Below are 72089 nucleotides of genomic sequence, written 5' to 3'. Positions count from 1 at the left end.
TTGCTGAAAGGCTGATAAGGATGAAGACAGGCAACATTATCCAGAAAGTATCACAAAGTGTTTGCTGTGGATAAGTGTAGCCAATCTTAGAGGATGTTCATAGGGATGAGGAGAATATTTGAAGGTGAATATGTGATTACAGAGGTGTGCTTTCTTGAAGATATATGTTTATAGCACAGTTTACATACTGTTGAAAATGAGATAGTTAAGATAGGGATGTTGTCATTCCTTGTATTCTTCACAGTATAATATTAAAACCAGTTTTATACATATATTATTTATAGTAATTATACAATATCCCTAATTACGGATATATTATAAACATATCATTTATATATTGTGCAATATAGTATGTTACATGTATTATGCACACATAATTTAATTTTTCTACTTGTCTGTCCAGGAATTAAACTAGCAATATCTTTGAAAATTGATAGTAAAATAGGGTCCTTACAATTTCGATTGCAATATATAGTTTTACCCAATAAGTAGTTATTTATTCTGAATTGGTTTAGAAATGGAATATCATAATATAATTGAACATTCAAAAATAATTATGTAAGAACCTACCAAGGATGGAATTAAAAAATTTAACAAGACTAATATCTGCAATCCCAGCTATTTAGGGGCTGAGATCTGAAGAGAGCTATATGAAGCCAGTCTGAGTGAAATGGCTCAGGGACAACACCCAGACCATAGTTCAAGTCTCAGTACTGGCACAAAAATAACTTAGGTGACTAAAACTTAATATATTTATTTAAATAAAGTTGTCATTCCTTGTATCCTTCACAGTATAGTACTAAAACCAGTTTTATACATATATTATTTATAGTAGTTATAGAATATCAGTAATGATATATATTATAAGTATAATATTTATATGTTATGTAATAGCATATATTACATATATTATGCACACCTAATTTATACTGATATCACTAATATCCATTAAATTAATCTATGTTTTAGAATAGGGAATAGATTTTCTTTGGTACAACAAGGAAGTAAGTAGCCACAAAAATTACTTCTTTTGGATTATATATCCACAACAAACTATTCCCTTTGTATTCAAGGTACTTAATGCTAAAAGCCTGTGTTCATCAGCACAAGTGTCTTTGACATGGATTTGTTCTCCTTAAGCAATTACTCCAGGAATAATAAACAGTGGAAGCGGAATGATGTTCACTCAGTTATTTCTTTAGAAATTATACCGAACTTTATTTGGTATAAAGATCACTTACAATGTCATTACCCACACCCTTTTCATTTAAAAATATTTATATTCTGTAGCAATGTCATTGCCATTATTACCATAATTAGGAAGATAATGTGGGTTCATCTGCTCCATAGCTCTCGAAAGGTAATGAATGTGACACAGAATATCCTCACATGTGCCTGGTGGAAACCTGGATTTGAATTACGGGTCTACAACGGATAAGTCTTAGGTACTTAGGAAATTTGTTTAGCCTTATGCCTACTTCTGTTTTTAATAAAATACTTAATTCATTTCCTAACTTGAAAAATACTCATGAGCACTAAAATTACCCTAATGCAGGTGCAGTGCTTGAAATGATTCTGCACATTGTGTAGTAGGTCCCAGAGAAATCAGCTTCCATCAACATGGTCACAGCATTCTTCCTGAAGGCCGTAAGAAATATATACCCAATTGATATTAATAACTGTGAAAATTTGTCTTTACTAAAAAAAAGTCTTTTCTTCATATGAAACAATGAAAGCAATGTAGGGGTTGTCCTGTGGCTTTTACTCTGAGGGAATTTTGCCTAAATTTCATTCTTACTCTATTAGTGGTAGCAGTAGCATTCTTTAGTGCTACCCTTCATGTTTCTAGTTCTGTGTTCCATTTGGCATACTATTGTAACTTAGTTTATAATCTTTGTTATCAGAATAAACAAACTACAACTGCTGAAGTTTTCAATAAAGAGTCAATGCATTACATTTTGGGGGGGGGAGGGGTCCGGTCGTGGGGCATGAACTCTGGGCCTGGGCACTGTCCCTCAGCTTTTCAGCTCAAGGCTAGTGCGCTACAACTTGAGACATAGCACCACTTCCGGCTTTTTTTCCCTGCTTATGTGGTACTGAGGAATCGAACCCAATGCCTAATGCATGCAAGGCAAGTGCTCTACCACTGGGCCACCTTCCCAGCCCTGCATTACATTCTATGTGCTTAATAGTTTCCTGAAATTATTCCTTTTAGATTACATATCTCAACAAAACTATTTTATATGATTTCTTATATTATTTATATAGATTTCTTATGCGATTCTTATATGATTTCTTAGAAATCCATTAACAAAACAGCTCAGAATAGGAAAAGAGTAGGCAAGAAGTCATGAACAATACTATTATAGTGGTCTTAATGGCTAAGTGTAAAGAATATGTAACAAAACTGTTGGAAGATTCATTTGCTTTTTTTGATATTCTCTCCCCCTTCTCTGTAGAAAGGTTCTCACTATGAATTGCCAAGTGGGCTGGACCTTTCAAGCCTTGTCTCAATGACAGAAGTGATGGGATTAGGGACATGTGCTCTCATGGCTGGCTTTTAGCAAGTTCACAATAAAGTAATACCAATACTCATAAAGAAACTTTTGTGAGTGATGTGTATTCACTTATTCAATTGCCAAAATTAAATTCATATGTCAAAACATCAAATTACTTACATTATAATATGTGCAGTTCAACTGGCATCACTAGTACCTCCATAAATCAAATGCAAACTAAAAGCTCTACTTCAAAAACCAACATCTAAGGCAGTGTTGGAAATACAAGAAGATACACAATAAATCTATAGGGGTGAGATCTTTAACACTGGCAATGAACAGTGATAGCTGAATTTTTAACCAGGCTTGAAAATTTCGGGTGTCAACTAACTATGTGATTAGAGTTGCAGAGTTGACCTTGGTATCAATATTGGAGATAAAATTCAAAGGCAGCTAAGGTTGATGCAGTATTGTAGCTCAAGACAGTGTGACACTCCCTGATAATGATAAAGCACAGAGTAGAAGCTAAGTTAGTAAAATGTATAGGAAGGATTCTCCAATGAGAATAATTGCAGGGGGTGATCATCACTCTTGCACTGAAAATGTATAGCCCATCATTCTATTTTAAGCTCTAGCGTTTCTCTGATCTGAAGATAATTATAACATACCAATGTGCCATGAGTGCTGAGCAGTGTAGGTGTATATTATTCTAATATACGTAAAAATCCTTACAAGTATGGAATGGCCTGACCCTGACACTTCATTCTGTGTTGTTGAGTTTCATGAAGAAATGTTCATAATTAGGCAATTCACAATCATCTAAGTCTGAATCAGGCAACTGAGATAAGACAATAGGGTCATCGTTCCCGTGACGTGGTCTGTGACCTATAAAATAAATAACATTATTTCACAACGTATATGTGTTTCTGAAAAATTATGCAATACCAAATATACAAAAGGGACAATTATCCATCTCTTATATTATCAGAAGTTAAGATACTTCTGAATTGTACTTTTTTGCTAGAGGATCACAGTATGACTGCTGATGTTTGGTATCTTTCCAGGTGCTCCTATACATTCGTCAATCTTCTTTGAGGAAGTTTTTTTCCATTTTGTTTTGAGGTGTTCAGAATATCAGTATTGTCACTAACCACAACCATGGGACAGCAAAGATGATGGGATACCTGGCCAAAGAACTGAGAAATCATAGGAAGTGATAGGAAAGAAGACACCAGAGGACCCAAAGCCTCATTGCCAGCTTCTGGATCCCTAAATCGTGCTTGACATGCTTTATATTCATTATACTATGGGGGGGGGGCATGGTCAGTGGCTACAGGTATGTCCACATCAATCTTGCTGGTGTTTACAACAACTATTGACATGAGATATTGTTTGTATACATAGTGATAATGAATCCCTTATTGTTAGGGAGCACAAGGGAGCAATAGTCATTACAACCATAACAAAGACATACATCTTGTCACCAAAGTCTTAATCTTTCATTGTCCAACAGCTCTAACTTAAATACTCTTGAGGTAATAGCTTATACCCCTGTCTTCCCTTGACTGTTTGACCTTTCCAGAGCACAGCTCTCAGACTTTTGACTGCTGTTTGAGGTGACTTCCCAATCTATCCCTTTCCAGGTCTAATAGCTTGACTCTAGAATCCCTCACAAGTACTTACAGATGTATTATTTTGAAAAGGATATTTTTCCTGGGATAGATTCAAATTTTATATTTTTTTATTTCAAAAATACTATACAGAGTGGTTACAGTTACATGAGTAATGTACCTTCCTTGTTGAATAGTGTTACCCACTCCATTGTTGTTCTCATATCCCTTCCCACCCTCCACAACCCCCACCCCAAAGTTGTAAAGTTCATTTCTGATATAGTGCCATGTGAATATCATTGTTGCAATGGGTCACTCTTTATACTTCTTTCATCACTATATTTTTTCCCTTTCCTTCTCCAAATCAGATAAATGCATATACAAGATGGAAGGTACCAGAATCAAGACAGATATTTCCAGGGATAAACCAGTGGAAAAAGACAAATGAAATAAAATAAGATCTAGATACACTACTTTACTACATCAAGGTTGATATCTGGGGAAAAAAAAAGGCTTGTTGTTTCTATGACTTAGAGTTCATTTCAATTAGCATCATTTTTTAAGGTCAAATATATATAGCTCTGGAACCAGCAATCCCATTCCTGGGCAATTGTGGAAATGATCTCAAGCTAAACCACACTAAATATACAACTATGTTTTTGCAGCATTATTACTATAGCTAAGATATGGAACCAATCAAGATGCCCTTCAATAGATGACGAGATCAAGAAAATGTGGTATATATACACAATGGAATTTTATGCTTCTATCAGAAAGAACGGAAGCCAGACTCAAAGAAACATAAGTTCCATGGTTTCCCTCATTTTTATTAATTATTATATGCTCAGGAAAGTCCTGGCAGACAGGTTCACTTTAAACTCTTAATATTCCCTTTTTTCTCTCCCTCTCCCTCTCTCATTCCATTTGTGCTAAGTGATGATCTTGTTGATTTTCTCCCCTTTTACATTCATCATTGCATCTTGCGAACTACTGGTATGTCCTACTGTACTTCTGTCCATTCTCCTTGTGCTTCGGCTTGTACCCCTGTCACAGCAGAGGGCCAGAGATTATGGATATTTTCTTCACTCTTTAACTCAGACATCTATCTTTACTTTCTAGCAATACATTCATTGAATTCTTTCTGTAAATTCTAATGCCTTGAAAATGATTACTGTATTTTCATGTCTTTGTTATTTGGCATTAGGGAAGAACATAAGACAGTAACTGTAACTTAGGTAAAAGAAGATTGCAATCATGCCTCTGTAGATGTTGTTCATTGGATAATGTTTACTTCTAGGTCTGCCTGCCTGCTTCCTTTTCACTGTTTATTTTTCAATGTAGCCTTTTTTTTTGTGGAAAGTATTTATTGGCCTACACTAATTAGTCATTAATTTTATTCCAACATCATTTCACAGTTCCTTCTGAGTTTCTTCAGGGTCTGTATAGTAGTGCTTCACATTCTTAGAAGTTTTAACATCAATGCATCCAATGATAAAGACACATTGCTTAAGTCACCATTTTGATGACTGAAAAGAAACCATGCTGCAACCTCACTATATGGCAATTTTCTGGTTTTAAATTCTTTTAGATTAGAATTGATGGTGGAGAACGAACATTCTGCATACAATTTTATATTTTCCTAATTATTTTTAGTATACATCCCAATATTGTATAAAGTTAAAACATTACTACTTACATTTAGGATTTCTAAAATGGTCGGAGTAAAAATTCTATTCATTTCCAATTTTAAGACAATAGTGTCCATTATGACTAAGTGAGAAATTTTAAACTTTTTATTTGTGGTCCTTAATGGTGGTGATGGGGAATCAAATCCAATGCTTCATATGTCTTAGTCTCCTGTGTGCCTCTGAGCCTGATATGACCTGTGGTTTATTTTCACTCAACTGGAATAAAGAAAAATTTCACTAGTATCTCTTGCATACATAAAAGTAATATAATTCTACACTGACAGAAAATGGTGTTCTTATATTGTATTTATTAGTAGTAACTTTATGTTTTGTTGCTCCACTATTCACAAAGCCTTGCCCCTTTCCTATCCCCTCTGTCCATAAAACTTGACTGGATCCATTGGAAATACACTTCCAGTCAGCCTCTTGCTTTAAAAGCCCAACCTTAAATAACCTACCCCCTGGTAGCCCTGCTATAAACTTTCAAAGGCCTGACTGAAACCAGACTCCTTCCTGAAAGCCCTTCTCTGCTATAGGGAAATTCCTCTTCTACTCCACCCCTTCCTGGAATCCCTGCTCTGCACCACCAGAAACCAGGTCACATCCATATCTCCTTCTATGTCCGACCTGACTGCACCAAGAACTCTGTCTACATTGGGCTACTCCTCGAATCCCCACCTCATCCACCAGATACCACGCCCCTCACTACTCTAGTCCTGCATAGTCCCATTGCTCCCATATCCTACTACCTACAAGCTCCTCCCTTTCCTTTCAAACCTACCCCGATCATCCTTCTCCCTCGAGCCCCTCCTGGTTTCATCAGAAACTCCTCCCACAACTAGCCTACTTCTAAGTGGCCTAACCTCTCAAACAAAGCCCTGAACCTACCTCTTCCCACAAAGCCCGTCATGCTACACCAAAAACCCTCCACCTGCCTATAACTTCCCTTGAAGCCCTACCTTGCTTGGCCAAAGATTCTCACACAGCCCATGTCCTGCCTAGAAAGCCAGCCCTTCTCCACCACAAGCCTCTCCACCTCCCACATCTACTCTCTCAATGCCCTGCCTTGCTCCCCAGATAAGCCCGCCCCCTATTGGTTCCTTCCTCAGATCCACACACTACACCACCAGATACCATGCCCATAATTATCCTACACCATTGTAGCCTTTCCACTCCTTCTCAAAGCCCCTCCTCCAACTAGCCCCATGGCTCCAAACTCTGTCCTGCTCCAGAAAAACCCCACTAGAAAATACCCACCACACTATTCAATCTTCCGACACCCACATTGCTCCACTAGAAACCACTGCACCAGTTGGCCTCCCTCTGGAAGCCTCACCAGACTGAATTGTAAATCCCTGTCCCTCCATAGTCCCTTTTTGAAGGTTTCTTTGCTCTACTAGAAACCCTGTCCAAAGTCCATGTCCTGCCTTGCAACACTGAAATCCCCACCCAACCTGATTTTTCTTTTTGAAGTGATGACTGGCTACACCAGAAACTCCATCCTAACTAGTCTAGTGCACTTTATCCTCTCACTGCTCTCACAAAGCTCTGGTCCTGAAAAAATCCTCCATACATTGTGACTACATCCTGCTGTGCAAGAAACCCCACCTCCACCCTAGCACACTTCCCTAAGGCCTGCCATTCTCCACCAGAAACCTCACCAATTACTAGCAGACGTCTTCCTAATACCACCCTGCCCTCTCAAAGCCAGACCTTGAAAACCCATCCCTCATAGCTCCTCATTCCTGCACCAGAATCTCCACCTTCCGTCAGCCTCTTGCCTCCATTCCCTTCCCTGCCTTATGGGGAACCTCACCCTACATATCCCACAAGGGTTCACAGTGCTCTACCAGCACCCCTCCTCCTTTGTAGCCTTGTTCTTCCTTCTCAAAGCTCTGCCCCCAACAGCCTCCTCCCCAGTAACCCCACCTTCTTCCACTAAAAACCGGTCCACTTGCCAGCCTTCATGCTCAATCCTGCCTACTCCACAAGAGACCCTGCCCCTAACAAGTCTAGTCCTTCCTGTCCCCTCCCTGCTGTCTCAAAGCCCTACACAGACTGCGCTTCAGCCTCAAAGCCCCACCCTGCTCCACCACAGAGACTGTGCCAATACCAACTCCTCCCTTGAATCAGACAAGGCTCCACCAGAAACCCCACACCACCTCATCCATGAAGGTCCCATCTAGTAACTTTTATTACAAATGCGATTTTATACTGGCCATAGAATTCATACTAATCAATATGATAAGAAAACAGTATTGCAAAAAAGCAACCAAAATATAAGTAGCTATTAAATGCGCTAGTCTAGTTTGGGATGCTGTTACCAGGCAGATACACATTGTGTGAAAATGTCTGAAAGGGATTCCTCTTATTGGAAAGCATTCTTTGTAGTATCAGACCGTGAGTGATCATTTTATTTCTAGTAAATTCGTGCACATTTGTGCCAATAACTTAAAAAATATTAGTTATTTTAAATCCTCTGTTTTCGTTGAGGAAAGAGTATTAGTGTGTAAAAAGCTGACTTTCAACTCATCTCTCTAATGAATAATTTTGGAGTTGCTTACCTTATTATGTACCAGAGTTTTTAGTAACAGAAATTCTCTACCAGAATTCACTTTGAATTTCCTCCTTCCACTAAAGTGCCCTTTGGAAAACATTGAAGTGAGATTATACAGGTAAAATGCCAGAAATAAAAAAATATTTGAGATCATAAAAAAATTATGATGAAGACCCCACACAATGTGCTTTTAATTTTCTAAGGAAAGAAACTTAAGCTTATTTAACTGCAGACTTTCTGAAGACTGGAAGACAAAAATATAAGAAATATCCTATTATACCATGGTTCTGAAAACAAAAAAAAACAAGGAAAGACAACATAATGAGAGAAAAGAATGAGGAACTTGTACATGTGATACAGAGTGTAAAAAATACACTGAATCAGGTAAAACTAATTTTGGTCATGATGTCTGGTTGTTCAATATATTTCATTGTAAATATTGCTCTTTGTTAAGCTGTGACTTATAGAGGTCTCAGCAGAGATCTTCTCAGGTAATTATGGAGATGGTCAATTTCACCATTGCAAGATCATCAGGATGAAAAACTCCACACACCTTAAGACACACCTGCAACAGCACTAGACATACACTTCTATTAGTCCAACAGTGTAAGACAGACCTGTGTTTTACCAAAAGTTTGGATGTGGTATGCTATGTTTTATTCAGGCTGAAGAGCCTAAATAAGTCCAATTTGAGATTAACTCCACCATCTTGTGCTAGTCTGCCCTCAGACTAACCCCAAGAGAGAGAGAGAAAAAACACATGTTGCCACCAACCCTGCCCACCCTTAAGAAAGCAGAATAGTTGCCCAAGCGTTCCAGGAACAGAAAATAACAATAGTTCAGAGAAAGGGCAGTGTGGTTAGAGTGGACTCAAACCAATCATGTAACTGCTTGGAAATTCCCTAAACTTGTTTGTTCAATACTATAAAAGCTGTGTTGATTTTGTGTTGATTTTTCGGGGACTTTGTGTCACTGGTTACCCAGTGCACAGAAGACCAAGCTTGAGCTTCCAAAGAAACTACTCTTTTGCTGTTCGCAGTGGTTGTGGTCTCTGGTGGTCTTTCGGTGGTACCAAGTCCATAAAACATTTCTGGGGGCTCGTCTGGATTCTGCCTCATAAGACCCTCCAGACGCCCCCAAAAACCCAGCTGTCAAGTCTAGGCATTGCTGTTTTGTATATTTGGTTGCCTGCAGGTTCTGTATCTGTAATTCTGGTGTCCAGCGAGGTCTGTATTCTGGTTGGCAAGGAGTCTTGGCGGACATGCTATAAGACTGTCAATGAGGTCTGTGAGGAGATGTCCCCAGACCCCTCTGGATAGATTGCTGTTTAGTACAGACATTTTTTGGGAAATTTTCCATCTGTAGTCTGGCAATTTCATGCAGACATTTTTTGGGAAGTTTCCCGTCTGTATTGGGAAGTTTTCAAGTTTTTTGGGAAACTCTTTCTGTAGTCTGGAACTTTTTGGTTGGCAATTTACAATGCTGCAGCATGCCTTTGTAAGTTGTGTCTGTATGCTGAGTGTTCTGTCTGTCATTTGGAGTTTATCTTACCCTTAAGCCTTGACCTAGGGAGTACTGATTATATGGGAGAATCTGCCACTCTGAGGGGATGGCAACTAGGGACTTATTTCCCTTGCCCCAAAATGACTGGGACTTCTCTTCCACCTTGAAAGGCCCCTGGGTCAACACATGTTGGTGAGATGTCACCCCATTCACTGAGGCCTGATTGTTCTCGTTCTATATTTCCTGAGACAGGGAAGTTCTGGGTGAGAGTGGCAGGCTCATTCAGCAGACTCTGGATTCAGCTTGCTGAGTGAGAATGGCACAGAGTTCTGGTAGGGATAAACTCAGCCTTTGGTTGTTGTGCTGTCTAATTCTGTTTTAGAATTGGTACTAGTTATTTTTCGGGGTTTTTTTTTGGGGGGGGATCCGGTCATGGGGCCTGAACTCTGGGCCTGGGTTCTATCCCTCAACTCTTCAGCTGAAGGCTTGCGTTCTACCACTTGAGCCACAGCTCCACTTCCAGCTTTTTTCCTTTTGCTTATATGGTGCTGGGGAATTGAACCAGGCCCCCATGCATGCAAGGCAAGCGATCTACCACTAAGCCACCTTCCCAGCCTCTTGGGACTAGTTTTAAATGTGGGTTTTTGGTTTTGTGTTTTTGAAATTTATTCAAACATCTCTGGGGAAATAAAAGTTCCAGCCTCCAGCTGGGCTCAGTGAAAGAGAAGGCTGTGTGCCTGGTTTTGACTTTTCAGCTAGTCCCAACAATGTAAAGTGCTCTGATCTAAAATTGGATAAGAATCAGGCCAGTTTAGTTTCAGGTGACCTTTCCCGCCCCCCCCCCCCCAGCCTTTCTCCAACAAAAGGGCTTCAAAAGACCAGTTGGTGAAATGCTTTGCTAAACAAGCAAGACCTGGGAAAACGAAACTCAACAAAGTTACTTAGTATAAAAGAAATATTGTCTTAAATTTTTGTTTGAAAACTTTAGAAAATGTACATAAAACTGATTTTTATTTTTTGTGGACTTAAAGATCTGTGTTTTGTATGTGTTTATGAACATGTTCATGATAGAAATTGTCCGCATGCTGTAATAATTAAGTGAGTTTAACTTTAAAATTCAAAAATTATGAGGTTGGGACATTACCAGAAAAATTTTATAGAATTTTCACGTTGTTTTAAATGGCTTTTTAATGATTGTTTAACTTGAAAATTTGAAAATGTGTTAGTTTAGAATGCATAAGGCTGTTTACAATGTAATCAAAATATCTGGCTTAACAAAAAGGAGAAACTTAGAAGCCAACAGAATATCTATCTTTAGGAGTGAAGGGTGAACAGGCAGAAGTGGAGTTCAGCTGGTCATGCATGGTGGAACAGGTCCTGGGAGAAGTCCACACATGGTTAAAGAGGGCAAACTGGCACAAACACAGTTCATCTAACCCTAAAGATTGAGAATGGGTGTGTGCCCATTCCACAGGAAGGACCAAGTGGCCCATCTTCATTCTGTCCCTTTTTTCTGCAGAAAGACACTGGAAACATGATGGTAAAAATGAGTTATGTGATGATCTGAATAGTATTGCTAAAACTGCCCCTTGGATGTGTTAAAATTAAAATTAAGAAGGCCTTAAAAAAAGGGTGGAAAAGTTTATTTGTATGTGATTTGCTCTCAATGATATTCTGCCATTGGATATGTTTTTTTAAGGCATAAAGGTGTTAAGTCTAGCTTTTTGGTACAGTGATGGTGATTGTAATTTTTGCATTAAGAAAAAATTATTTGAGTTTAAATGTTTTAATGTGTATCTGTTTTAAAACAAGCAGCCAAAAGGAAATGAGTGACATGTAGCCTCAAGAGTTCAAGGGATTTTTCAAAATGCAACTAAAAACTATAGAATATTAAAACAGATCAATAGGCGGCTTAGAAATTAGGAATGGATTTCTGTATATAAAGTTTAAAAGTAAAATTTTTCTAAACATTTGCCTCAAAGTGCAAAAAGGAAAAATTAAGATTACCAAAATGATTGCTTAATTCCTATTTCAGTTTGCTCTCATAGGTTTGTTTGTTTGTTTGTTTAACATTTCCCAGCACATCCTCACAAAAGAGTGTGGATTCTTGTAAGTTTGTCAGATGTAACTTTAATTACATTCTGGTAAGAACATGCTCAAAAGTTACTTCTATGTTGACCACCTTGTTACTTTAAATTAGAGTAAAGTGGCCTTTTATGAGACTCATTGATCTGCAAACTGGTTCGAAGCAAGCCTGGGCAGAAAAAGGTCTGTGTGAAACTGTCACCTCTACTCAGCTAGCAGAAGGCTGAAAGAGCAAACAGAGTTGCTTTAGGATTAAAAGTGGCAGAGTTCTAGCCTTGAGCTGCAGAGCTGATGGACAGCCCTCAGGCCCCGAGTTCAAGTCCAGCAACTAACTAAGAGAAATGACAATAAGGCGTTTTTCCCAGTGTAGAGAAAACACTTCCAGGATGAAAGCAATGGAGGAGCATCCAGAGACCATAAGCCACTGCTTGAATGGCAGAAATAATGTCAGATCCTAGTGTCATTTGTGCGTGGCCTTTCAAAAATTGGTCAGAGCCAGGAGGTCAAGGGAAGATAGTTTTTAAGCATGCCTAATATCTTTGACTATCTACCTTGTAAGGGACAGGAATTTAGTCATCTGTGATAGCACTAAAAAGCTAAGGTTGTAAAATGTGGAGGATAGTTTTAGATTCCAACCCCTGTATGTGCCAAAAGCTCTAATTGGCAGTAACTGTTGAGCTGACACCAGCTACATGAAATTCATCTGCTCAGGAAAAACGTTTGTAAACCTGAGACTGTGTTTCTATTGATATCTGTCTGAAAGCCTGCATAGGTAACTCAGGCATTGTTAGGATAAGTAGAGATCACATTCCTAAACCATCCAGAAAGATCCTTTTGCAAACCAGAAGGCTAAATAAGCTACACTGCTGTAGGCAGAAAAAAGGTCTGTGCATTTGTCAAAAGTTAAAATGTTGTTCTTAATGACATCTAACCCTGGTATCCTCTTTGTCAAAAAGGCTAAGGTTAAAGGTTAGTGGCTAGGTAGGATCAACACCGCTGTCAGCTTGAAGAAGTGACAAAAGATGAATCTTTGTCCATTATCCCCTTTTAAGAACAAGGGACCAGAGTCACTTTTTTTAAAATGTGGCAAAATAGACAGAAGGAAAAGGCATGGGAAATAATAGTACAGGCCTGAGCCCTCTATATCTGCCTAGAAAATCCTAGCCTTATTAAAAGAACTATTTGTTTAAAAAGTTGTCATCTTGGGGTTCTGGGAAGATGGCGGAGGAGAAGCTGGAATCTGAACAAGCTCTCGCATAGAAAGCAGTTTTAGAGTTCCAGTGAACAGTCCAAAGCCAGAGAATCACACCAAGTGTGCCATCACAGGACAGAGAGTTAGACAAGAGAGGGGAAGTCAAGGCAAAAAGACATACCTGAGCGCCTGCCAGCAGCTGCCACTGCGGCGGCAGGGTCGCGGCGGCAGGGTCGCGGTGGCGACCACCACCGCGGGGACATACCTGAGACACAGAAAGTCCGGGACGAAGGAGCCTGATGCAGCGGATGAGCGGATTCTACTCAACACTAACAAGAACAGACAAGGAGCGGACATCTTCATCCTACAGTTTGCAGACCAGAGACGACCCAGGATCCAAGACTCGGCGTGAGTACAAGCCCGACGTCCTCACTCCTTCTCAGGGAGCAGAGGAGGGAAGGCCACCCCTCCCCCCCAGCACCGGTGATCTCCATCTTGGATACCGACAAAGCTCGGAGGAGCTGCTAGGTCCAGCTCAGGCCTTGGAATAAAACGAGTCATTTAGCAGGTCACAAGAACTTAATGGTGAAGTGACCTGCCAGACTCAGCTCCATCCAGGGAAAAGTCACCCAGCTCAGGCGCCAGCCATTGGAGTGGCTTGCCTCACAGGGTAAACAGAGCCAGAGGCTGCCCCTCCCTCTAGCAGCCACCACAATCAATTGAAAAACAGAAACCCTGAGAATGGCTCCAGTCTGGGCGCTGTGAGTTTTATCACAAAATAGCCCCAGGGAAAAGCTACTGTTTGTTGAAAGGCCTCAACCCTACCCAGAACCTAGCCTCATCACCGCATCCCCCTCTTTTGTGATTCTCAAAGCAGATCACCCTCCCAAAAAACTAACCTGGGAGGGGGATCTCAAAATCTTGGGTAAAGCAGAGCATTTTTCTGCCTCTTCCAACAAACCGACTTAAGAAACCAATCAAGCCACAGGACCTCAAGCTGACCAGAGACTCCAACAAGAGACTGGTTACAGACAAAAGGGAGATACAGGATTCTTCCCACCCCTCCCCCCCACCCGAAAAAAAAATCAAAAGACTTTTTTTTTCTTCTTCTTTTCTTTTTTTTGTTTGTTTTTTGTTTTTTGTTACCTTATATATATATATATATATATATATATATATATATATATATATATAATTTTTTTCTCTTCTAAAACTTTTATTAATCTTTAATTTTTGCCTCTTCTGAAAAAACAATTGTTTTCCAGTAACTTTTTTTTCCTCCTCTTATAGTTTTTATTTTAGGAATATGTGAATGAGCGTTTTCCTTTCTTTTCTTGTCTTCTTTCTCTTTTTCTTTCTTTCTTAATTATCTTTTTGTTTTTTGTCTAGCTCTACTGAACTTCTGATCTGTTCTTCTCCCTTTCCCATCCTTAAAGTTTTTCACACCTCCTCTATGTCCCTCCCTTTCTCTCAACATAATCACATTCCTCTCTAAATAGACCGTCTTTTAATCTCTATAATAACATTAATCTTTCCGTTTCTATTTTTTTTCTGGTCTCTTTTCATTCCCCTCTCCCTCTCTTCTCTTTCTCTCTCTCTCTACTTGCATCCTACCCAACCCATTTTCTGCATTGTGACTAGGACATAGTTAACTCTCTCTGTGCCTCCCCACACCAATCTATTCCTATTTTTTACCCACATCTCTCCCTAATCCTAATAATTTCTGGTTTTCCAAATTCTTTTCTGGAGTTCGAAGTCCTTTAACATATAGTTGTTTGATGTTGTATAGATGTATCTGTTGAACTAGATTGTGTCTGTAGACTATTGACTGTACAAATGCAAACTTTGGTTGATGGTTGCCTTAAGATAGTGATCTAGCACAAAACTGGTGCTATCCTCATCTCAAATGGGCAGATTAAGCCGGAAAAACAAAAGAAAAATGGCAAATCCGGGTGTCTCAATTACCAATCTTGATAATCAGGGATTAGAACAGATAATGAATAATCCAGAAGAGAGTTCCCAAACACTACTAGCAAACATGATAAATGAGAAGTTTGACAATGTACAAAGGACTCTGTATGAGCGTGATAGGGAGAGAGAGGAGGCATCCCAGAAGTTTATACAGGAATATCATAAGCGTGAGGAAGCTACTCAAAAACTGATACAGGATTTGCGTGAACAACTTGAGAATGCTCAAAGAGAAAGGGAGGAATGGCGTGAGCAGGCTGAGAACACTCAAAGAGAACTGCAGGAATCCCACGAACGCGAGGAAGCTAATCAAAGAGTAATACAGAAATTAAGAGACCAGGTAGAGAACATACAAAGATCACTAAAGGCATCCATAGAGTCCATTAACAAAGAGCTGAAGGAAGTCAAGGAGACCACAAAGGGAAAACTGAATGGAACCCTGAAAGATTAAAAATTGACCATTACCATTACTAACTTGCTAACTGCTGATTCTGCTTCTGTAAACTTGCTCACACTGGCACTGACCCTTCCCTTCCCAAAAATGAGTTAAGAAGTTTCAGGGACCAGATGCCGGCCCCAGGACAAGGTCAGTGGTAGTAGATAAAGAACAGACAGTACGTGTTCCTCAGTTCCCATTTAGAAATTCCCCAGACAGGACCTTGAGATAACGACCACATGGCAAGACTACAAGCTAAGCCAAATGTCAACCAATCATAGGCCTGTAACCATGTAAACCCCCCCTTAAACCAACCATGGGCCAGTCATTTTACAAAGAGTGTTACAAAATTTCCCGCGTGGCAAAGTGATTGTTGGTGTATATGGTGACCTTTAAATGGACCAATCATGGGATGCTTTGTGTTATGCGTTAATCTTGTGGTTTTTGCCTTTAAAAAGGGCTTGTAACCGCTGCTCGGGGCTCCCTGTCTGCTCGGGACAGAGAGTCCGTTTGCCCAAATGTCAAATAAACTCCTCTTGCTTATTGCATCCCCCGGCCTGGAGTCTGAGTTTTCTGGGGTGCCCTCCTGTTGACGAAAGTATCCTAGGGGATACTTTCATTTGGTGCGTTGGCCGGGAACCAGGCGCCCCTAAACCCCAGATTCCAGGACCGGCAGGAGGTAAGATAGAACTCTTGTCTTACATGTTTGTCGTGTTCGTTTTATGTTTTGGGGATCCAAAAGTGCCTGTACAGGACGTGTGTGGTGGACCAGAGGGAAAAGCAGACGTGCCCACTACCCTGGTCCCGCCCTGGGGTTCTACCCCAGGGTGCGTGAATTCGTGGTGGACTAGAGGGAAAAGCAGACGTGCCCACTACCCTAGTCCCACCCTGGAGTACTGCTCCAGGGTCGCGTGGTGGGGGGATGAGATCCGAGTGTCTCTGTGTTTGGGGGAGTTAAGGCACGGCCGGCCTCGCCCTTCTGAAGTTTCTCTCCTCATTTGTGCTCACTGGGGGACCGCGCGGCATTTGTCTAGTCTTGTCTGTGTCTGTCTGACGTTAATTGTCTTTGGTGTTTGTTTTGTGACTTTCAAGGAAATGGGTCAACATGTGAGTCCACTCCTAGGACACCTGAGACCTTGTCCTAGTTAGTTTAAAAACAAAAACCACTGGTTTTGCTTTTGTAACATGCTTGTTTGTCAATTATGTAGCTGCCACTGACCATCTGCAAGTGGCCCCAGTTAGATCTCAGCCTTGGGCCTTGGATCGGGGGGTCTGAGTGTGGGGGAGAACCTGTCAGTCTGAGGGGACGGCCGTTAGGGACTTCTTTCCCTTGCCCCAAGATGACTGGGAATTCTCCTCTGCCTTGGAAGGCCCCTGGGTCAACATCTGCAGGAATCTAAGAGACAAATCCTCCGGAGGTGAGTAGGGGGTTGAGTCCCCTGGTAAGTGAATGGTAGTGAGATGTCGCCCCATTCACTGAGACCTGATTTTGTCTTTGTGGCCACTTGTTTGTCTTGTTAACTTTAGTGTGTTTGTTTTATGTTTTCTGGGGTAGGGAAGTTCTGGGTGAGTGTGGCAGGCTCACTCAGCAGACGCTGGATTCAGCTTGCTGAATGAGAACAGCACAGAGTTCCGGTAGGGATAAACTGGGGCCCATTAGTCCCCAACTCAGCCTTCAGTTCTTGTCTAGTTCTGTATTAGAATTGGTACCAGTTTTAAATGTGGATCCTTGGTTTTTGGGTTTATCTGTGTTTTTGTTATTTATTTGAACATCTCTGGGGAAATAAAACTTCCAGCTGGGCTAGGTCACAGACCTGCTATGCCCCCCCCCCCCAGGCATGGAAGGTTACTGGGCTAGTTTGGTTCCCTTCAAGCCTCAGGCTGCATTTTCTCCTTGTGGAGGCTGCCAGCAGGGAGAGTGTGGAAGGCTGTGTGCCTGGTTTGGACTTTTTCAGCTAGTCCTGACAATGTAACAATTTGTAAAGTGCTCTTGTCTAAAATTGGATTAAAAAAATCTGGCCAGTTTAGTTTTAGGTGACCCCCTCCCCCAGCCCTCCTCCAACAGAAGGGATTCAAAGAGACTAATTAGTGAATTGCCTTGCTAGATAAGCAAGCTCTGGAAAAATAAAGCCCAACAAAGGTACCTAGATTAAAAGAAACACTGTCTTAAATTTTTGTTTAAAAACTTTAAAAGGTGTACGTAAAACTGATTTTGATTTTTGCGCGCTTTAAGATCTGTGTGAGTGTTTTGTGTGTGTCTGTGAACGTGTTCAAGCATAAGAATTGTCAGCATGCTGTAACAATTGGGTGAGTTTAAATTTAAAATTCAAAAGGTTATGAGGTTTGGACATTACCAAAAATTCTAAAAAAAAAAAAATCTTCACATTGTTTTGAATGGCTTTTTAAAGATTCTTTAACTTGCAAATTAAAAAAATCTGGTATTTTCAAATTTCAAACTCTACTATAAAGCCATAGTAATCAAAACAGTTTGGTATTGGCATAAGAACACACCTCAGGACCAATGGAATAGAATTGAAAACCCAGAAATGAACCTACAGACCTATAGCCATCTAATCTTCGATAAGGAAGCTAAAACAATAGAATGGAAGAAAGACAGCCTCTTCAGTAAATGGTGCTGGCAAAATTGGTTAACTACATGTAGAAAACTAAAGCTAGATCCTTATATATCACCCTGCACCAGAATCAACTCCAAATGGATCAAAGACCTTGAACTCAAAGCAGACACTCTGAAAACATTACAGGATGGAATAGGAGAAACCCTAGTTCTCCTTGGCTCAGGTCGAAATTTTCTGAATAGAGACACTTAAGCACAACAAATCAAAGAAAGGTTGGACAAATGGGATTGCATACGGTTGCAGAGCTTCTGCAGGGCAAATGACATAGCTGGCAAGATCAATAGAAAGGCCACCGATTGGGAGAAGATCTTTACTAGCCATACAACGGACAAGGGTCTCATATCTAAAACATACTTGGAACTCAAAAAATTAAACCACCCAACAAAAAATCCTCAAAGATACAACTGCCCAATAAATAAGTGGGGGAAAGACTTAAAGAGAAGCTTCTCTGAAGAAGAAAGAAGGATGGCCAATAGACACATGAAGCAATGTTCAACATCCCTAGCCATAAAAGAAATGCAAATCAAAACAACATTGAGATATCACCTCACTCCAGTTAGAACAGCAAAAATCAAGAACTCTAACAACAACAGATGCTGGAGGGGATGTGGACAGAAAGGAACCTTACTTCATTGTTGGTGGGAATGTAAACTTGTTCAACCACTTTGGAAAGCAGTATGGAGGTTCCTCAAAAGACTTCACATAGATCCCCCCTATGATCCAGCAATCCCACTTTTGGGCATTTACCCAAATGTTTACAAACAAGACCACACTAAAGCTACCAGCACAACTATGTTTATTGCAGCATTATTTACCATAGCTAAGACATGGAACCAACCCAGATGCCCCTCAGTAGATGAATGGATCAAGAAAATGTGGTATATATACACAATGGAATTCTATGCCTCCATCAGAAAGAATGACATTTCCCCATTTGTTAGGAAATGGAAAGGTTTGGAAAAAATTATATTAAGTGAAGTAAGCCAGGCCCAAAGAAGCATAGGTCCCATGGTTTCCCTTATTTGCAATATCTAGTATAGGTATGAGTCAAGCGGAAAAGGTCAGATAATGTGATGTTAGGAAAACGAACCTTTAAATATGTATTTTAATGTTTTCGTTTCTTTCATGCATGTGTTTCTAACGCATTTATAAGACTATTTCTTTGTTGCTTTGTTTGTTCCTCCCCCACAGTGTAACCCCCGCTTTCACTATATTTGATGTCAGTATAACACGTGGAGGAGATGGGGACAAACAAGTCGTTTAAGGATTCAGGTGGATCTGTTTCAACAATGAGAAGTACAAAATGTCATGTCAAAACCAGCTTTACAATGTCGGTGTGTGGGGGGGAGGAGGGTATAATTGGGTGGGGGGAGGGGGGTAAAATTGGGTGGGGGGAGGGGGGAGGCTGGGAAGGGAAGGGAAGCGTAAACAAAGGAGGAGGCTGCAATGCTTGGTAATAAATGTATGCATTATCCTGCCCATGTAATTGTAGCCCCTCTGTACAGTATGTTCTCAAATAAAATAAAATACAATTAAAAAAATCTGGTATTTTAATAACTAATGTTTTAAAATGCATAAGACTGTTTATACTGTAATCAAGTTATCTGGCTTAACAAAAATGCATTGGCTGTTTGGGTTCTAGTTCCCTTGGCTAAAATTTGGGATAAATATTAAAAATTTAAATGTAAATGTTAGTTTAACACTGTCAAAGATGTTACTTGTTCTGTCTGTCTAAAAACTGTGTATTTCATTTGAAAACCAAGAGATAAAAAAAGGGAAAACTAGAAGCCAACAGAAGACCTGTATTTAGGGGTAAGAGGTAAACAAGCAAAAGTGCAGTTCAGCCGGCCATGCTTGGTGGGACAGGCCCTGGGAGGAGTCCACACATGGTGAAAGGGGGCAAGCTGGCACAAACACAGTTCATCTAACCCTAAAGAGTCGGATTGGGTGCGTACCCATTCCATAGAAGGGGCTGAGTGGCCCATCTTTGTTCTCTCTTTTCCCTGCAGACAGACACTGAAAACATGATGGTTAAAATAAGTGATGTAATGATCTGATTACTATTGCTAAAACTTCCCCTTAAATATGTTAACATTAAAATTAAAAATGCCTTAAAAAGAGGGCTAAATAGTTATTTGTATAATGTGACTTGCTTTTAATATTTTACAATTAGGATGTTTTTAAAAGTTATAAAGGTGTTAAATCTAGCTTTATGGTATAGTAAAGGTGACTGTAATTCTTGCATTAAGAAAAAATTGTCATTTGAGTTTGAAAGTTTTAGTGTGTAAAAACAAGCAGCCAAGAGACAATGAGTGACACTTGGCCTCAAGATTTTAAGAAGTTTTTTATAAAATGCAAATAAAAACTAAAGTATAAAATATTAAAGGTGATTAATAGGAAGTTTTTAAAAAATAGGGAATGGATTTTTGGGTATAAAGTTTAAATGTAAAATTGTTCTTAACATTGGCCTCAATGTGCACAAAGAAGAAAAAAATTAGGATTATCAAAATGATTGCTGTTCCAGTTTGCTCTTATAGGTTTTTTTTAAGTTTCCAGCAAGCCCAGAGCAAAGCACAGAGGATTCTTAAAAGTTTGTCAGATATAACTTTGACTCTTAATAAGTTTCAGGTAAGAGCATGCTTAAAAGCTACTTCTATGTTGACCACCTTGTTGCTTTTAATTGGAGTAAAATGGCCTTTTATAAGACTCATTGATCTGCAAACTGGTTCAAAGCCAGCCCGGGCACAAAAAGGTTCCTGTGAGACTGTCACCTCTATTCAGCCAGCAGAGTACTAGCCCTGGACTGAAGAGTCAGGGGACAATACTCAAGCCCCAAGCTCGAGACTCACAGTGGCAGAGTGCTAGCCTTGAGCTGGAGAGCTAAGGGACAGTGCTCAGGCCCAGAGTTCAAGTCCAGCGACCAGCTAAAGGGAAATGCCAATGAGGCATTTATCCCAATGTGGAGAAGACACTCCTGGGACAAAGGCAATGGAGGAGCATCCAGAGGCAGTAAGCCACTGCTTGGATGGCAGAAATGTCAGATCCTAGAGTCATTTGTGCGTGGCCCTTCAAAACTGGTCAGAGCCGGGAGGTCATAGGAAGATAGTTTGAAAGCATGCCTAATGTTCATGACTACCTTGTAAGGGACAGGAACTTGCCAGTCCTATGTGATAATAAAAAGCCAATGTTATAAAATGTGGGGGATACTTTAAATCTCAACCCCTTTATGTGCCAAAAGCTCTAATTGAGCTGACACCAGTTAGATGAAATTCATCTTCTCAGGAAAAAGTTTGTAAACCTGAGAGAGTGTTTCTATTTATATCTGTCTAAAGGCCTGCAAAGGTAACTTAGGCATTATTTGGGATCACTAGAGATTACATTCCTAAGCCATCTAGGAAAATGCTTTTACAAACCAGAGTGCTAAACAAGCTACACTGCTGTAGCTGGAGAAAAGGTCTGTGCAGTTGTCAAAAGTTAAATATTGTTCTTAATGACATCTAACCCTGCTGGCCTCTTTGTAAAATAGGCTAAGGTTATAGGTTCCTGGCTAGGTAAGATCAACGCCCCTGAAGTCAGCTTGAAGAAATTACAGAAGATGGACCTTCGCCCTTCTACCTCTTTTTTTAAGATCAAGGGTCCAGAGTCAGAAATTTTGGAAAAATGAGGCAAAAAAAGGCATAAAAAAACAGTGTTAACAGTCGTCGGTGTGCAAGGTGTGGAGACTGCATCTGTACTAAGCCTTCTGAGTCTTCTGTGTCTATTTACAAAAATATCTGGTTAGTAAAAAAAAAGTTGTGATTTTGGTAAATTGTCCTGGACTATTGTTTAAAAATCTTAAAAACCAGCAGGATCAAAGCCTGCCAAGCCTATGCAATGTATCCTTAACCAGTCTGTGTAGGAATTTACAGCCCAGCATGAGGTGTGACAGTCCCTTGTAGCTACTGAGAGATCCTGCTGCTGCTGCTGCTTCTGCTGCATACCCTAATGGGTAAAGTTCAACAACGGCCTGACAGCCATCTGGAGAAACTCCTGCCTGATTCCATCACCTGAGTCTGCTTCCTGGTTGACTGCTGCTAAATCTCAGATCTTGTGGGACATTCTTTTGGGTGATATCCAGAAACCCTCTCTTCCCACAGTGGATATTAAGGACAAGGATATCACTGGCTTGCTTGTCTTAGGCACTTCAGTGCATAGTGACTGAAAATCCACTCTATGGTCACAGCCTAGTTTGGCTCTAGTATGGTAATGACCTGAGTATGTTATCAATTAAAATTGTAAAGGAGAGGGAGGTAGTAAAGAAAGCCTTGGGAAAGGAATTGTAAAGGAGAGGGGGATAATAAAGAAAGCCTCGGAAAGGGAATTGGGGAAAAATTGGTATCCCCTTTAGATAAGAAAGGATTTAAAAAGTAAGGATTGTCTTTAATTGTTTAAAAAAAAAAGGGAAAAAAGACAAACCTCAGAAAGTTAAAGTATGTCGCAAATGGTATGAGTATGTTGCAAATGGTATGAGTATGTTGCAAATGGTATTAGTATGTTGCAAATGGTATGGGTATGTTACAAATGGTATGAGTATGTCTTAAAATTAGAGCTTACAAGTACAGCTGGTATAAAATTAAGTTAACTGTGATACACGGAGGCATGACTGATAAAAAAAAATGTAAGGGGCTCTGGTACTGTTATTTTTGTTACAATCGGACCTTGGATATTCAACAGACTGATGTCTCTTGTAAAAAAAAAAATCAGTGCAGTCCGTCTATTAGTTCTGAGGTCTCAATACCAAGCACTGAGAACAACTGACACCCCACAAAATAATATAGAGACACCCTAAATTTTAAGATTAAAATTAGTCCAGAGAAGAAGTGGGGAAAATGAAAGATTAAAAATTGACCATTACCATTACTAACTTGCTAACTGCTGATTCTGCTTCTGTAAACTTGCTTACGCTGGCACTGACCCTTCCCTTCCCAAAAATGAGTTAAGAAGTTTCAGGGACCAGATGCCGGCCCCAGGACAAGGTCAGTGGTAGTAGATACAGAACAGACAGTACGTGTTCCTCAGTTCCCATTTAGAAATTCCCCAGACAGGACCTTGAGATAACGACCACTTGGCAAGACCACAAGCTAAGGCAAATGTCAACCAATCATAGGCCTGTAACAATGTAACCCCCCCCCCTTAAACCAACCATGGGCCAGTCATTTTACAAAGAGTGTTACAAAATTTCCCACGTGGCAAAGTGATTGTTGGTGTATATGGTGACCTTTAAATTGACTAATAATAGGATGCTTTGTGTTATGCGTTAATCTTGTGGTTTTTGCCTTTAAGAAGGGCTTGTAACCGCTGCTCAGGGCTCCCTGTAGGCTCGGGACAGAGAGTCCGCTTGCCCAAATGTCAAATAAACTCCTCTTGCTTATTGCATCTCCCGGCCTGGAGTCTGAGTTTTCTGGGGTGCCCTCCTGTTGACGAAAGTATCCAGGGGGCTAGGGTCTTTCAACCGAACAGAAGGAATGGGAGTTCAAAGAAACAATATCCAATCAACTAAGTGATTTGAGGACAAACACTGAACACCAAATTAAGGAAGTAAAGAGATTCATACAAGACCTAGAACAGAGCTTCAACAAAGAACTTGAAGCCATCAAAGCTGACCAATTAGAAGAAAAAGAGATAAAAAAACAAAGTAGAGAGTCTTGACAGCAGGTTAGACCATGCAGAAGATCGAATCTCAGGGATTGAAGACAGCCTAGATATCATAGAGAAAGAACATACAACCATCCAAGACAAGTCCAAGAAATATGACACATCTATTCAACACCTGGAAGACACCATCAGAAGGCCTAATCTAAGGATAATGGGTGTAGAGGAGCACCTAGAAACAGAAGTTAATGTGTTTCTTTGCCATTTTCATTTCTTCATTTGAGAAGTCCCTCTTTAGTTCCCTTGCCCATTTAGTAATTGATTTGTTAGGTTTGGGAGGGATTCATTTCTTGAGTTCCCTGTATATACAGGATGTTAACCCCTTGTCTGATATATTGCTGGTAAATATTTTTCCCAATTAGTTGGTTGTCTTTCTAGCTTGGTTGCAATAGCTTTATCTGTGCAGAAGCTTTTTATTTTAAGGTAGTCCCATTTGTCGAGTCTCTCTCCAACTTGTTGTGACCCTGGGCCTCTGTTCAGGAAGTTCCTTCCTGTGCCTATTAGTTCAAGTGTCTCTCCTACTCTGTCCTGCAGTAGTTTCAGAGATTCAGGTTTAATGTTAAGGTCGTTAATCCATTTTGAGTTGATGTTGGTGCATGGTGATAGGCTGGAGTCCACTTTTAGTTTTCTGCATGTGGCTGCCCAGTTTTCCCAGCACCAGTGGTTGAAGAGTCTGTGTTTCTTCCATTGTATGTCTTTGGCTCCTTTGTCGAATATCAGCTGGCTGTAGGCCTGTGGATTTATTTATGGATCTTCTATTCTGTTCCATTGGTCTTCGGGTCTGTTTTTGTGCCAGTACCACGCTGTCTTTGTTGTTATAGCTCTGTAGTAGAGTTTGAAGTTCGGCATGAATAGCCCTCCCATATTGTCTTTATCCCCTAGAATTGTTTTGGATATTCTAGGTCTTTTGTTGTTCCATATGAATTTTTGGACTCTTTTCTGTATTTCAGTGATGTACGTCATTGGGATTTTAATAGGAATTGCATTGAATTTGTATATAAGTTTTGGAAGTATTACCATCTTTACTATATTAAGTCGGCCTATCCAGGAGCATGGGAGGTCATTCCATTTCCTAGTGTCTTCTGCAATTTCTTTAACTTTTTATAGATCTCATTAAATAGTTCTTTTACATCTTTGGTTAGGTTAATTCCTAAATATTTTATTTTTTGGGAGGTTATTGTGAATGGGGTTGCTCCCTTTATTTCCCTCTCTTCCTGTACATTATCAGTGTATAGGAAGGCAACTGATTTTTGTGGGTTTATTTTGTATCCTGCTATTTTGACGAAGAGAGTTATGATTTCTAAGAGATTCGGGATGGACTTTTAGGGATCGTGGAGGTATAGTATCATGTCGTCTGCAAAAAGGGATAGTTTAACTTCTTCTTTCCCTATGCGGATCCCTTTAATGTCTTTTTCTTGCCTTATTGCCCTGGCTAAGGGTTCTAGGACTATATTGAAGAGGAGTGGAGACAGTGGGCATCCTTGCCTTGTTCCTGATTTTAGGAGAATTGGTTGTAGCTTTTCCCCATTAAGTATAATATTGGCTATTGGTCTGTCATAAATGGCTTTTATTGGTTTTAGAAATGTTCCTTCTATTCCTATTTTCTCCAGAGCTTTTAGCATGAATGAATGTTGAATTTTGTCAAAGGCCTTTTCTGCATCTGTGGCGATAATCATGTGATTCTTGACCTTGGCTCTGTTGATATGTTGGATTACATTTATTGACTTACGTATGTTAAACCATCCCTGTGTCTCTGGGATGAAGCCTACCTGGTCATAGTGAATTATTTCTTTTTATGTGTTTCTGGATTCTGTTACCTAGAATCTTGTTAAGGATCTTTGCATCTGTGTTCATCAAGGAGATTGACCTGTAATTCTCCTCTTTGCTTGGGTCTTTGCCTGGTTTGGGGATGAGTGTGATATTGGCTTCGTAGAATGAGTTTGGGATAGCTCCCTCCTTCTCTATTTCTCTGAAGAGCTTGAGGAGTATGGGTATTAGTTCTTGTTTAAAGGTCTTATAGAATTCTGCTGTGAATCCATCTGGTCCTGGGCTTTTTTTTGTTGGAAGACTTTTGATAGCTTCCTGTATCTCATTATAGGATATTGGCTTATTTAATTGGTTAACTTCTTCTCTGCTCAGTTTGGGCAACTTGTATTTCTCTAAAAATGCATCCATTTCTGCCCGATTTTCTTCCTTTAGAGAGTATAGCTTTGGAGAGTAGTCTGTTAGAATTGTTTGGATATCTTGGGTACGTGTTGTGATGTTTCCCGTGGCATCCCTTATCCTATTAATATGGGTTTCCTCTCTTCTTTTTTTTTTAATTAATCTAGCCAATGGGCCATCAATTTAGTTTATTTTTTCAAAGAACCAGCTTTTTGTTTGGTTTATTTTGGTTATGGTTTTCTGATTTTCTAATTGGTTAATCTCTGCTTTTAATTTGGTTATCTGGCTTCGTCTAGTAGCTTTAGGTCCCATTTTTTCTTGTTTTTCTAGCTGTTTTAATTGCAACATGAGATTATTTACTTGGTCTGTCTCCATTCTCTTGATGTGGTCCCTGAGGGCAATAAATTTGCCCCTCAGGACTGCTTTTGCTGTGTCCCACAAGTTTCTTTGTGAGGTGTTTTCATTTTCATTGAGTTGTAGGAAATGCTTTATTTCTTCTCTGATCTCTTCTGTTATCCAGGCATTGTTAAGGAGTGTGCTGTTCAATTTCCATGTATTAGAGAAATTTCTGCGGTATGCTTTGTTATTGAGTGCTAGCTTGATTCCACTGTGGTCAGATAGGATACAGGGGATTATGTCGATCCCTTTGTATTTGCTTAAGTTCCTTGCATGAACTATGATATGGTCTATTTTGGAGAAAGTTCTGTGAGCTGCTGAGAAGAATGTGTACTATGTTGTTTTAGGGTGAAATACTCGGTAGATGTCAGTTAATTCCGCTTGAATATGGCCTCTCTTAATTCGGTAGCTTCTTTGCCAATCCTCTGTTTGCTAGACCTGTCCTTTGGTGAGAGTGGTGTGTTAAAGTCTCCTAGTATTATCGTATTGGGATCTATTTTATTCTATATGTTTGAGAGCATTTGTTTGACATATCTGGGTGCACCAATATTTGGGGCATATAAGTTGATGATGGTTATATCCTCCTCTTGGATTGTTCCCTTTATTAATATGTAGTGTCCGTCCTTGTCTTTCTGTACTGATTTTAATGAAAAGTTTATTTTGTCAGATATCAGGACCTGCTTTCTTACTGGGGGCGTTTGATTGGTAGATCCTTTTCCACCCCTTCACTCTGAGTTTGTATGTTTGGCTGAGAGGTGGGTCTCTTGAAGGCAACAGATGGATGGGTCTTGTTTTCTGATCCAGTCCTCAGTTCGTTTTCTTTTAATTGGCGAATTCAGCCCATGTATATTAAGAGAAAGTATAGAGAGATGCATTGTTGTCCCTGCCATTCCGTTTTCCTAAGTTTTTCTTCTTTTCTTTCCTTCTGTGCTTGCTCAGTTAGACTTTGAGTAATGGTTGTTTGGGGCAGGCCCCAGTTCGTGGTTGCTTTCTTCACGTTGTGTCCCCCCTCTTAGAATTCTTTGTAATGCTGGCTTAATGTTTATGTATTCATTTAGTTTTTCTTTGCTATTAAAAGTTTTCAGTTCTCTATCGAATGTGAATGCTAGCTTTGCCGGGTAGATCAGTCTGGGTTGGCAGTTATTGGCTCTCAGGGCTCGTATGGTGCTTTCCCAGGCTTTTCTTGCATTCATTGTTTGTGTGGAGAGATCTGCAGTAATTCTAAATTTTTTCCCGTTGTAGTATAGCTGCTTCTTCATTTTTGCTGCATGCAGGATTGTTTCCTTATTATTCAGATCTATCATTTTTACTATAATGTGTCTAGAAGTGTTTCTCCTGGGGTCTTGCTTGTTGGGTGTTCGATAAGCTTTTGTGATGTAGTTAAGATGGTCGTTTTTGAGGTAGGGAAAATTTTCATTGATTATATTGTTAAATAGGTGTTGCATTCCCTTGTTCTGGAATTCCTCACCTTCATCCACTCCGATTATGCGAAGGTTAAATTTTTTAGCATTATCTGCTTGCTCTTGAAGATCCCTTTGGTTTAATTTGAGTGATTTTTCCATATCTGTCACTTTTTGGTCCAGTTGGTGTATTCTGTCTTCTGTATCTGACACTCTACCTTCCATTTCATTCACTCTGTTGACAGTGCTTCTATTGTGGTTTGCATGGAGGAAATGGATCCCTTTATGGATTCAATGTTGGTTCTCAGAGTACTGATCTCCCCTCTCAATGAGGTATGCATTACCTCTAATTTGGGGTTTGGCTCACTTCTTACTGAGGTTTGTGCAGCTTCTATTTTTGCATGCATCTCTTGTTTGATACCCTGTATCTCTTTGGATAGATCATCCTTGTGCTCTTTCAATTTCTGATCAATTTCTCGCTTTATTTCTTGAGTCATCGCCTCCAGCAACCCTTGGAGGTAGCTTTTGTCTTCCATTCTTGCTTTGCTCCCACTGGGGCTCTCCCCTGTGTGGCTGCTGGCTTTTGAGGTGAGCTTGCTGTCCTGGGTGGTAGTAAACCTTGTGATTTTTCTCTGTGATTTTCGCATGGAGGTTCAGGAGACTGCTCTTCAATTTTGTTTTGGTGTGTCTGTCTTTGCTTGGTTGCTGACTCTGTATTGGTAGAGAGAGTCTGTGCCTGATCTAGGTTCTGTTGGGAGCCTATTTCCAGCTGCTATTCTGACTTACTTAGGATTCTCAGCTCTCTGCTGTAGATTGCTGGCAGTTCCCGCCTTTGGAAGGGTTGAGCAGCCTAGACTGCTTGTGTTTGCTCCTACGGGTGCTCTTGTGAAGAACAGATGCTCTGGATGCACTCTCCCAAATACTGGAGTCTGCTATGGGCTCGTGATGTGTTTTTGTTTGTTTGTTTGGGGCTGGTTGTGGGCTTGAACTCTAGGTTTGGGTGCTGTCCCTCAGCTTTTCAGCTCAAGGCTGGCACCCTACCGTTTGAGCCACAGCATCACTTCTGACCCTTTTTGCTTTTGTGATGCTGAGGAATCAGATCCAGGGACTCATACATCCAAGACTATCACTCTATTGCTGAGCCACCTTAAAAGTCTGAGCTCCTGCTTACTATCAGGTGCTGGCAGCCTGTGTTGCCCAATTCCCAGTCTAGGGTATATGGGTGGAGTTTTGGTGGTGTTTGTGCTTCTCTTGTCCTGGGCCTCCAGGTCTTTTGTTGTCACAGGCTTGCTTCCCGGGGGAGTGTTGTTTCCTGGTTTTCTCCCCTATGTTGAGGCATATGCTCAGCTTTTTACTTCAATTGGGAGGAGTTGGTTGTGTTGTTCAGGCGCCGGATCCCTGGGTCTGGTTCCGGCCCCAGCCTGGAGCGCGCTTGTTAGGCCTGTGCTGATGTGTATACCACCTAGGTTATGCAGCCTGGAGCGCACTCGTTAGGCCTGTGCTGATGTGTATACCACCTAGGTTATACAGCCTGGGGGACACAGTTCAGATTTCTTCTACTGTTGGTAGTCTTGACCCAGGGGCGCTGTTCCTTACTTGGGCATTTAAACTCCCTTCCAGGGGTGCTCTTGCTCTAGCCTGGCCAGCTGAGTGTGCTCCACGGGCTGGTGGAGCTCTCAAACAGTTCCCAGTTTTAGTGGGTCCTGTGGTCCGGGTGTTGGGGTAGGGAGTCTAGGTCAGGGTCTGGGGATTCCCTCCAGCTCTGGTCTCCCTTGAGGGATACACTTCCCCTGTGGGGTACTCACCCTGGAGCTGGTTGTTTCTGTGTGGTGTAGGTCGTCAGTTGTTGTTGCAGTCCGGGCTGGGTTGGGCGGTGGTCGCTCTGTGTGATTCTTTTCTGTCTCTGCCTCTGTCGAAGCTGTCGGGTCAAGAGTGTCCAAGCTCAGGTAGTTTCTTCGCGGTACCTCTGGGGCCCGAGTGGCCCCGCCAGGTCGTTGCGATCATGATCGGGTGGGCGGGTGGTCTGCAGACAGGTCCCTTTGTCGTGCTGCTGGTGCCGAGCGGTTTTTGCGGGATGGTACCTCTCTGCTCGGGTGGAGAGTGCCGGGTCGTTGCGATTGCGATCGGGTGGGCGCGCTGCTGGTGCCGAGCGGCTTTGGCGGGATGGGGCCTCTCTGCTCGGGTGGAGAGTGTGGGGTGGGGGTGGGATCCTTGTGGAGACTCCTGGCTGGTAGGTTTCTCTGTTCCTGGCGATCTGCTGTTCTGCAAACCAGTACCTGGTGATCTGAAAGCGGCCCCCTGTGTCTCTGCTGTGTCTCTTGGGGCTCCCGCAGCACCCGCCGGGCCAGCTGGCCGGCGGCTTGGCGCACTGCCGCGCAGCCAGTAAAGGTTGGGGGAGGGGTCTTCGCTTTTCTCTGTTCTGAAATTCTTCTTTTCCTCTCTTCCTTTTTTTGTTATTCTCCGCCTCTGGTTTTTCTCTGAGTGTTTGTCTTTTTGTTGTTGTCGGTCTCTTGGGGAGATTAAGCGTTGGAACTCGAACTCTCTTTTTGGTTGGAGAGAGCTGTGGCGTTTCCTTACTGCCCCGTCGCCATCTTGGTCCCCGTCTCCAATATGGCTTTTTATGAGTTAATTGAAGATGAACTCTCACAGACTGTTCTGCCTAGGTTGGCTTCAAATTTCCACCTTCCAGGTCGCAGCCTTTTTTTTTTTTTTTTTTTTTGGCCAGTCCTGGGGCTTGAACTCAGGGCTTGGGCACTATACCTGAGCTGCTTTTGCTCACGGCTAGCACTCTACCACTTGAGCCTCAAGGTCCATTTCTTGTGCCTACTCTGAGTCCAGGTTTCCTTTGAGTCTGAGTCCAAGCCTGTTCCTAGTCTAGGCCCCTCAGACTCTGTGCCCACTCTGAGTCTATGCTGGTTCCAATTCCAGACCTGTTCCTGGGCCTCCTTGTAGTCCAGTCTATGCCCATATCTTTTCTTTATTTTTTTTTTGGGGGGGGGTCCGGTCGTGGGGCCTGAACTCTGGGCCTAGGCGCTGTGTCTCAGCTCTTCAGCTCAAGGCTAGCACTCTACTACTTGAGGCACAGCACAACTTCCCACTTTTTTTCTTTTTGCTTATTTGGTGCTGAGGAATTGAACCCAGGGCTTCATGCATGCAAGGCAAGCACTCTACCACTGAGCCACCTTGCCAGCCAGTATGTCCACATCTTTTCTATGCCTGCTCTGAGTCTGGGCTGCTCTGAGTCCTGACTGCTTGGAGTCCTGGTTGCTTTGAGTCTGGGTCTGCACCTGGCCTACTTCAACTCTGGATCTGCTCTGGTCTGGGTCATGTTCATTTTCCGGGCCTGCTTCATGTTCTGGCCAATTCCTATTTTGATTAACTCAGAATCTGCATCTATTATCAGCCTGTTCAAGGTGTTCATGTCCTTAGCAAAGCCTAGGGGTTGGGAAAATTGTATAAGACATTCATTTTCCAGTGTCTAGGATTTATTCCCATTGTACTAGGCATATGAAAGTATTTTGTCTAGAGTTAAGACCATGAAAATGATCCTGTGTTCCATGGCCTCCTTCAAGCTAGGTAGGCACCTTTACACTGAGTCATGTCCCTTACCATCACTGTGTCAGGCCTGACCTGAGATCTATCTCATTAGAAGCGGGGCGGTGGTATCAGAAGTTGAGAGCAGAAAGTGTGCTCTAGATGGCTTTTTCTTTTTGTTCTCAGCCATACTCCAGATCACTCTCAGCATAAAAGAGGCTCCAGGATGCTGAACCCTTGTTCTACAGAGACTTCCTTTGGCTTCAGGTCCTGGGTGATGAGAAAATGCAAAGGGTTCAGAAGCCTGGAATTATGAGTGTAGGATCTGGGTGTAAGGCCTAATGTAGTATGGTTTGGCTGGACCTCAACAAATCTTGCTTTGGAGAAGATAGTGATTTAGGGCATAAGGGGATCTGTGGAAAACATTTCTGCCAGGTGCTAGTGGTTCATGTCTGCTTTCCTAGCTACTCAAGAGGTGAAGCTCTGAAGATTGCAGTTTGAACCCAATCCAGGTAGAAAAGTCCTTTTTCTTCAATAATCACCAACTGTCCCTGTCCTTTCCCCCCTCTCCCCCCAAAAGGGAAACAAAACCTCAAGAAAAGCACCTATGCTGAGTTCAAGCCCCAGGACCAACACAAAAAGATTTTTGTTTTCATCATATAGGTTTGATACACATTTTATTAGGCATTCAAAATTATTTCTATTTCTTTTTGGTAAATTCCAGTGGTATTGTGTCCCATGACCTCTCATAAGCTAGGCAAGCACCTCAGCTCTTAGCCTGGCCATCAAGATTTTGATGCATGTTGTCTTCTTTTTTTTTTTTTTTTTTTTGGTCCAATCGTGGGGCCTGAACTCTGGGCTTGGACGCTGTCCCTCAGTTCTTCAGCTTAAGGCTAGCACTCTAACCACTTGAGCCACAGCGCCACTTCCGGCTTGTTTTTTCTTTTTGTTTATGTGGTGCTGAGCAATTGAAACCAGGGCCTCATGCATGCAAGGCAAGCGCTCTACCACTGAGCTACCTTCCCAGCCCGCATGTTGTCTTCTTCTGACTGTAGGATAAAATGTGGAGAGTATGGAAGCTTGGTATCTTTAATAGAGGTTCATGGTATGTGGCCCAATGTGGGATGGTCTAGAAAGACCCCATCAGAACTTGCTCTCGCAAACTCATATCTTGCCCAGGTCACTCGCCTTTCTCCAAGTCTGCATCAAATTTTCATCTATACTTTCATGTTCATTCTGCGGCCTGGAGAAGGAGGTGAAGGTGTATGTGAGAAAGGACATCCAGTCCCTTCCTGCTTGGTGCGTTGGTGCTAACCAGAACAACTTTGGTGACTCTAGGTTCCTACCCAGGCCTCTGAGTCTTCAGTGCACTTTAAGTTCGTATTTTGGTCATATTATGTTCAGTACCTGTGGGGTTGGGAGCTCAGGATATGTGTGGAAAAAAATGTTACGTAATTAATTTGTCAGTTCTGGGGCTGGAATTCAGGGCCTGGGTGCTGTCCCTGAGCTCTTCAGCTCAAGGCACACATTCTACCATCTGAACCACAGTGCCACATCCAGTTTTCTGGTGGCTAATTGGAGATAAGTGTCCCCTAGACTTTCTTTCTCAGGCTGGCTTTGAACCACAATCCTCAGATTTCAGCATCCTGAGTAGCTAGGATTATAGGCGTGAGGCACTGGTACATGGCAGTTCCAAGTTTTTTTTTTTTTAATTATTATTGTTTTTGGTTTTGCCAACCCTGGGGCTTGAATTCAGGGCCTGGGCACTGTTCCTGAGCCTATTTTTGCTCAAGGCTAGCATTCTACCACTTGAGCCACATTGCAATTTCTACCTTTCTTTTGTTTGTTTTGTTTATATGGTACTGGGGAATCGAACCCAGACTTTCATGCATGCTAGGCAAGCATTCTATCACTAAACCATATTCCCAGCTGCATAGCACATTTTTATCTGTGCTTTCAGACATGTTCATCCCGTAGCCTGGAGAAGGCAATGAACACATGTGTGAGGAAGGACAACCTATGCATTCTTGCTTGGTAACTTGTACCTGTCAGAGCAACTCTGGCCACACTAGGCCCATCCCAGGCCTGTATCCTTAGCACCAAGTCTTTACTGAGCTTTCAGCTCTGTCCTGCATAGGATATGGGGACTAGGGGGTGAGGGGATGTGTGACACATGTTTATATTTTCATTATTTATTACAGACATTTTATCAGGCATTCTGAGGTATTTCAATTTGCTTTGGTGAATTCCAGTGGTATTATGTTCAGGGCTCTCCACAAGTTAGGGCAGCACCTCAACATTACCACTATAGCCACTCTTCTAGTCCTTTTGCTTCTTCCCATTTTCTTTCACATTGGTTTGGCTGTGGTCTGCTATTCTCCTTCTGTCCATAAATAGGTAAACAGGCATGCACCCCTATACTAATCCCTATTTATTTGCAGATTAAAAAAACCCTGAGGATTGAAGTTATGCAGCTTGTCCACCATTACATAGCTAGGTCTCCATGCAAACATCATTTCAACTTAGGCAGTTATGTGGTCACCTTAGACCTTTCTAGTTTGAAACACGAAACACTGGAAGGTGTAGAAAGAACAGTGGCAACTCAATCCCTTCAACACTGATGAGTTTGTCTTGGAATAACTTGTATAATAGCATAAGTTTTGGGGAGAGGCAGATGGCCAGAATGCTAAAGACTCTTTAGTGTGGTGGTGGTAGTGGTAATGGTGGTAAGGGTAGTGGTGGTGTGTGTGTATTGAGAAGTAAGCTTGACCCTGCTGTATTTCATCCTCACATAGAATCAGCTCTTCCTCTGGTGTCTGGAACTGCCTTCACCCTAGTATTGCACAGAGACATTGCTGTCCAGGGGCTTGGGGTTAGGAGCCCATCTGCTGTGTTTACATTGGAACAGACCAATAAGAACATCCATGCATTTTGTGCTAAGGACTTGGTTTCCACCAAAGGACTCTGAACACCATTTACCCTTTTCTGACTCTTTGCATCAGGGAAAACCATCTGTTTCTTTTTTTTTTTTTTTCGGTCATGGGGCTTGAACTCTGGGCCTGGGCGCTGTCCCTCAGCTCTTCAGCTCAAGGCGAGCACTCTACCACTTGAGCTACAGTGCCACTTCCGGTTTTCTGGTGGTTTTTATTGGAGATAGGAGTCTCACGGTCTCTCCTGCCCGGGCTGGCTTTGAACCGAGATCCTCAGATCTCAGCCTCCTGAGTAGCTAGGATTACAGGCGTGAGCCACCAGTGCCTGGCATCCATCTGTTTCTTAAAATAACTAAACAGGTTGTGATGTGGTGAACACCATAATCCTGGACCTAGGGAGTAAAGAAGATAAGGCAGGGGTTCATGGGACTGATATTTTATTTATTCATATGTTCATTTTTGATGTGCTTTGCCTTAGGTCTTGGTGTGTCAACCACATTTGAGTCATACTCCAATCCTTCTGCCAAAACCTTCTGAGTAAAGGGATTACAGTTGTGTGTCCATCTGTTTATCTCAATGAGATCTTTTATGTTGTGGGTTTTAGAAGAAATTAGAAGGGCACCTGAAAGCTTTGCCTTGTCTGCATGTATTTCTTCTTCTTCTTTTTTTGCTGATGTGGTGCTGAGGAATCCAACCCAGGGTCTCAGGCATGCAAGGCAAGCGCTCTACCACTGAGCGACCTTCCCAGCGCACTTTCATCTCTTAAAACTTTGATTGCCAATGTAATTTGGTAACATCGTGACTCTACTTGTTATTTTGGAATATCCCATAAACATCCATAAATTGATAATGTTCACTAAAGGATTGGAAGTGGATAGGGATAGAGACATGTTAGATTATAGGTAGTAGATATATCTTTATTTATTGCTGCTTTGTAAAGCATTACCATATATCCACCATGACAATACCAGAGAATAATTTTCCTGCAGTATACAATTTTCCTTTACTTATTCTGCCATCCACTATCCCCTATAAATATGAATATTTTCCCTTTTTAATTATTTTCACAATTAAATTATTATAAGATGGATTTTTTTTAAATTGCCTCATTTTGTTTGGTTTTGTGACGGTAGATATTGAGACCAGGGTATGATGTAAGTTATGCTAGTATACTATCCCCCTAATTTATCCTCATTCCATCATATTCCATCATGTAGGGATTTAGAGTTGCTGGATATTGTGTTTTATGAAGCTTGACTGAAACTTGCAACCTTCGTGATCTCTCAGCAGATTCTGGTGGCTCTTACCTGTAATCCCAGCAACACAGGACATTGAAAACTGAAGATTCAGTTCCAATCCAGACTGGGCAAGAAACTCTGTGAGTCTCTCATCTCCAATTAATTACAATAAGCTGGAAGTGGAGTTTTGGCTCAGGTAGTAGAGCACTAGTTTTGAGCAGAAGATACTCAAGGTAACCGTGAGCACAAGCCTAAAACATTCATGTGAGTGTGTGAGCATGCACACATATACACACACACACACACACACACTCCCTCTCTCTCTCACTCTCTCTCTCTCTCTCTCTAAAGCAACATTGTATTTTACATTCACATCCAGAGATTGGACAACATCTCGGCAATTTGTGAAATTCATTTTTGTATTTCTTGAAGGAAAAGGATAGATCATGGCACACAGAAGCCAAGACTTCAGAGGCAAGTACTGTATAAACAAATAGCTTGTAAAAAAAAAACTAAATAGCAGTTTTCTATCTAGCTTTACATATAACATTCCTTAAATGCTGTAGTATTCTTAAAATAATAGTCATCATAACAATAAAAACAATGCAGCATTTTTTCCTTCTCCCGTTCCCTACTTCATAAAATATTTGGCAACAGAATAAAAAAAGTCTTTTTTCTTACAAGAATGGACACCTGTAAAAATATCTGTGTGTGTAATGTTTGTTTACCAATGCTTCTTTGATCTTCCCACCTCTAGGTACTTGCATATTTTGCTGATGACTGCCCTTAAGGGCAAACAGAAGATTAGGATACAGAAACAAAATAATGTCCTAAGATATAGATGTAAAAAACATGTGCAGGAAGCACATAGCAGGCTGAGAGTGCCCTGAGAAGTAAAATGATTTGTGCCGAGTGATAGGAATAGTGACTAATAAGGCATGGATCTGACCTAAGAATGGCTCCTTGAAGCTGAGACCATGCCAGTACATAGGGGATTCGACAAACAAGGTATGCTGTTTACTATGTCCATATGTGTATATTGTGATGTTGAAGTGGTGATTTCAGACTCGTTTGTTTTGGGGAAGGTCTTACGTGAGCAAGCAGCTTAGATTATTGGAACCTGAGAGGTGACCTTGCCTCCCTCACAGTGGATTAGAACATGGAACTGTGATAGCAAACTGTGATAATAAACTGTGAAAGTTTGCTCAAGTCAGCTCATTTGGCCTGTGGCTCTGGAACAAGAAAGATGTTCTTATTCTGTGTTCAAAAGTCAGGAGACTTGGGGCTGGGAAGGTGGCTCAGTGGTAGAGTGCTTGCCTTGCATGCGTGAGGCCCTGGGTTCAATTCTTCAGCACCACATAAGCAAAAAGAAAAAAGCTGGAAGTTGTGCTGTGGCTCAAATGGTAGAGCACTAGCCTTGAGCTGAAGAGCTGAGGGACAGCGCTCAGGCCCAGAGTTCAGGCCCCATGACGCCCCCCCCCAAAAAAAAGAAGTCAGGAGACTCTGGTCTCAGGCAAGAGTGAGTGCATCACTCAAAGCTTCAGACATTAGATCAGTGCCAAGAACCAAATCTAGTTTCTCAGGCCTTTGTCCAAGTAGAAACCAAGAGAAATACAGAGCAACTCAGGCGAGGTGTAATCATGATAGGAAACCTATTTGATCTCATCCTACTCAGACTAGAACCATCTTCTTGTGTGCTTTTAAGTGTCTATATTGAAATAATTCTTTCTACGTAGTTTTCAATCCACTCTATTACAGTTACTCAATTTGAAGTGTGCTCCCAATTCCATGTTTGAAAGATCCATTCTTTCTACCACCTTAGTGTGAAAAGGAGTCAGCTCCAACCTGGGATATACCCTGTAAATTATGGAGCTTGGAGGCAGGCCTGGAGATGCTTGTGATTAACCTAGTCCCTGCCCACCAGAAAGGAGATCTTTTCTTTATTCAAAACTTCCTATACAACTATAGGCTGTGGGAAAATGGAGCAAGTGCTGGCTGTTATGTTTAAAAAGTGAGTGCTCCTCTTTCAATCTGGGGCTGCTCAGCCAGCCCTCATGGATGAGTCTTGGGAGTACTGGCTCCAATCTGAGACTGTTTGTTTCACTGGGGTCTTCTCACAAGAACTTGGCATAAGACAAAGAAAAACACACCATGACTAATTTCTTAAGACTGGCCAGCCAGGACATTTCATTTCCCTCAGAAGCTACTGGAGCATTAGAAATCTGTGACAAACCAGGATTACAGGCATGAGCCAGTAGCTCTCACCTAGCTGAGGCTCCAGGAAATCACATTTACCATTTGTAAATAAGTTTTCAGTAGTAATCCTGGAGGCCTGTGAAATAATGTAATCAGAGAAAGGGCTAGGGTGTCAAAGGTGGCTAAATGACTTCTGAGCCAGTAGGGATGCCTTCCATTTGTAAGCCCTGAACCATTTACTTTTTATGTCTTGCTACTTGAACTCAGGGTCTAAGTACCAATCTTTTGGTGCTCACAGCTAGCACTCTACCATTTGAGTCACAGGGTCATTTCTGCCTTTTAGATAAGGATCTTCAAAATTTTCTGCCAGACTTGCTTCAAACGGTGATTCTCAGATCTCTGCATCCTGATTAGCTAAGATTGGAGGTGAACCATTGGCACATTTACTTTGAACAGACTTCTATAAGCCTCTTAGCAGAATTTTCACAGGACTGAATAGACATACTTCACTGTTGTCTCTCAGTTTCACATTCCCATCTGGGACTTAGCCAGATCCTTAGGTGTCCTGTTAGTTCTGAAAAGAGGAGCCATTAAAGTGATGTTCTCCTGTCCTCCCATAGGTACAGATCCCTCTGCCCTAACTGTAAGGAAGATGAACAAGAAGTAAGTGAACTCTGGCACAAAGAGAAGGCCTCTCCTAGCAAACTGGGTATCTTTGAGGCTTCTGATTCAAAGTACACATTTCTCCTTTGCACACTATTTATGATTTCCACCAGGGAGTTAAGGCTTGGGACTTTAGTAGTTGGCAGATGGCATAGGTGTGGGTGTGGTTGTGGTCTCTCATCAATGACAAGGGAATATTGTGTGCAGAGAATAATATCCTGGGGGGAACAACCCACAGTGAGAAATATGGAGAATTGTCTTGCAGCAGCTTCTTAGAACTGGGTTGTGAGAAGCATCCTAATCCCAGGAATCTCCTCCCACTTCCTAATAAATGCACCCCTGCATAGAGGATGGACAGCCTCTGCATGGGGTTTGTAAGAAAGGGGCTATGGGAGGCAGAGAAGGGGGAGGGCAGGTTCTCACCTTGCCACCAATCTGCTCCCAGAACCCTTTATTCCATCTTCACTTTGCGGATGGACTTTTCCACTGATGACTTCTATGAGCCCAGGAACCAAGACACCCTGAATAAACTCATATACTATGTCATATTCAACTTGCACTCTTGGACTTGCTCTTCCTCTTACACATCCTTCTTGACCAGTGGAGTGACACATGATTTATCAGAGCTAGAAAAAAGAGGAGTCCTTGTATAGGTGCCAAGATTTTGTGAGTAGTGATCGAAACTAGGCCCCTAGGGATGGGCTTCTCAGGATGGTGATTGGCCAGGAGCCCTTAGTACTACCCAGCTTGACAAAATGTCCTTTTATGGATATTCTCTGCCAGGTAATGCCTGTTTCTTTTTTAAAATATTCAGGCATCGGTGCTGATTAGAAACTCCCTACCTTCTCACCACTGTTCAGTCCAAACTCAAGTTCAATAGCTTTCTTCATTAAAACCTCATGGCAGTTTAATTACACCTGAACTTATAGACTCCACTCTAAGAATCCTTTACTTATTTACATTCTCAGGTTTCGATCACCATAGAGCAGCTTTCTCTGAATTCGAAATAAAGAACCCTCAGTGGCGTCACCAATGGTGATGATGGAGATCTGGAGTCATCACTGGACTCCAGAAAGAATGTGAATGTAGAGCAGATAAGGCCATTTGCAGAAAAGACCAAGCAGATTTCGAGTCCTGTGGATGTCCCACTTGTTCTGAACCCTACACATGACGCAGATCAACCTGCAGGTACTCCAGTGGAAGAAGATCCAGAATTTATTCACTTGACTTTCACAGTCTGCCTAGATCAGCTCCAAGTGAGTCAAATCAGGACATGTCTTGGCAAGAAGGATAAACCAGCACTTGTGGGGTTTGAGGAAAATTTCCCCAGTCTGTGTTCAGAAGCACCAATAAGTGATGTCTCAAAGCTTGATTCGGTTGAGGAAAGGGAGTCTGTCCTCACAGAGTATCTGCTGCAGGAAAACCAATCTGCAATGGAGAAATTTGAATATGTCCCTCCCTCAACTCAGGAAGAGAAGCCTTTCTGTAATGAGGTGGTAGATCCCTTTGACTACCCTGACCTAGCATTTCTGCTTATAGGCAACTTATAGGAAGATCTAGTGTTATAGGTTCCTTCTCCCCTCCCTGGGAAAATATCTATTTTACTTTTTGTCATGATTGATGTAAAATGTTTATTTTATTTACTCTTCTAACTCTATTAGAATGTCAATATTTATGTTGTACAATTCTTGAATCCTATATACTGTGGATTTTTTCTTCCTATAATCTGATGACCCAGGCACATGGGTCCTGAGTGGGTTGAAATACCTGTAGCTGTACAAGGGAATCTATTGAATATAGAGGCAACTATTAAATGCATAGGCAGTGGCAAAAGTCCATGCCATGCCTCTAGCTCTAGGACATAGCAGACTTAGCAGACCAGACATCCTAGAAAGGTGTTCCTCCTTGATCCTCAAGCTCATAATCTGTCACTTGGGACAAATGCCAGAGTAAATGTAGTGGTACATGGGACTCTCTTCCAACAGTGAATTCAAGTATCATTACACATCCATTGTGCTTCATGCAAACATCTAAGAAAATTTCACCCTAAATAACATCAAAAACCTAGTTTGGGGAGAAAATATTTAACAAGATACATAGGATCCCACAATTCAATGAAAATGAATACACATCAAGAAACCTGTGGGACACAGCAAAAGCATTCCTGAGGGGGCAAATTTATTGCCCTCAGTGTCCACATCAAGAAAATAGAGATGGACTAAGTAAATAATCCCATGTTGTAAACTACTAGAAAAACATGAAAAAAGTGGAACCTAAAGTTACTAGACGGAACCAGATTACCAAATTAAGAGCTGAAATTAATGAGCTAGAGATTAAGAAAATTATAAATAAAATTAATAAAACAAAAAGCTGTTTTTTTAAAAAAAATACATAAAATTGATGGACCTTTGGCAAGATTACTTAAGAGAGGAAACCCAAATTAACAAGATCAGGGATGCCACGGGAAAAATCACAACAAATACCCAAGACATCCAAGCAATTCTAAAGAACTATATCCAGAATCCATACTCTCTAAAGAAAGAAAGAAAGAAAGAAAGAAAGAAAGAAAGAAAGAAAACCTATCAGAAATGGATGCATTTTTAGAGAAATACAAGTTACCCAATCTGAGCAAAGAACGAATCAATTAAAAAAGCCAATATCTTACAATGAGATAAAGGAAGCAATCAGAAGTTTTCGAACAAGGAAAAGCCCAGGACAAGATGCATTCACTACGGAATTCTGTAAGACTTTTAATGAGGAACTAACACCCATACTCCCCAGCCTCTTCTATGAAATAGAAAAAGAGGGAGCTATCCAAAACTCATTCTACGATGCCAATATCACACTCATCCCCAACCCAAGCAAAGACCCAACAACAGCAACAACAAAAAACTACAGACCAATCTTCTTGATGAACACAGACAAAGATCATTAACAAAATTCTATCCAACAGAATCCAGAAACATATAAAAAAAACATACATCATGACCAAGTAGGCTTCATTTCAGAGATGCATGGATGGTTTAACCTACATAATTTAATAAATGTAATCCATCATATCAACAGACCCAAGGTCAAGAGCCACATGAGTATCTCCATTGATGCAGAAAAAAGCTTTTGATATGAGACAATATTCATGTTAAAAGCTCTGGGAAAAATAGGAATAGAAGGAACATTCCTTAAAACAATAAAAGCCATATACGACAGACCAACAGCCAATATTATACTTAATGGGGAAAACAACCAATTCTCCTAAAATCAGGAACAAGGCAAGGATTCCCACTTTCTCCACTCTTCTTCAATATACTTCTGGAAACCTTAGCCAGAGCAATAAGGCAAGAAAAAGACATTAAAGGGATCCGCATAGGGAAGGAAGAAGTTAAATTATCTCTTTGGGCAGATGACAGGATACTATACCTCCATGATCCCAAAAACTTCACCCTCAAGCTCTTAGAACTTATAAACTAATTCAGCAAAGTAGCAGGATACAAAATCAACCCACAAAAATCAGTTGCCTTCCTGTACACAAACAATGTACAAGCAGGAAAGGAAATCAAGGAAACGGCCTCATTCACAATACCCCCCCCAAATAAAATACTTAGGAATTAGCCTAACCAAAGATGCAAAAGAACTGTTTAATTAAAACTATAAAAACTTAAAGAAAGAAATTATAGAGGACACCAGAAAGTGGAAAGACCTTCCCTGTTCTTGGATAGGCAGACAATGTAGTGAAAATGCCAAAATTAATATACAAATTTAATGCAATTCCTATTAAAATCCCAATGATGTACATTGCTGAAATACAGAAAGAAAACAGTCCAAAAATTCATATGGACATCAAAAGAACTAGAATAGCCAAAATAATTCTAGGCAAAAAAGAAAACATGGGAGGGATCTCGATGCCTGACTTCAAACTCTATTATAGATCCATAATGACAAAGACAGCATGGTACTGGCACAAAAACAGACCCCTGAGGGGCTGGGAAGGTGGCTCAGTGGTAGAGCACTTGCTTTGCATGCCTGAGACCCTGAGTTCGATTCCTCAGCACCACATAAGCAAAAAGAAAAAAGCCGGAAGTGGTGCTATGGCTCAAGTGGTAGAGCACTAGCCTTGAGCTGAAGAGCTGAGGGACAGCACCCAGGCCCAGAGTTCAGGCCCCATGACCAGACCCCCCCATAAAAGAAACAGACCCCCAAAGACCAAGGGAATAGAATAGAAGATCCAGAAACAAAACTACATGCCTATAATCAGCTGAAAATGACAAAGGAGCCAAACACATACAGTGGAAGAAGCACAGCCTCTTCAACTACTGGTGCTGGGAAAACTGGGCGGCCACATGCAGAAAACTAAAAGTGGACTCCAGCCTGTCACCATGCACTAACCACTCTTAGGCATCTATCCTGAACAACAGGAACCAGGATACAAGGACATATGCACCTCCATGTTTATTGCAGCACTGTTCACAATAGCCAGGATATGGAAAAAACCCAGATGCTCTCACTACAGATGAATGGATCAAAAAATTGTATTTATATCCAATGGAATATTATGCTGCCATTAGAAAGAATAAAATAATGGCATTCACAGGGAAATGGATAGAACTAGAAGAAATCATGTTGAGTGAGGTAAGCCAAGAGGAAAGAGACAAATGGCACATGGTCTCCCTGATAAGTGGATGTTAAATCCAGAACATACACAGTAAACAAGACTCGAGAAACAAAAGACCCCCACTCATCTAGTCCAATGATTACTAAATGACCCCATGCCGCTGACCACATATGGTATATATGTGCACATCGGAGGGAAACTAGGAGGAGGACACAGAACTAGAGGGAAACGGGAAAACATACAACAGTGGGACCCATCGGCTGCACCGGACATTGATCAAAACAAACCAAGCAACTTAAAGGCAGCGATGGGAGGGAGGAAATGAGTGGGAAAGAGAAAACAGCTGACACTATGCAATATCACTCAATATGGAAGAAATAACTGTATAGTCAAAGCCCATAGAAATCATAAACTTCATGGACCATGATAGGCAATTTGTCCCATGAGTGTTAGAATGTGTTTGTGACTTTAACTAAGCATCACTATCCCAAAATACTTTGAAATTTATGAAATTATGTAATCAATCACAATAAAAAATTTGGAAAAAAGATACATAAGAAATATGAACACTGACATAAAATACATCATAAATAGGAGAAAGAAGACTTGCATAAATGGAAAATGACTTGCCAGGTGTCATGGACCATCTCACTAATTGTAGCTTCTAAAGTGGCATATTCTAAAGATGGAGGTTCAAAGCAGCACCTGCAGACAAATCTTAAAGACCCTTATTCAATGAATCAGTAAAAGTCAGGAACTAGAGGTGTAGCTAAAGTTCTATGTACAAGTGTTGAACAAAAAATAAGCAAGAGAGCAAGGTCCTGAGTTCAAATTCCAAGGTGGCATGAAAGATAAATATATCAGAGAAACAAAATTTGGGCAATGGCAATTTTAAACTAAAGAAAAACATATACAGGAAAAAGGAAAAGTACATGTTAATACTGTCCTTGAACAGTTTTTTCTCTTGTCCATAGCTCCAATTTGGGATATTTGTTGTTGTTTTTTTGGAAATAATTTTTGGAAAGGTTTTTCTTCCTCAGGTGGGTTTTGAATTACCGTCCTCAGATCTCTTCTTTCTGTGTAGCGAAAATCACAGATGTGAGTCATCCTCCCCTACTTAACTTCCTCTTGTTTTTGCAGTATCCAATTAGTTTGTTTAGGATTTCTTATAGTCTCTTACACATTTTAGAATGAATTTGCAATTAATTTAAACCCAGGTCACAATCTTGTAAGGGGTATTTTGAATGCAAAGGCAATTTGAAAAGTACTGCTCTTTTAGAAATATTTTATTTTTTTGGGTCCAGTTGTGGGGCCTGAACTCTGGGCCTGGGCACTGTCCCTCAGCTCTTCAGCTCAAGGCTAGCGCTCTACCACTTGAGCCATAGCGCCACTTCTGGCTTTTTTCTTTTTGCTTATGTGGTGCTGAGGAATTGAACCCAGGGCCTCAGGCATGCAATGCAAGCGCTCTACCACTGAGCCAACTTCCCAGCCCTCTTTTAGAAATATTAAGTCCTAGCTGGGCACTGATGACTCACATTTGTTATCCTAGCTTCTAGGAGGCTGAGATCTGAGGATCACAATTCAAAGCCAGCCTGAGCAAGAAAGTCTGTGATATTCTTACTCTAATTAACCACCCCCAAAACCAGATGTGTAGCTGTTGCTTAAAGAAGTAGAGTGCTAGTCTTGAGCAAAAAAGTTCTGGGACGTTGCCCAGGCCATGACTAAAGCTCCACAACTGATAAAAAGTAAAATAAAGTACAATATTGAGTCCTTTAGTCATAGGACAGGGTTATTTTTTCCATTTCAGTGGATCTACTTGAATTTAAAGGCCTTTTTCCATTTCCAAATCACTCATCTTTTTATTGTTGATGTTCTGTGGTGGTCTTGGTGCTTGAATTCAGGATAGGAGCTATCCTTGAGCTTCATTTAGCATGAAGCTAGTACTGTACCACTTGAAATACAGGTCACTTCCAGGATTTTTGGTGATTAATTGGATCTAGGATGTGGTGCAGGAGGAAGGGGAGTAGAAGGAATGGATTGGGGGTGTCCCTCCTTACCCTGGTGCTTTAGTCATATGAGATGGAAAGTTTGCTGAAAATGGGCAGGTCTCCTGAATTGTCCAAGATGGGTGAATCTGACCCAGCATGGCTCCTGCTGTACTGCACAGGTAGCCTTGACCCAAGAGAGAATTCTGAGGGGTGGCATGAGAATCAAACATGTGAGAGAACTCAGACATGGATCAGAATAGGAAGGTGGTGGGGTAGACATGAAAGGCAGCCCCATGAAAGAGGTAAAGAACAAATACCTGACTCTAGAAGGTGAAGGGGTTATTGGTGCCATCAGGAAGGTTGGGTGAACCCAGGAGGTCATCGGCAATCAGGATGGGTGTTGGGATGATCGACGTGGGGCTATCTAGCAGCCTCGTGGTGGCAGCAGTCTCATTGGCACTGGAAAATCCAGCAAAGCTAAAGCTATGCTGGAGATAGGGAAGGTCTGCAGAAAGGTCCTGGCCAGGGCTCTGTGTTCCTTGGCTTTGTGGATGAAGTGGCAGCAGGGCTCATAGAGGCAAAGGTTGGTGACATGGAAGGTACTAGATCTTGCACTTGGGATGGCAGGCTAGGCTGTGGAGCTTGTGGATGCTGTGCATGAAGTGACACTTGTCTCTATATTTATAGGTGTTTTCTTCAAATTGGAGGAATAGCTAGTTCTTATAGCGACTGGAATTGACCTGCCCCTTTTGGTCTGCTTCTGATTGGGCAGCAGCTGCTCAGCACCTGTGAGAAAGAGCAGTCTCTGAAGCTGCTGTCCCTAGAGTACAAGACTGGGTCTGGCTCACCCTTCAGGTTGCTGATGACCTAGCTCTGGTGGAACTTGGTGCTGGGCAGGGTGTAGGCCAAGTGCCTCCAAGGGAAACACCTCAGCAGCAGGAGAGACCACTGCCTTCCTGTCCAGCAAGCAGCCCCTTCTCTGGGAGCTCTGTCATTGAGCATCTTGGCAACCAAAACTTGCATAAAGCTTCTCTCAAGTTGAAAATGGTGGCAGATATGAGTGGGGTAGTCATTGTGGACACTGACAGAGGACAAAGGTGCAGATTTGGTGTCATGAAGGTCCTGATGTGGGGAAGGTGCTTACTCTGCCACTTAGGTCAGGAGTCCCACATGTCTAATCCCAGGGCCCCTCACCTTTCTCACTCTGCCCTCATAGAACTTTAAGTGGATTTTTTTTGTTTTCTTTTTAGATTATAAAATGTCAGTGCATCAAATACAAGGGATTGCTGCATATTAATTGGGTTGCATGTAGTCAGGTTTTTTGTTTGTTTTTCGTAAGTCGTGGGGCTTGAACTCTGGACTTGGGCACTATCCCTGTGCTCTTCAGCTCAAGACGAACATTCTACTGCTTGAGCCATAGCACCACTTCCGGTATTCTAGTGGTTAATTTGAGATAAGTGTCTCACTGACTTTTCTGCTGGGCTGGCTTTGAACTGTGATCCTTAGATCTCAGCCTCCTGAGTAGCTAGAATTACAGGCGTGAGCCACTAGCACCCGGCAAGTAGTCAGTTTTTCATCAGAACAAATACCTGAGAAAAGTATCTTCTGAAGTGAGATTATGTGTGTGGAAGATAGGAAGAAAAATGAGAAAAACTGGAAATGTTGGCAGAGGCTGTAATTTGGGCTTTTGGGGAACAGTGCAAGGATATACATTCAGTGGCACTTTGAAGCAAGGTAGTAAGACCCTCTCAAAAATATTAAATAAAAAAGGGATAGAGGCACAGTTCAAATGTTAGAGCATTGCCTAGTGTGTGTCTGGCCTGGAGTTCACTCCCTAGCCCCAGAGATTTGACTTGGAAGGGGCTAATCTGAGTGTTACATGTAATCAATAGCAGGTTCTCTAGCACTGATCTTTTGATTAAATTGAATTAATGTGTGTGTGTGTGTGTGTGTGTGTGTGTGTGTGTGTGTGTGTGTGTAGGTGGTATGGTGTAAGAGATAGCAACTGAGTTTCAATCTTCTGAAGGTGAATATCTAGTTTTCCCAGCACCATTTTCAGATCCAATTTTTTCTCTGGTAAAAATGGAACAGTATTGATTCAGTTCACTCTAGAAAGATAGAAGCTAGACAGGGACACAAAAGAAATATTTTGGTCCAGTATTCTGTTTAAATACAGAGCTCAAGCTTTTTGTTTTATCTTTTAGTTTTGTGGCGGGCACTCTGCCCCTTGAGCAACACTTTCACTCCCAGCTTTTTCCTGGTGAGTTGATGAGAAGTGTCTCTTGAGTAAGTAATATTATAGGCCTGAGCTTTGGGTACTGAGCTACAAAAGAAAACAAATTTAAATTTTCTAATAGGTTTATTTTTACAGCATAGTTATGGTATAATACAGGTATATCCATATATCCCATACATATTGTGGATTGTTTTCTTGTGCTTTTGTTTTGTTCCAAGGGCTTGAACTCAGGGTCTAGGTGCTATCCCTGAGCTTTTTTGGTCAAGACTGTTGCTTTACCACACTTTGATCCACACTTTGGATCCACACTTTGTGTTCACCCATGGATCAAAGAGAAGGGTTACAAAAATATTTTCTTTTCTTTCTTGCATCTTCCTGAAGGTGTTGGAGAAGAGAAGACCTTTGACAAATGGGGCTATTGGGTATTTGACTTATTGTGAGATGTCTGCTTATCAAATTAAGACATTGTTCAAAGAGCACATTTGAACCAGTCTGTGTTTACATATACAGCATCCAGAAATAATGAAAAACAAAACCAATCAAAAAAGAGAATAATCATTCATTTTCCTGAGTATGAAAACCCAGGAAAATGTTTCTATGCCCTATGAACTTTGACCCCACATGCTATAGCAGGATTATTTTGGTATAGATTTTCTGGCCCCCTTCATCACACATAGCAGGAGGAGTGCAGGAGGAGCAGCTTAGCAGGAAAGCAGCTAGGCAGTGTTGAGATGCAATGCAGGCCCCTTATGGACCCTCTTGATCTAGGTTCTGAAGAGGATGCTTCAACGTAGGGGCAGTGGGAGTCAACCCCAGAATGGTCAAGCTGAAATCCTGAAAGCCTGTGAACAGCTTTCTATGCCCTGGATTGAGTGAGTTTGCTGATTCTTACATTCATATTCTTCGCCCAATAAACAAACATGGCACCTCAAAGCAGAGTCCTGGGCCTGCCCTAGTCCTTGTGAGTGAAAGGTGCTGGAAGCATAGGAAGCACAGTGATCTAGCAGGCAAATCTGGAGGACTGAAAGGCTATGGAAATGGCAGCCCTGGTTACTCAGAACCAACAGATATCCCTTGCAATGGCCCTGAATTCCAGGAGACTTGGCAGTTTCCTCTCAATTCTGTGACAAGTAGGCTAAAGGCAATTCTGTCTGATGCATGGTGACAAGATGCCTAGAATTACCTATTCAGGCCCTAGGAAAGGCTGGAGTTCCAACTCCAATCTCCACTAATCATAAACCAAGGCCAACCAGCTGTATCAATAAAGCCATGTGTCTCCTTGGATAGTAGTTGGAGCTGGCAACAAGTGTCTCACACCTATAATTCTAGATACTCAAAAGGCTCAGATCTAGGGTTTGCAGAAAAATCTGGACAGAAAAGTCCTGAGACTCATATTTCCAGTTAACTAACAAAAAAACTCAGTGAAACTTTGGCTTAAGAAGTATAGCGCCAAGTGCTATACTTGAGTGAAAAAGCTGAGTGAGAGTGTGAGACTTTTAGTTTAAATCCCAATACTGCTGTTCACACAAGGTGTGTACTTACACACACATGCACATATCTCTGTGCATCACCTCCTTCTGGGATGCAATAATAGATGCTGAGAGTTAGCTCTAGTATCAATATTAACTCATTTCCAGTTTGACGACTGTATTCTACACACAGCAGTAGTGTGAAAGTTTCTCAGAAAATGAGTCCCACCATGTTTACAGTGACTGAGGATGGGCATAGGTGCATCCCTTCTGCTAGCTTTTGAGGGACCTCACTGTGCATCTGTGGACATTGTCTGTTCAGAAAAAAAGCCTCTTCCCACAGTCACCAACAGCCACCAGAATGTGGGGAGAACTGGTCTGAGTAATGATCACAGGATCTTTATTTCATCTTTGTTAGATGTTTTTGCCTCATGTGGAGTCAGGATGTATGGCAAAGATGATTTTAATAGTTTGATGCACAAAGAGATCATTGAACAATTACTGATATTTACCATGTAAGCACAGGGTACCAACAACAACAGTGATTACATATTCTATTGATGATTCTTTGTTTTTGTTGTTGTTGTTCATGGGAATTGAACTTGAGGCCTGGGTACTGTCCCTTGAGATTTTTTTCGCTGAAGGCTGGAGTTCAATCACTTGAGCCACATTTGGCATTTTTGTGGTTATTTGGAGATAATAGTCACTTGGAAGCCTGGAGCTGGATGTTCATCCCTGTAACCTTAATTACTTAGAAGTCTGAGATCTGAGTGTCAAGATTCAAACCACCTGGGCCAGAAAGTCCATGAGAGTCTTACCTCAAGTTACCATCCCCCAAAAGTCAACTGGGATCATCATGTCTCAGCTTCCTGACTATCTTGGATTGCAAGTGTGAGCTATCAGCAGTTTATTTGTAACAAATAAGCAAATAATAAAATAAATAATAATTGTAAAATAAATAATAAATACTATCTCTTTAAATAGTTTTAAAGAGATTTTCATTTTATTTCATGTGGACAATGCATGTTGATCAGTGTTACCCTTTCCATTATTGTCTACGCTCCTTTTGTTTGAACACAGAGTCTCTGTATATTCCATGTGATCTTCTTGTTTCAGTTTCTTGAGTGTTGAGATTATAGGCATGCACCACAATGCTTAGCTTTGTAAGTCTTATTCTCAAACCAAAACAGAATGCCAAGCAATATTTTCCTAGTTTCTGCTGCACTACATTACAAATATGCATTAAGAATGTCAGACTTTTCACACCCTGAAAATGTGGTACACTGACATCACACTGCATACAATATGCATGGTACATGGGGAAGTTAGCCAAGTGGTCTAGGCTAACCTGACACTGAGTCCCATGTAAACCAGGTGTATTCTGATGCTGCTGGGTGAAATATTCAGTAGATGTCTGTTAAATCTGGTTGATCTATGCAGTTGTTCAGATCTGCGGTTTCTCTATTGAGTTTTTGCCGAGTTGATCTATCTAGTGGAATGAATGGTGTGTTAAAGTCCCCAACAATTAATGTCTTTGGATCTATGTGGGATTTGAGTTAAAGTAGTGTTTCTTGGATAAATTTGTGTGCTCTGTTGTTTGGTGTATGGAGATTTATAATTGTAATATCCTCCTGAAGGAGCAATCCCTTAATTAGTATGTAGCGACCTTCTTTATCTCTTCTCACTAATTTTAATTTGAAGTCTATTTTATCTGATATTAGTATTGCAACTCCTGCCTGTTTATGAGGGCCGTTTGCTTGGTAGATTTTGTTCCAGCCTTTCACATTGAAAATGTGTTTGTTTTTAAGGGCAAGGTGTGACTTCTGAAGGCAGCAGATATAAGGATCTTGCTTTTTAATCCAACTAGACAGTCTATGTTACTTAATTGGAGACTTAAGTCTGTTAATGTTGAGAGATAGGACTGAGAGGTATTTGGGAGTTCCTGCCATTTTATCCACCTTCTTGGGGGCTGTGGCAACTAGGTTCTTCCTATGGTTCTTGGATTTTCAGTTTGGTTGAGGTTTCTTGGCCTTTATTGTGGTCTTCTATGTATAGGACATGTTTAAAAATCTTTTATAGGGCTGGTTTGGTGGAGATGTATTGTTTCAATTTTTCTTTGCTATGGAAGGTTTTTATTTGACCTGAGGTTATGAAGGAGAGTTTAGCTGGATACAGTATTCTTGCTTGATAGTTGTTTGTCCTTAGGGCATGGCATACATCATTCCAGGCTCTTCTTGCTTTGATTGTCTCTGCTGAGAAATCTGAGGTGATTCTAATTAGTTTCCCTTTATACGTGATTGATCTTTTCTCCTTGACAACTTTAAGGATCTTTTCCTTGGTCTGAATTCATCCTGTGCAGATTACAACATGATGGTGGGATGTCCTGTTTTGGTCTGGTCTATTTGGAGTACTAAAAGATTCTTGTGTCTGAATAGGCCTATCTTTTTGCATGTTTGGGAAGTTCTCTGCTAAGATCCTATTAAACAAATTTCCTAGACCATTAACTTCTGTCTCTAGGTGCTCCTCTACAACTATTATCCTCAGATTACGCCTTCTGATGGTGTCTTCAAAATGTTGAATAGATCTACCATATTTCTTGGATTTGTCTTGGATGGTTGAATGTTCTTTCTCTATAATATCTAGGCTGTCTTCAATCCCTGGGATTCGATCTTCTGCATGGTCTAACCTACTATCAAGACTTTCTACTTTGTTTTTCATTTCTTTTCCTTCTAATTGTTTGGCTTTGTTGGGGGTTTGTTATAGATCTTGTATGAACTTCTTTACTTCCTTAATTTGTGTTCAGTGTTTATTCTCAAGTCACTTAGTTGATTGGTTATGGTTTCCCTGGACTCCCATTCCTGGAAGGTGATTTCTGAGGATTGCAGTTCAAAGCCAGTCCTGGCAGGAGCGTCTGTGAGACTCTTATCTCCAATTAACCACCAGAAAACCTGAAAGTTGTGGTGTGGCTCAAGTGGTAAAGTGCACACCTTGAGCTAAAGAACTCAGGGATCGTGCCCATGCCTAGAGCTCAGGGATCATGCCCAGGCCCAGAAATCAAGCCCCACGACCAACAAAAAGAAAAAAAAAAGGAATGGGTTGAATGTTAAATAAATCTGAACTTATTTTAGGTTCTATGAATTCAGGAAATGTTACAATAATGGAAATACATTTTATTTCATAATATCAGGATTTGAGATCAAATGGGTATTATGATTCCTGTTATAGAACAAGATAGATTCAGAGTTAAGAGTGAAAAAATCTGTAGGGTTTAGGAAAACCTGCAATTTATTTCAAGAATTACAAGTCAATTTCAGTTAGGATGACACAAAATGAGGGATTTTCATAAATTATATAATTGGGATACCATTAGGGTCAAGTTTATGGTTAGGATTACAGCCATGACTAGGGTTAGAGTGAAGGAGAAAAAAATGAGGCTCAAATTGAAGGTAAATTTTAGAATAAGCCTGGTAAGAGTTAGAATGAATGTGAACTAGAGTATTGCTATATTAGAATCTACTTACAATCAGCTTATGGTTATACTCAATGTTCCAGTTAAGTTTAGGGTTAGAAAATGACTAAGGTATTGGGAAAAAATTGTAACCTATGTTTGGAAGCCTTATTTGAATCAAGTCAGGATGAGTGAAAATTAGTTTACTTGTGTTAGTGTTGACATATAATTTATATTAAGATTAGGGTCAGTATTTTCTTCTGATTATGATTAGTGTTATGAATAGGAATATTTTTAGTATGAAATTGAGTTTTCACTAAAAAGTGGACGCAAAAAATGTGAGATTGAATAGTAACTAGAGCATTATCATTATATTTATTTCTCAGTGATCATTCTTGTAATGATTAATGAGAGTTTTCCAGCCAGGTTTCAGTTGAGAGTTAGCGTTAAGTAATGGACTAGATGATGAGTAAATCTGAAACTGTTTTAGGGTACAGTGGTTCATGAAAAGGTAAGATCAAGGTAAACTACCATATTTTTCCTGATGTGAGAATTTGAGGACACATAATGGTTCATGTTAGGGAACAATATAACTTCAGATGTAGAGTCAGGAAATTTGTGGGAATTAGGGCAAATTGAAATTCATTTCCATAGTGCAAACTGGAGCATTCACTAGAATGAATAAAAACTAGAATATTTTTCTTAAACATTAGAATTGGACTATCATTAGGGTGAAAGTTAGGTTTCCGTTCTAGATGGGCTTAATGTTAGCATTAGGGAAATGGAAAATTTAGGGTCTAATTGAAAGTAAATTTTTGAAAAAACAAGTCAAGTTACAATTAGGATGAATGTGAAATAGGAAACTGTTCATAATAGAAGGATTAGGGTATGATTAGTGTGAGGGTTAGCCTGAATGTTCCAGTTAGGGTTCGGGTTAGAAAAATGGCAGGATATTTAAGTAAAACTAAAAACTATTTTGAGAAAGATGAGTTGAATCAAAGATAGGATAAATAAAAACTAATATATTTGTGTGGCTTTTAGAATTCAAAGGCAATTGGTTCTAGAGTTGTGGTTACTTTTCTAATTTATGAACTAATGAATTAAAGGCACAATTCTTTCATTCTTACAAACCAAGACAATCACAATTTGGGGAACAAACTCAATTTTCTACATGAAAATGTGTCTTAAAATATTTTCAAACGTAAATAATAGTGAACAAGGTGTCATTTATTAAAATTAGGTAAGTTGAAGATACAGCTTTCAAAAATATACAAACACATGGGACAGAAGCTCAGACATCTTACCAGAAAAACAGATATTCTACTTGCTCTAGTTGGGAAACTGTGTGTGTGTGTGTGTGTGTGTGTGTGTGTGTGTGTGTGTGTGTGTGTGTGTGTGTGTGTGTGTGTGTGTGTGTATGTGCGCGTGTGTGCGCGTGTGCGCGTGTGCATGCGTGCATGTGCGAGTGTGCGTGCACCCACCACAGGTCTTCAACTCAGGCCTGGGTTCTGTCATCATCTTATTCAGTGCAAGGATGGCACTAAACCACTTAGCCACAAGTCTTCTTCTGGCTTTTTAGCAGTTAATTTGAGATACATATCACATGGATTTTCCTGTCTGGACTTAATCTTATGATCCCCAGCAATCCTTGGATTAGTGTTACTGTGGGTGTTACCACAAAGTGACAGTTCATTAATCTGGGAACAATATAGAAGTACTTGTGCAAGATACAAAGTAACCAGTTCATTAATTTGGGAGTAACACAGGATCACATTAGATTGCCTTCAAACACATTCTTTCTGATGAGTTTATCTGAACCCCAAGACATAATCAAAACCTATTAGCCACAATGTATGAAGTAGCACATATTTATGGCACAGGATATGTACAATGAATTAAATCCTGAATCAAAAGTCTTTGTTAGTTTTGCTATTTAAAAACAAATCAGAAATAGATGGTCATTGAGATGAAGTCTAGACTGGAGGCCTGTAGTGAGCAGCAGAGCATCTGCATAGTGAGCACAAGGCACTGAGTCCAACTCCCAGGACCATAAAGAAGAGGTAGAAGAAAGTGAAAGTGTAGGAGAAAGAGGAAAGGAAAGGAGGAGAAAGGTGTAAGAGAGGAGGAAAGGCATAGCAGGAGGAAGAAGAGGAGGGGACAGGGAGAAAGTTGAAGGGAAAAGGGATGTAAGAGGGAAACAGGACCCTGGGGAAAAGAAGCAGGAGAGGAGACAGAAGGAGAAAGATAAATGTAATATAACAACAAGAATTGTTGGAAAAAATTTTGCATAAGTGATCTGCATGTGCATGGCAGGATTATTTTTAATCAGTGAGAAAGCTAGCATGGTGACAATATGGGTGATACCTGTTGTTCGGTCATTTTATTTTCTTTCTTCAGTGAGGAGTTCAGAAGAAATCCTGTTTGGTGTTGACAGATATATTCAGGATTTCTTTTTCATGAATTAAACATGGGAAGGAACTATATGCAACCTCCCTTAATTAAAAAAAGAATAGAAGCTATATTTATTAGTATTACTGTGCATGAGGAAATCGTGGAGATTTTTGGTTAATTCAGAGGGCTCCATGCAAAAATATACGACAAGAGGGAATTAAAACTTTTTTTAAAGTATAATACATTATCATGGATGAGAAGTTTTAGTGGATGTTTTTCTTTTTCTTTTTCTTTTTGCTAGTTGTTCAGTGCAGCAGCAAGGCTGTACCCTGGAACCCATTCGAAGTCACCACATGAACCTCAATTTCTGTAGTTCCTGTGGGTGTGGGTGCCTCCTCAGGTCACCCGTTGAGAAGTGGGGTCCCCTTCCTTCTGGTGGATGTACAGTGAGGGGATGTGTGTGCATGCTCCCCAGCATTGCCAGATGAGCCCTGCCCATCCTTCCCACCTCCCTTCCCAGTCTCAGTTGCTCCATTTCACTCAGGATCTGGCAGCCATGGGGCTGGAGTTGAATCCACTGCTGCCTTCTCTTCCTCCAGCTGTGCTGGTACTGGTCTGCAGTGGTCTTAGGTGAGAGTGCCATCCCAGGGAGACACCGTTCTGAGGTCACTGCCTGCCCTCATGGGTGTGGGGTGTGGGGACACCATGTTTGTACACTGTACAGTCCACGGGAGAAGGAAGGCTGGGCGGGCAGTCCACCCCTTTGAGGCCAGGCAGCCCAGTCATTTATCAGTCATTTATTTATTGTGAAAACACCATACAGAGGGGTTACAATTACAAGGGCAATGAGTACATTTCTTTTTTTGGGGGGGGTCCGGTTGTGAGGCCTGAACTCTGGGCTTGGGCGCTGTTCCTCAGTTCTTCAGCTCAAGGCTAGCGCTCTACCACTTGAGCCACAGTGCCACTTCCGGCTTTTTGCTTTTGTGGTGCTGAGGAATCGAACCCAGGGCCTCATGCATGCAAGGCAAGCACTCTACCACTGGGCCACCTTCCCAGCCCCAATGAGTACATTTCTTATCAAGCCCTTTCCCATCCTCCTCCCCCCACCACCAAAGTTGTAAAGTTTATTTTTCGACATAACGACTTGTACATCTCCTTGTTGCAATGAGTCCACCTGTATCCCTATTTAAACTATTTGTTTTTGCCCTTCCCCTCCACAAATTATACCAACAGCAAATACAGAGAGAGCAGGGTTTATTCAAATGTTTTTCTTTCACTCGATTATTTCTAACATATTTATAAGATGATTTCTTTGTTGCTTTGTATGTCCCTCCTCCACGGTATAACCCCTGCTCTCACCTCATCAGTCTTTAAGGTGGTCTGGAGACTGGAGTTTGTGCTGGCCCCTCTGCCAGAAGGCTTGTGACAGCTGCACAGCTCAGCACCCTGGAGCCCCTTTAGCATCCCCACAGACTTCCATTTTCTGGTCCCTGTGAACTCGGGTATGGGCTCATCCCTGCATATGCCCATCAGTGCCAGAGGAGTCTGGACTTTCAATGCACCAGCTGCAGCACCAGGGGCCTGAAGTCCTTTGGCTTTGCTGTGTAGCCTCCTCCTTTGTCCTTTTGGTCTGCATGGGCCCAGATCTGGGTGACATTCTGGGGATGCTCCGTTTGGAGGCTCACTCCCTACCCTTGTTGTGCTCCAAAGCAGGGAAATGGGTCTAGCCTTGGCTGTGTAGTCCACACAGATGGAAGGCAGGACTTGGGGTCTGCCTTGCCTTCCATCCTGGCTTTGGCCCCTGAGGCTGGTTTGCTTGATCTGGTCACTGATGGAGCCTTGTTGGCCGCAGCCCACCACAACAAGTACTGCACCTGCTGCAGCAGCAATGTGATGTCCTGGGCCCCCTCAGGGTCACCACAGGGACCTCTGATGGGTCTACATGCGCTGGGTGTGGGTGTCATCCCAGGACTCCCATTAGGAAGTGCCACTCCCCTTTGTGGTACTGGAAGCAAGAGGTGCCACATATAATTTCTACGTTCTAACATTTTCCTTCACTGAGATAAACAGAACTGGGAGATTTAAATAACTTTTATAAAAACCAAATATTTAACCTATATCACTTCAACCTGTTAAACTATTGTAATATTTTTTATCTAGTAGTAATTTTTTTTTTTTTTTTTTTTTTTTGCCGGTCATGGGGCCTGAACTCTGGGTCTGGGCGCTGTCCCTCAGCTCTTCAGCTCAAGTCTAGCGCTCTACCACTGGAGCCACAGCGCCACTTCCGGCTTTTTCTGTTTATGTGGTGCTGAGGAATCGAACCCAAGTCCTCATGCTTGCAAGGCATGCACTCTACCACTGAGCCACTTTCCCAGCCCTCTAGTAGTAATTCTTTCTGTAATTACTTATTTTACTTTTGAATGTAACTAATAAATATTTTGTGTGTGTTTTACTATTCTAGTATAACTTCGTTTGCACTACTTACATACAATTTTTTTTCAAATTCTGATATTTAATCATGTGTTTTGGATAAGATTTTGTTGTACTTTTATTTCAGTTTGCCATTATGGCCTTATAAATACAAACAATAAAATCCATTTTTGTTAGTATCAAGTTCAATGATTTTGGACTATAGACTCAAGGATATAGCATTATATATCATACAGTAATATGTATCACTTTGTTTAAAACTGCTCCATAAAATAAGTAGTAATTCAGGTGGCAGCTACTTCATCTGGCATGCTGATCCCTCTGGTGAAGTAGGATCCTAGTGGCAGTCTGTCCAAATGGGGCCCTTGTGGGCACCTCGCCTGGGACTGTGGGAGAAGATCAGGGTACACCTCCTGTTGGGCTAGGGCAGCAACCCAGTAGCTTCTGTGTGAATGACACAGTGCCACTGACTCACATCTAGCACCTGCCTGCCCCGTGGGCCTGGGCTCTGAGGATCAGCCCCTGGGAGCACACACACACCGTGGGGCAGAGACCGCCCACCTAGGAAGGAGTGCAGACTGAATAGAAGGCACTCTGTGGACCAGCTTGTACAGTATTTATCCTTCATGAAGCAGGGGACAATTCTGCTCCACTGTGGGGAGAAGACAAGAAAGACAGGCCCAGGAGGGGTGATGCCAACTTTTGTATTCAGGCTGGCAAGGAAACTTTTCTCCACGCACTCTCCAGCAGGCTCAGGAAGCCCTTCCATGCTCCTGGTCGATGGAGTAGTAGCCAGGAAACACATCTGATACTCCTGGCTGCTCTTTTGGGTTTGTTTGTTAATTTATTCAGAGAGCCTCTCCCTCAGACAGCAAAGTTATATTCTAGGTTTTGTAAAACGTTCTGCATCTGAGCATTCTCAGTGTTTGGTTTTTGTGTTGTTTCTTGTAAATGGGTTGTAAAATTTGTGTTTTAGGTTTTGAGGTGCAGGAAGAGGAGCCAGAATATGAACACAGTTTCCTATAAGCCTTTCATCTAAAACTGAAAACAGATTCTCTCTAAAACTGCCTTTCAGGAAATAAATTTGAGAGGGGAAAAGGCTCTTTTATCATGAGATCAAAATGTGCTATTTTTATATGCATGTTTTATACGTTCAAAATACAATTAAGTAATTCACTATCTAGGAACAATTTTTCAGATCTAAGATATAAGTGTTTTGGGAGCTAGAGGCAGGGTTATTTTGAGCTTTATCCAAAGGGAGGGAAGGAAGTTAAAATCCATAGATGACTTTGTAGAATCAAAATGGTAATACAAAATAAGAATCACAAAAAACCCTCTGTGCTATTCGGGGTCTTTTATTCTTCCATAATAATTTTTGGATTGCTTCTTCTATTTCATTTAAGAGTAAGATTGGGATATTGATAGGTATCACATTGAATTTGGATATAGCTTTTGGCAGTATTGCCATTTTCATGATGTTAATCCTCCCAATTCATGAGCATGGGAGGTTTCCCACTTCCTTAGTTCTACTTTCTTTTTCTTTTTAAGGTTTTTAAAGTTTCCATCACAGACGTCCTTCACCTCTTAAGTTAACTCGTAGGTATTTTATTTTTTTTGTGCGGCTATTAAAAAGGGGTTGCTTTCCTAATTTCAGACACACTCTTATTGTTATTGGAATACAGGAAAGTCATTGGTTTCCGAGGGTTAATTTTATATTCTGCTAGTTTGCCAAAATTTCTGATCAGCTCAAGTAACTTGGGAGTGGAGTCATGGAGTTCTTTAAATACAAGATCATGTCATCTGCAAAGAGGGAGAGTTTTACTTCATCTTTCTCTATTTGGATCCCCTTTCAGTTTGCATCTTGTCTTACTGCCCCACCTAGCATTCTAATACTAAGTTGAAGAGGAGTGGAGAGAGTAGACATTTTTAATCTCACTCCTGTATTTATAAGAAATGGCTGTAACTTTTCACCATTAAGTATAATACTGGCTGCAGGTTTGTCAATCCTTAACAGAAAGAACAGTACTGGAACAATATCAGTTCCAAATTTCAAACTCTACTAAAAAGCCATAGTAAAAGAACAGCTTGGTACTGACACAAGAATGGACCTGAGGACCAGTGGAATAAGACTGAAGACTCAGAAATGAATCCACTGACCTATAGCCACTTACTCTTTCACAAGGGAGCTAAAAAAACAGAATGGAAGACAGACAGCCTTTTGAGTAAATGGTGTGGGAAAAATTGGTTAAACACCTGTAGAAAACTAAAGCTAGATTCTGTATGTCACCCTGCATGAGAATCAACTCTGAATGGATCAAAGACCTCAAAATAAAAGAAGACACCAAGAAAACATTACATGAAGGAATAGGAATAAATCTAGGGTTTTTTTTTTTAGCACAGACAGAAATTTTCTTAATAGAGAGCCAGAAACAAAAGAAATCAAAGGAAGTTTGGACAAATGGGATTGCATTAAACATCAGATCTTCTGCAAGGCAAAGGTCATAGCTAGCAAGATTAATAGAAAGCACACATACTGGGAGAAGATCTTCTCGACACAAGGTCTTATATCTAAAATATACTTAGGACTCAAAAAAAATCCCCCAACAATAAATCTTCAAACAAACAACTGCTCAATAACTAAGTGGGCTAAAGACTTAAAGAGAGACTTCTCTGAAGAGGAAATAAAAATGGCCATTAGACACATAAAGAAATGCTCAACTTTTCTGGCCATAAAAGAAATGCAAATCAAGACAACATTGAGATTGCACCTCACTCTAGTTAGAATGGCAATAATCAAGAAATGTAATAACAACAGATGTTGGAGGAGATGTGGTTAAAAGGGAACCCTACTGCATTGTTGGTGGGATTGTAAATTTGTTTAACCACTTTGGAAAGCAGTATGGAAGTTGTTCAAAAGAATCCGTGTAGAGCTCCCCTATGATCCAGCAATCTTACTTTAGAGCATTTACCCAAATGATCACAAACAAGGTCATACCAAAGCTGCCAGCGCAACCATGTTTATTGCAGAATTAGTCACCATAGCTATGATATGGAATCAACTCTGATGCTCCTCAGTAGATGAATGGATCAAGAAAATGTGATATATATCTATATATATGTATATAGATATAGACATACACACACAATGGAATTCTATGCCTCCATTAGAAAGAATGCCATTACCCCATTTGTTAGGAAATGGAAAGATTTGGTAAAAATTAAATTAAGTGAAGTAAGCCAGGCCCAAAGAAACATAGGTCCATGGCTTCCCTTGTTTGCAAGGACTAGTACATGTCTAGGACAAGCAGAGAAGATCAAAGGCTATGTACATATGACCATATAAAATGATGTTAAGCGAAATGTACCCCAAGTCAGAGACATAGTGGTTTTTTCTTTCTTGCTTTTGTTTTTAATATAATGTACTATGTGATTCTTTTGTAGGTCCATCCGCCCCCCATGGTATAATCCCTGTTTTCACTGTATTTGATCAAGTGTTCTGCATTTTGTATATACATTTTTGTAATTTGGGGAGTGTAAGGGATATAGCAGAATGCTTAAATGGGGATGCAGGTTGACCCATTGTGATGATGAGATGTAGAGGACACTGTGTCAAAAATGAATTTACAGTGTCGGGCAGGGGTCAAGGAGGGAGGTGTTGGGGAGGTGGGGAGGGAAGGGCTAGGGGAAAAACAAAGGAGGAGGTAACAATGCTCGATAGGAAATGAACTCATTACCCTACTCATGTAACTGTAAACCCTTTGTGCAGTAATTTTACAATAAAAAATATAAAAAAAAATCTCTGCCTGGTGTAGATTTCCAATGCTGCCCTCGGCATTGCCTTTTTTGCCTTTTTTGGCTGTGGTTAGGTCTGCCTGTCCAGTGGATCAGTAGTCTTCAAGGCATCTTGGTCCTGAAGTGGACTTGGATTATCCATTGGTTGTTGGAACCAGGCCAAGGACAGGACAAAACCACTTCCAGGGCCTGGCTTCTTCATTCCCCATGCAACTAGGATTGTAAGCAGTATTTCTCTGAATTTGTCCCCAGAAAAATCACTGAACCAAAAGGCAAAGTCACCAAACACCTCTCCTCCTCCCCCCATCCCCTCCTTTCTCCCTCCTTGGGAAAATACAAAATAATTTTGCAGGTTTTAGAAAACACACAAATTGCCCACCACCTCCCCTGGTAAACTAGGTTTTAAGTCACTAAGTCATGTAAACAGATAATGCCCCATTCATTATTCTGGACAACATCTTCAGGTTGTTGGATGCTTTAATTTGTTGTTCTTGTTGGTGGTGGTAGGGGGGCCTGAACTCTGGGTCTGGGTGCTGATCCTGATATGTTCAGCTCAAGGCTAGTGCTCTATCACTTGAGCCATAGTGCCATTTCCACTTTTTTCCGCTTGTGTGGTGCTGAGGAATTGAACCCAGGACCTCATGCATGCAAGACAAACACTCTACCACTGAGTCTCCTTCCCAGGCCTAATGCTTTAATTCTTTAAAATTTCTTCTTGTCAGTCATGAGGTTTGAACTCAGGACCTGGGTGTCAACATATCCCTAATTTCTTCAGATCAAGGAGAGCCCTGACCACTTGAGCCACAGTGCCACTTCCTGTTTCTAGACAAGCATCTCTCAGACTTTCCTGCCAGGGTTTGCTTTGAGCAGCGAATTTTTAAATTATATTTCTTCTACGTGTTTATTGGAACATTACAGTTTTTCTGAAATTTAAAGTTTTCTATAAACATTTGTCTTCAAGTAATCCAACAGCATTAAATATTACATTTAGAAGCTATCCTATAGCATATCAATTTTGACATTATTATGGTAAGATGAAAATCTTATTCTTTGTAGAAAAATCCCATTAAAGTCTAAATGGGAAATATGCTAATTTCAGCAATCTTGAATCTCCTTCCTCTTTTTTTTCTTCTCTCCAGTATCTTTTCTTATTTTGGAACAAGTGTCATGGACTGTCCAACCATTCAAAAGGAAGTTTAGTCCATTAATTTTATAGAAAAAGAATGCAGCCTGCCTGCATGTGAAGGCAACTTTGAGTATAATGTTAATCTGATAATTCACATCATTGAATTTTCAAAGTTGTTTTGATAATTTTTTGTTAAACCATTCGTTAAAGAGGTTCCAAATAGCAATAATAAAAACCAATGTTTTGCTTTCTAAGACGGTTTTAAAAGCTAGTAATTCAACAAACACATTCTATCCTTCCACGATTTCATGGTGAAGAATTTCTCTTTTATAATTGCCCTTACCACTGACTCCCTCCCTTTAATCTTGCAGCTTTATTCAGTTTTATTGTTACAGCTTTCATTTTGGTACTAGCATCCATAATCTCCTTGTAGTATTTGACAATGAGATTTCATTTGTTGTTAGAGAGCTCAATTTATATTTCCAAAGGCAGCCTCTTGAGCATATCATAGAGCATAAAATCTTGAATATCATTAACGTGATCTTATACAACTATTCCATAAATTAATATAAGTGCCACATAAATGTGCATTTTCATATAATTTTTAAAATGCAAAGTAGTTACATATATATGTCAAAAATAATTCAGACCACTAGTAGAAGAGACTAAGCTAAACCTTTTGCATCTTCATCAATATTCTTTGTAAAATTTTCTTTTCTCATAAACTTTCACCTTAGAGCCTTCTTTTCCTAGCAAGAAGTTATAAGTGATGTCCTTGGATTTTAGTGACCTCTGAGTAACCTCTTTTCTTTCCACCACCAGTTAGTCCCTCATGTTAAATACCTGAGGAATAACTTGGACCAATGTGCCTGCAAGAGGAGTACCCAAGTCGACTGTCTGTGCCCAATCTACCCTTTGTTTGGGAATGGAGTATCAGAGAGAGGGGTGTCAGGGATCAGGTAGCTGGAACCATGGTGTTATGAATTATGGGTAGCAGAAAAGAGTAGTAGAGACTAGGATACCAGGGAAAGGGTAACTGTGACTGTAATTGCTGAGTTGCAGTGTCAGGAAATTGGGTAGCAGCAACAGCTTTGCAGGGGTTGGGGTAGCTAATACAGGCATCCAGAACTGTTTAGCAGGGAAAAGGAAGCATAGACAAAGTGAAAGAGCAAAAGTTGTGAGGGATTGTGGGGCACAATCAGGGTAAAAAGGTCATGAGTGTGCAAACTGGGTAGCCAGTACTATGGTAGAAGCAATTTTCATGGTGGACTGATGTGGTGCAGAGCTCTGGGTTTGCCTCTCCAGTTTTGGCTGTTAGATCTTTAGGGAAACTACCTCTAGCAGCTATTATCAGCTTGTTGTGTTCAGGCACGTGCCATCTATAAATGTCTACTCCAAGTAGATTGCATTCTTTGACACCAGTTATAGGATCTTTGCTCTAAGCATCCTGAGAGACCACACTCCACAATGCTGCAGAACAGGCTCCACATAGTGAGCTGCAATCACCTCATACAACTCTTGCTGCTCCTCTCCAATGTCAATTATGATAGCAAGGGATCTGAGATGTGCTCAGCAGCAGTGCTCTAGGAAGCTACCAATTCTTACTCTGGCATTCTGGGAGCTCCCTAGCAATGGGAAAGAGCACTTGCTGCGGCTCTTCCAACTTCTCTCTGTGGCTCTGGACAGCCAGACACTTGTACCTCAGATGGGTTACTTTGATGTCCAGGTGGCCTCAAACTTGCTCTATCTTCTCTCTCTAGGTGCTCTTCAGCTTCAGCTTCAGCTGCCTCTCCTTTTCCCTCCAGGTAGCTCACTTCATCCCCACATCCTTTGAATTCTGCTTCATATCACACCAAGGCCTTCCACTTTCTCATTTACCCCAGTAGCTAGCTGTGAATCTGGCACAACAAGCTATATGTAACTTCTGTATCTGGTTATCAAGATTTGAGCTGGAATCCAAGGTGGTACTAGCTCACTGAGAACATGGGAAGCATCTTAAATACTCCCATGCCATTCACTGCTCATTGAGAAAGATGCAATTGTGTTGTGGTCAGTCTCTCCTCCATTTCTGGCTCAGCAGAATAAAGTGAAGTCACAATGGAGCTACCAGACAGCTGCTATGTCAGAAAGTGACCCAACGAAAGATAATTTTGCGAGGGGATACTTATCAAATGTAGTAGGATGAATGCACATATTTATAGGACACTACTAAGGGCTTTCATCTGACTAGTTATGTTATGTCCAAAATGGCAGACCAATCTTAGGCTCTCGCCTAGATCTTCCTGTTCTGAAGGCCCTGAAGACTCCTACATACAACTCAGACTTAATGACATGGGTAAATAAAACAGTAGGTGAGAGCCGGGTGCTGGTGACTCACGCCTGTAATCCTAGCTACTCAGGAGGCTGAGATCTGAGGATCGCGGTTCAAAGCCAGCCTGGGCAGGAGAGACCATGAGACTCCTATCTCCAATAAATCACCGGAAAACTGGAAGTGGCGCTGTAGCTCAAGTGGTAGAGCGCTCGCCTTGAGCTGAAGAGCTGAGGGACAGCACCCAGGCCCAGAGTTCAAGCCCCACGACTGACAAAAAAACAAAAACAAAAACAAAAACAAAAACAGTAGGTGAGTATGGATTAGTATTCTGAAGTTATGCTAAGGTGTTGTCTTGTCATGACTACGATGAAATCAATGTCCTTTCTCTGACCGTCACCATAGTTCTTTATTTGGCAAAATTGGCAAGTTTCTTAGTGTGCCACTTTCTCCTGTTAGTTCAGTGCACAGGTTAAAACTGAAGAATTAGAAAAATTAGGGCTGAGTGCATTTTACAATTTGCTAATTTTGCTAACTGCTGATTCTGCTTCTGTAAACTTGCTTACGCTGGCACTGACCCTTCCCTTCCCAAAAATGAGTTAACAAGTTTCAGGGACCAGATGTCGGCCCCAGGACAAGGTCAGTGGTAGTAGATAAAGAACAGACAGTACGTGTTCCTCAGTTCCCATTTAGAAATTCCCCAGACAGGACCTTGAGATAACGACCACCTGGCAAGACCACAAGCTAAGCCAAATGTCAACCAATCATAGGCCTGTAACCATGTAAACCCCCCTTAAACCAACCATGGACCAGTCATTTTACAAAGAGTGTTACAAAATTTCCCGCGTGGCAAAGTGATCATGGGATGCTTTGTGTTATGGGTTAATCTTGTGGTTTTACCTTTAAAAAAGGGCTTGTAACCACTTCTCGGGGCTCCCTGTCTGCTCGGTACAGAGAGTCCGTTTGCGCAAATGTCAAATAAACTCCTCTTGCTTATTGCATCTCCCGGCCTGGAGTCTGAGTTTCTGGGGCGCCCTCCCGTTGACGAAAGTTTTCCAGGAGTCTGGGGTCTTTCAAAAACATTAAGCATGCCAAACCATGGGTTCCCATTGTCCTAGTAGAAGTTTTGCATTCTAGGATCTTCCTTCTAGGTAAGTCTATTCTTGGGCCCTCATATGCATATGCTCACAGAAGTGAATGTCTCACAAACCATGGAACATAGTTGGCCAATGATGATTAGCTCACAAAGAGACTCAAGAAGTTTGGGTCTGTAGCCTTTCTGAGAGGCCTTGGACTAGGTACTGTGGGCAACATTGACAGTAATTCCTCAGAGCAATACCACTGGCAGCAAGTGAGCCCTGACTACTACTTAGCCCTTACTAGTTCTCCCTCGGGTATGAACACATGAACAAACCCAGTTTAGCTTATTGCACAGTGTCCTCATCAATGAAATCATTTTGAGCCTAGGAGAAACTCTCCATTTGAAAAGCAGTACACATAAGAAGCAGATGATGGCCCACACTCAAATGCTTCAGGAGAACAGAGTGTAAGGGTGTCTACACAGTTGGGAAATAGGATTCTGAGGGGTGGGAAGGGATGATTTTAGATAGCAAACTTAGAAGTAATTATACAAATTCCTAACCTAACTTTCTTCTGCCCCTCAGATTCAATTCAGGAAGTGGTGGAATGTTTATAATCACAAAATGGAGTTTTTAATCCCAGGCCCAAACTTTAGGTGTTCTTGTTACATCTTCACACCTGCCACTGATGTAAACAGTCAGAAGGGCAAAGGGGAAGGGAGCCCCTGCACAGGAATATAAATGGAGCTTACAAGCCACTGCAATCTCTGACTTTCTATGTTGAAGGTAAGATAAAAGGCAGTTTGAGTTTCTAAGAACTCAGTTTCTAGGCTACATGGCTCCTTCAGAACTTCTTTCCCTCCTCCTGTGTTTTGAGAGCAACAGTTAGTACAGTACTTCTGTCTCTTAGGGGCAATCTTTCTCTTCACACAATGCTTAAAGTAGACAATAGGTGGAAGCTGCCATTAAATAAAAAAAAGTATGAAATCAGGCTGGGAAGATGGCTCAGTGGTAGAGAGCTTGCCTTGCATGCATGAGTCCCTGGGTTCAATTACTCAGCACCACATAAGCAAAAAGAAAAAAGCCGGAAGTGGCGCTGTGGCTCAGGTGGTAGAGTACGAGCCTTGAGCTGACGAGCTGAGGGACAGCGCCCAGGCCCAGAGTTCAGGCCCCAGGACCGGACCGCGCCCCTCCCCAAAAAAGTATGAAATAGCACACAGTGAGTGCTTCCCCTGAATTCCTGGACCTAACAATCTCTCATTTCTGCAAGGCAAGCACTCTACCACTGAGCCACCTTCCCAGCCCCCAATTTCTCATTTCTGAAGAAAAAATGATTATGGGTGAGTACTAACAGCCTCCATTGCATGGTGAGCTTAGAACACTTTTCCCAAGGCAGGTTCTGTCCAGGTATTAGGATGGCTGAGATCTACTGGATCAATGAACTTACAGACAATGCAAGACAGAAAAGTCTAAGAGACTGAGTCTCAAAAGAAGAAACTGGACCAAGAAGAGAAAACTTATCATTGTTGGAAATGGAGAAATTCAGAGAATGTTTCTCTGAATACAGACAGGGTAAAATTATAACAAAGTTCTAAGTTGTGGCTCATTAGTAGAAACTATCAAGTCAAACCTCATTAAAGCTAAAAATAAAACTTATAAAAATAAAAAAACTATTTGGATTTCAGTACTAACATCTATTTTAAGATGTGTGTGTGTGTGTGTGTGTGTGTGTGTGTGTGTGTGTGTGTGTGTGTGTGTGTGTGTGTGTGTGTGTGTGTGTGTGTGTGTGTGGAGTCTGAGATTATGTATGGGACAGCATTGGTTCTTAAAAATCACAATATTGACGCTGTCCTTTAGGTGTCCAATTGAAGTCTGGTGGTGTTCTAGCTCTACCAGTTGAAACACACAATTCTCAATTTCTTCTGATTAACTGCAGATAAACATGTAATGGATATGTCAAGCTGGGTTGGTTTCAGTTGTACTCTGTCGATATTATGTTCACAATGAACTATACCACTGTGGACAGGGACAGGAGGGAAAATCAGAGACAGAGAGCAAAGGAAGGGATGAGATTGTCAAACCAGAAATGAACTCATTACCTAATTTACAAAATTAAAAATCTGGGTTGATGATTCTCTCCTCCAGTTTTTGTAGGTGCCCTTAAGGCCCATCGATGGAGATTTTGAAGGTTAACTTATATGATAATTAATATAGAGCCAGAATCTCTTAAGAAATTTTATGAAAAGCATTTCATTCTTAGTACTGGTTTCTCTTTGAGTGGTGATTCTATATGTTGTTGGCAGAGCTAATTTTTTTTCCTTCTTGTCTTTAGTACTTGTCAGGTGTTGAAATCCTTCTTAAAGCTTTGCAACAGAGGTCTGCTATATCTTGGCACCCTGCCCCTAACTAAAATGGTAATCAACGTTTGAAATTAATGTACTTGATATGAGTTTTATTTATTTATTTAATTTGTTTTTGGTGGTGAACTCTGGGCCTGGTCGCTGTCCTTCAGCCCTTCAGCTCAAGACTAGTGCTCTACCACTTGAGCCTCAGTACCTCTTCTAGCTTTTCTGATTAGGTGGTGCTGCAGAATCAAACCCAGGGTCTCGTGCATTCAAGATAAGCTGTCTACCACCGATCCACCTTTTCAGCCCTTAGGAGTGGTATTTTTGTGCACGGATCTATCAAGCAAATCTATTTACCAAATGTGTTCATTTGCCACTATACATATTCAAAATTATGAATTATCTGATATTTTAATGAATAAAACTGTTATCATTGTTACCAGAAATTGTTTGTCTCCTCATGCTGTAAACATGGAGAAGGCATTTTAAACTAAAACTACAAAATAAATTTTAAGATCTTGGTGTTAACAAATGTGTCCAGGTGTTGTTACATTAAACAGAGAATTCAAGATGGTTTTTCTTCATGAATACAGAGATCAAAGTTCTTATAATACTTTTTTCAAAATGCAAATTAAAGGGAAAATCAGTCAGGAGGTAAAATTTATATTGAATGTAAATTTTTAAAGAGGAAAAGAAGATCCTAGATGGCAGACTAAAGACAAAGCAACATCAGAGCCCTATATGCTCAATACTAAATAAGAAGCTTTAATTGAAAAATTCAGCTGGAATGTGAGCATCAGGCAAAGGCAAGCAATCAGAGCCTACCACCAACAAAGAAACACCATAATGTATATCTCAGAAAAAGGAAACAAGTTCAGACCAGGGCTCAACATCCTTATCCTTGATTTCAATGATACACATACACCCCCCCTACACACACACAGAAACACACACACACACACACACACACAAGAATGTATGCAACAGCTCAACCTACTCACATCCATTCAACATGAATCAAAGATCTTCCTGTAATATTTGAAACTTTAAAAGTTTCAAGTCTTGTAAATAATTGATAACAGATGCATAAGCAATTATTTTCTGAATAGCATCTGCTATGAAAATGAGAGTTCATGATTGTTATAACTACTTAAACATCTCTGAATCTCAAAAGAATTAAACTAGAGACAATCCGAATTTGGGGACTATATTTCTACCAGCTCTTCTGCAAAGGCTTAATAAGAAGTTATGAAATCTAAACTTAAATACCAAATAAATACAATTAATAATTGTGTAAGTGAAGTGAAAGACACTGATCAGAGACCTATGCTGTCTCCAGTTCTCAGCCAGCTGCACACTGTGGCACCTTTGATTCTGCTGGGCCTGGCCCACAGTTGTATCCCCAGAGCAGTGATCCTGCTGGGGTTGGGGCTGGGAGATTTGTGGAGAGGAGGGGTGGCCACGGGGGAGGCCAAGCTGGGATTGGGGGTGGTGGTGGTAGGGAGAGGATGGGAGGCCCTGGCAGAGGCTGGTGAAGGGAGGAAGGAGGCAGTAGCCCAGTGGCTCAGGAAGCAGCAACTGCAAAGGCAGCTGGGTTCTGGGGAGTGTCTGTGAGGTGCAGAGTTTGGCCACTGGGGTCTGGTGGCTGGGTGAGGAGAGGAAGGAGTCTCAAATCCCACCTAAACAGACAGTGAGAAATGAGACAACCAGTGGCTGAAGAATTACAAGAAGAAAGGCAGGGACTTGGGACTTGTAGGTAAACTCTAGGGGCGGGGAGGACAGCAGTGTTGGACAAGAGGTAGTCATGCCTCTCTGGAGGCTGTGGGCTTGGCCTCACTCTTGCATTTAAGCAGGCACCGTATAATTCTGCCTGGAATCTTTAATAGCAGCTTAGTTTAACCTTAAAGTCTAATTTATTTGCTTTGCTTTTTTTTTTTTTTTGCTTAAAGTAATAGAAGAATTGGTGGGACAATCTGAAAGGATCTCTGGCTTCTTATTTTCTCATCACCCTGAGCTACAACCTGTGTGCTACCAGCTTAGATGATGGGACTTTGAAATTCTGGAAAGCAGATGCACATCATAAGGCCCCATGGCTTTGGGATTTCTCATATTCTTTTTAAAATATAATTGTTACTAAGGTGTGTACAGTGATTTCACAATTCATGTAATGTGTACACTTGTCTTGTAGACAATGCCATCCTTTCCTGAGCTTTTTCCCAGTTTCTGTTTTTTTTGTTGTTGTTGTTGTTGATTGTTTTTGTTTTTGTTCCTGACCTTCAGCTTGAACTCAGGATTGGGTGTTGCCCCTGAGTTTTTTGTAATCAAGGCTACTTTACCTCTGGAGCCCCAGCTCCTTTTATGGCTTTTTGGTTGTTAATTGGAGAGAAGAGTCTCAGAGATTTTCTCACTCCATCTGGCTTTGAACTGAGATCATCAGCCTCCTGAGTAGCTAGTATTCTAGGCCTGAGTCCCCAGTGTCCAGCTACTAAAGTGTTGGTTTCATGCTTCCCTGTTTGTGTTACAACTTTCCTTAACTCTTGGCACTAATACTACATATTGCTTGGCTCAAATCTGAATCAGTGGAACATGCTGTATTTTGAGGAAGGCAGGAATAGGAAACTGTAGGCCATATGGACATATAAGCTAAACAAATCATTGGGAACATGGCATAAAGACAAATAAGTTTATTGCCAGTTGACTGTGTCATGTCTTTACTGTTAATTCTGCATGGCCTGTGGATGATGTTATACATATCCAAATGGTCATTGGCAGAAATAAGGTTTCTCATCCTGTTCTATAAACAAAACAAAAACCAACCAAAAAATACTACCTATGAGTCCAGCAATTTCCTCTAATTAGAGATCAGTATGCCCTAGTTTATGAAAAAATATCCATTATTCAAGTGCTGCTACTTTTTCTAACCACAAATATAATGAAATATGTAGTTGTCTGTAGAATTGTGTATGAACGCATCATTTTAATTCACAAAAAATTCAGACATTTAAATGTTTATTTATCTATTTTTTGTCAGATGTGGGGCTTGAACTCAGTGCCTGGGCACTGTCTGTGAGACTCTGTGCTCAACATAGTTAGCACTCTACCAATTGAGCCACAGAGACACTTCTGACTTCTGAGTTGTTAATTGGAGGTAAGAGTCTTATGGGTTTTTTTCTTCCTGAGCTGACTTAGAACTGTGATCCTCAGATCTCAGCATCCTGAGTAGCTGGGATTACAGGAATGAGCCACTGGCACCTGGCTTCAATAGTCATTTTTTAAATGATGAACTGCTTGGTGCCTCTGGCTCACATATATAATCCTAGCTATAGTTAGGATTACAGGTATGAGAAACAAACACTAGGTGTGTGTTGTTCATGATGGTTTATATTGGCATGTTTTGATATTGTTTGTTTCTTATGCTACATTGCTCTTATTTTTATTTTCACCTAGGTGGGGGTGATAGGTACTAGCCAGTGTTGAACCTTCTTTGGTTGAGATGGAGCCATGTGGAAGTTCTTGCCTATGGCATGAAATTGAAATCCTCCAGCTCTCAGCTCCCAATGAACCTGGAACGATAGATGTATTCCATCACGCAGAGCCAGTGGTTGGGGAGCATTGCAGAAAAAACTACACTGGTCTTGAACTGATGTCCCAAATAGCTAGCTTTACAGGCATATGCCTTCAAAACCTTGTTGTATTCAATTTCACTTTGAAGTAGTGTTTGTACATACTTAGAGAGTACAATGATAACACACTACATGTTTAATATATAGAAGTCAATACAATTAGCAGGTTAATCTCCTAAAACATTGAAGCTAATGTATTTTGGTAACCTCCTGACTGTGCTAGTTATTTTAGAATATACCATAAACATGAATACATTGATAATGTTTACTAAAAGATTGAAAGTTCATAGAGATTGAGACAAGTTAGACTATGTGTAGTAAATATATATTTATCCATTGCTGCTCTGAAGTACATTATCATATATTCACTGTGACAATACCATCATATATTCACCATGACAATAATTTTCTTGCAGTGTAGAATTTTCCATTTCATAATCTGCCATCTTTTATCTTTTTTACATTCTCCTTATAAGTATGAATGCTTTCTTGTTTCTAATAATGTTTTGAAATTATTTTAAGATGGAATTAAAATTCGTTGAGTCTACTGTTATTATCTCATTTTGTTTGGTTTTGTGATGCTAAACATTAAGACCAAGGGTGCCTGAAAGTGATGCCAGCAGACTATATCACTAAATTTTATTCTAATTACCTCTTATTATTGTATTTTGATATAGGGTTTTATTGTTGCTGTTTAATAATATAGAGTGTGGTGAAGGTGGACTGAAACTTGCAACCCCACTGCCTCCAATAACAATGCTTTCTTACTAGGATCTGGAAGCACATAATTATCACTCTAGCTAACAGGAGGTTGAGACCTGAGATTTACTTCAGACAGCCTGAACAGGGAATTTTATGAGT

At 41.0% G+C, this 72089-nt stretch overlaps 1 pseudogene; it reads right to left on the bottom strand.

Moving 5' to 3' along the window:
* Nucleotides 1–45059: 45059 nt before the first annotated feature.
* On the bottom strand, nt 45060–46054 carry LOC138806811 (mRNA decay activator protein ZFP36L1-like; annotated as a pseudogene).
* Between the last annotated feature and the right edge of the window lie 26035 nt (nt 46055–72089).

The sequence above is a fragment of the Dipodomys merriami genome, unplaced genomic scaffold, assembly GCF_024711535.1.
Source record: "Dipodomys merriami isolate MVZ:Mamm:240054 unplaced genomic scaffold, mDipMer1.0.p SCAF_100, whole genome shotgun sequence".
NCBI lineage: Eukaryota > Metazoa > Chordata > Mammalia > Rodentia > Heteromyidae > Dipodomys > Dipodomys merriami.
Note: the sequence above shows the minus strand (reverse complement) of the source record. Positions and strands in the feature narration are given on the sequence as shown.